The sequence below is a fragment of the Dryas octopetala genome, chromosome 9 (genome assembly GCF_963921425.1).
Source record: "Dryas octopetala chromosome 9, drDryOcto1.1, whole genome shotgun sequence".
Classification (NCBI taxonomy): Eukaryota; Viridiplantae; Streptophyta; class Magnoliopsida; order Rosales; family Rosaceae; genus Dryas; species Dryas octopetala.
Window position 1 is genome coordinate 2,779,736 of NC_141374.1, and position 72,089 is coordinate 2,851,824.

Here is a 72,089-nt window from a genome sequence, read left to right on the forward strand (position 1 = left end):
TATTAGACACAATTAGAGTAGCGCAGCGGAAGCGTGGTGAAACTTAAACAAATCACCCTGACACGTGACCAACAGATGGATTAGCGAGATACAACATATAAAGAAATATTTTACTTTGGTCAAGTCTCATGGTTGGATCATTCATTGGTGGAACCGGCTTAGATACTTGATAGGAATTACGAGTTAGGCATCACTTGTCTATTACGATTATACTAAATTTCGAGGACGAAATTTTTTGTAAGGGGGGAAGGTTGTAACGACCCGACCCAAATTTCACTGGAAGTTAAAATTTTTATTTAACTTTGGTTTCAAGGAAGTTTTTTTTCGCGACCTTGGGAACTTATTGAGAAACAAGATGTTCTGGATTAATTTTAGATTTTCGTTTTGAAATTATACTTGACCCCAAAGTTGACTTTTAAAATTTGTGAGCTTTTAATTTTGACTTTGGGCCCGTTGGGTAGGCCTCGAGAATACGATTTCATAGACACGTAATACGCGTTGATCCGAGTTACGGTTTGAGAGATATGAGTGTCTGAAGCTAGGGGCAATTTCGTAAATTGACAAATTGGGTTTTAAAATTTCAAAATCAGATTTTTAAGGGGTTTTCTCTCTCTAGAATTTTCTGGAAAACACTCTCTCCTCCTTCATTTTTCTTCCCCGTGTCTGCACCCCACTCTCACTCTCTCGCCTTCTCTCAGTTTGCCCGAGCCATTCTGCCCCTCTCTCCTTTCTCCGGCGCGGCCAGCTCCGGCCAAGTTCTCGGCGACCAGAGGCCGGCGGCAGGACCCTCTCGCCGTCGCCGACCCCCAGCTGCCCTCCCCATTGCCGGCCGACCACTGTAGGCGGAAAATCTACGCGAGACAGGAAACGTTCTCGTCGACGATCCACCGATCCCAGAGGAGTTACGACGTCGAATCGGTCAGGTCTCCTTCTCATCGTGGCGAGCATGAAGGTGGCCTCCGATCATCCAACCGACTTCCACCGCCGCCGTTTGAAGGAGAGAAGCCGTCGGTGGCTCCCGGCGGCAATGCTGCTTTTCCGGCGGTGTCTTGCTGCTCTGAGTGTATGGTTAGTCCCCTCTCACCGAGCTGAACACATGGGTGTGTTCGGATGAAGTCAATCGGGCCGGAATCTGAAAGCCCCAATCCAAACGCCGCTGCCACCGTCACTTGCGGCGACTCCGGCCACTCTTGGCCGCAGGTTTGGGTGAGTTTTGCTTCCCTCTGTGTCTTCTTGATGCTGGCTGGATTAAAATTGTGTAATTGGTTGTAAACTAGGAAATTGCAGGTGAAGCACCCACTGCCACCGCGAGCTCCGCTGCGTGTGACAGTGCTGGTGATCCTATTTCGATGGTTTTGTGTTCTTTCTGCAAATTTGGGTTTGCTTGAGACTTATGAATTCGCGTTTGAGTAGGAAATATGGTATGGGCAACCACCATTTGTGGCAGCCGATCCTATTTCCGGCCATTGTTCATATTTATAGTAATTTGTTTTACGAACTCTGATTTAGGTTGTGGGCCGCTGACATTATTGAGCTTGGTTTGATTGAAATAGGTGAATTGCCATGGTTAAATGAATTTCATTTAGTTTGGCTTTGATGACTCGGTTAATTATAACTTCGGTATATTGAATCAAATGGTTTCTGGGATTGATTTGATGAGTGGATTTTCTTTTGCTTGCAAAGTTTATGGGTTTTATGGTTTTTATATTACTTTCGAAATTTTGAGTTAAATAATGAAATAATGAATTGAGTGAAGTCCGTTTTGCATTAATAAATATTTTAAATGGATTGAATTATATGCCATGTTGATCTAAGGGTTATTAAATAATTAAAATTAATTATTTAAGAGGCCGTCTAAGTACCCACCGATTATTAAGTAGGTCTTTGGGACCTATCACGGCACACACATAGGCTTTGGGCCGTGTGCCGGGATGCCTTGCCCTTTGGGGGTAGTCTACGTGCACGTACGGCACTTTGGCTTGTTGTATGACGGCGATTCGACGGTACACGGGCCATTATAAGTCCACTTGTATGACGGCGATTCGACGGTACAAGGGACACCCTAAATCCACTCGCATGACGGCGTTGCGACGGTGTGGGTGGAAGGGCAATCTAAGTGCACGTACGACACTTTGGCTTGTTGTACGACGGCGATTCGACGGTACACGAGCCACTGTAAGTCCACTTGTATGACGGCGATTCGACGGTACAAGGGACACCCTAAATCCACTCGCATGACGGCGTTGCGACGGTGTGGGTGGAAGGGTAATCTATGCGCACGTATGACATTGTGGCTTCTTGTATGACGGCGATTCGACGGTACAAGGGCCACCATAAGTCCACTTGTATGACGGCGTTGCGACGGTACAAGGGACACCCTAAATCCACTCGCATGACGGCGTTGCGACGGTGTGGGTGGAAGGGCAATCTAAGTGCACGTACGACACTTTGGCTTGTTGTACGACGGCGATTCGACGGTACACGAGCCACTGTAAGTCCACTTGTATGACGGCGATTCGACGGTACAAGGGACACCCTTAATCCACTCGCATGACGGCGTTGCGACGGTGTGGGTGGAAGGGTAATCTATGCGCACGTATGACATTGTGGCTTCTTGTATGACGGCGATTCGACGGTACAAGGGCCACCATAAGTCCACTTGTATGACGGCGTTGCGACGGTACAAGGGACACCGTAAGTCCACTCGTATGACGGCGATGCGACGGTACGGGTGGAAGGTTATATAGACGGCCCACTTGGTGCGACGGTCTTGTACGGTACCAATGTGGAGCCTGTCAATTGGGTACTTATATGGCCAACGTTTTTGCTAAAAACTTTATTAGATAGAAAATATTTTTAGTTGTTTTCTATCAGTTCGAGACTCGAAAGAAGTTTTAGCTAGAGATGTTATAAGTTATAGTATTTCTATTATTTCCCATTATTCTCTATGTTCATAAGAGATTTCAAAGTTTGAAGTTGTTAGTTTCAGTTCAGAATCAAGAAAGATTTATTGATTTTGAGATGATGTTCGAAAATGGAATTATGAAAGGTTTTGAAGTTTATTTTGTCTACTCACTGAGAGTTTGTTTCTCATATTTTGTTATTTTTACGTTTTCCCCAGGCAATAGCGATAGCTGAGGTCGGACCGTACCACGTCGAGGCATTCAAGTTTCTCATCTTCAGCTTATTGGTATATTGGGATCAAGGTTTCCCTTGAAAATATTAGATTGAAATATGATTGTATAGTTGATTAGATTTATATTACTTGTTGTGGTGTTGAGACTTTTTTTTTGGTTGTGGTAGAGGTGGTTGACGTGTTAGAAGTGTTTTTAACAGGTTTGAAAATTTCTGGGTTAGTCCATTTTTAGGGGAGGTTCTGCCGAATTTTTGGTAGGATTTTCCTTGATTTTGGATTCCCACAGGACCCCTTCGGGTTTCAGGATGAAATTCGGGGGCGGTCCTGTCAACGCTATTTTATGATACTAACTCCCTAACCTAGAGTGTTAGAACTCGATCTTTTTGTATCTGTTGTCTTGTTTTTGTGTTTTTAGGTCGAATGAAGCATAAATAGGAAATAGGAGCAAATGGAGCCGTTTTGGGACATTTCCTGGTCAAACTAGGAAAATGGGTCAATTCCTAGTCAAACTAGGAAAAGAGCTGAAATCCTAATCAAATGAGGATTCCTAATCACACTAGGAAACATCAAGTCCATAACCATCATTGTCGAGCCAGAAATGAGAAATCCTGATTGGAACAGGAATTCCTGGTTGAACTAGGAAACCTAACCCTACTAGGGGAAGGAGTCCTAATGACACTAGGAGACTTTAGTGGCAATATGATCATTACGAGAAGTCAAAATGGATAAGGAATCTTTCATTTACAAGAAATCCTAGTTGGACTAGGAAAGGTTGGTCAAAGTCAACTCAATCAAGTCAAGGTTCCAGAAGCTTCTAGAAGGTGGTGGACATCCATGGAATCAGATGGAAGAAATGAATTCGAATCCAAGAAGGAGAGAGGGGTAAAATTGGAAGTCAAAGTCAATGGTCAAGGGTCAACCATATCATGTCATGAAGTCAATTGGGCTTTGGGCCTAGGTGAAGTCGAAATCCACAAGAATGGTGAGGTGGCAGCCCAACACATTATTTGCATGCTTGCAGCCCATTCAGCCCAAGTCATACAGCCATGCGCAAGCCATGCATTCCTAAAGCCCATCATGCCACTTGCTTGTTGCAGCCAGCCTATGTTCTTTTAAAGGAAACCCTAGCCCATCACGCCTACAAAGAGAAAGCCCAAGGAATCCTAGCTGAAAAAGAAGTCAAAACCCTGGAAAATAGAGCACCAATTTCGACAGCAAATCTGTAATTCTCCAGAACGAATCAGGTAGCATGCCATATATGATTGGAAAGATACGGATGTTAGCTTCGCAGGGATTTTTACGGATTTCGATTCCGAGTTTTCTAGCTCAAGATATGGTCATTTTAGTGGAGGTAGCGCAGCAGTTCCGCGAGCTGAAAACGGAGTTACGCCCAAAAAGAGCCCAAATCAGCCCAAGGCCCATGTTTGGCCGAAAATTATAAGTCTTGGTGTGCAAGGAATGCACTTATCCCACATTGAAGAGAAAGAGAAATCTCAGCCCCACTCTTCTCTATAAATACATCTTTATAACTCAAGGAGAGGGAGCTCCTCTCTGAAATTTCAGAAACCCTAGCTGTTCTCTCTCTCTCTTTTGTAGCCGCCAATACCTGATGAGTGTGCATTTTGCATCACTTTATGATACTAATTCCTTAACCTAGAGTGTTAGAACTCGCTATTTTGTGTTTCTTGTCTTGTTTTTGTGTTTTCAGGTCAAATGAAGCAGAAATGAGAAAAAGAAGCAAATGGAGCCATTTTGGGACATTTCCTGGTCAAACCAGGAAAACAAGTGAAATCCTGGTCAAACCAGGAAAAGTGCAGAAATCCTAGTCAAATGAGGATTCCAAGCCACACTAGGAAACATCAAGTCTAGAACCATCATTGCGGAGCCAGAAATGTGAAATCCTGATTCGAACAGGAAATCCTGGTCGAACTAGGAAACCTAACCCAACTAGGGAAATGAGTCCTAATGACACTAGGAGACCCCAGGGGCAATATGGTCATTACGAGAAGTCGAAATGGATAAGGAATCTCTCATTTTCAAGAAATCCTAGTTGCACCAGGAAACGTTGTTTAAGGTTCCAGAAGCTTCCAGAAGGTGGTGGACATCCATGGAAATGAATGGAGGGAAGAAATGAATTTGAATTCAAATGGAAATGAGTGGCAAAATGGGAAGTCAAAAGTGGAGGGCCCATGGGCCCTAGGGATGCCAAACCAAGTGGGCCATGCATGCACATGCATGGGCCCAAACCCTGGCAGCCCAAAAGCCATACGCAAGGAGGAAGATGGCAGCCCATGCATTCGCATGCATGCCATGCAAACCTCAGCAAGGAAGGGGCCATGCGCAAGCCCAAGGTGACAAGCCCAAGGTGGAAGCCCATGGAGTGAAACCCTAGCCCATCTTGTGCAAGCCACTGAAGCCCAACATGGAAGCCCAATATGCAAGCCCAAAGCCCAAGACTACCAGCCCATGCGCAAGGGAGGGACCCTAGCTAGGCTAGGCGTGAGCCACTTAAGCCCACAGGGAGCAGCCCAACACGCAAGGGCCTGATCAGCTAGCCCTAGCTGAAGCCGCAAGCAACTAGGAGAGGGAAACCCTAGCAGCCGCAAGTTTGTTCTTCCATGCCTCTCAAGGAAGGCTCCTCTATATAAGTCCCTCTCATTCAGACTTTTGGGAATGACTTTTTCTCACCTCTTCCTCCAGCCGAAATCTCTTTAGGTCTCTAGTTTATTTTTCTGTTCTAGGTTTTAATTTCAGAATTGAGTGTTGTTTTAGGGAGAGCTAGCCGAAATTGAGAGAGAGAGAGGAGAGGCGTGGAAGCAAGGAAGGAGGACCCCATTGCCGCAAGCCCTAGCTCACCCTAGCCGTGAGCCAATTGCTTGTGGAGGTTGCCTTCTCTCTTGCCTTGCCGCAGCCCTCTCACTTGGTTTCTTTGATTTTTCGTCTAGTTTTCTTATTTCAAGTTAGTTTATGTTGCTGAATCCATTAGCTTGTGACTCTGAATTTAATTAATTAAGTTTCTTAATTTCATTAGTTATAGCCTTGGTTCTGATTTTAGTTAGTTGTTTATGTTTATGCAATTTAATTTATGTAATCTAATTTAATTGTTTAGTTGTTACTTTAACTTTGTGTTGCTGATTTAAATTCGTGCATGCATTTAATCTTGTGTACTTTACGTTTCTGATTTCATTTAATTTATGCACTTTAAATTAGTTGTTTAGTTTATGCTTCTAAATTTGTTTAATTTGCGTTTCTGATTTCCTTTTGCAAGCATGAATTGGGACTTTGTTTATTTGTTAGTTTCTGTTTTTATTTGTTTTATTTAATTATGTAGGTTAGTTATTCTATCTTGCATGTTAGTTGTAGGTCGATTAATGGATTCGTATGCTTTAACAAATCGTTTATCCGTCTCTTGGTCTGTTAGTTTGATGTTTGCGCATATTAAATTTCCACTATCTATTAGAACCCCCGTCACTAGTTGTTTGCATCCTTTGACTGGCCACCTTAGGGTAATTGCAACTAGTTTATCCGTTAGGTTTAGCTGTGAAATAGTCAAAGACACTAAACCACAAGTAACAAGGGAATAAGGGATTATTCTTGGTAGTGGGGTTGGGCGACCTCTATAAGGAAATAGTCAAAGCTTATATGTTGTGCATGTTTGACGTTCTCATAAAACTTAATGACTCCTGCATGGGTAACAGCTGCCTTAGCTTGAACTAGGGAACATGTAGGTTAACTAGCTAAGGAAGGCCCAAGAAGCTCTTAGTTTATGCATTAGGAGAACAATGGCGAGAAAGTAACTAGCCAAACCTTTTTAGCTGTCAAACTTTAATATGTTGTGTTCAAATTAACTGTCATTAGCCTTGGATGGTTATTGCATGCTTATCTGATTTGAAATTGAAAACTTAACATTGCAAGATAGAATAAAGTGTGTGTGCGTGTGGTGATGTGTGCGTGTGTGTCCATCTTTCAAAACCCCCCCATTTAGTTATTCTAGTGATTAATTGCATTGATTTGTTGTTTATTAACCATTCCCTGTGTGATCGACCTCGTGCTTGTACGCTTTGCTACTGATGCGATTCGTGCACTTGCGAGTAAACTTAGAATGAGATAATTGTTTGTTTTATTCTAAGAAAACACATCAACAAGTTTTTGGCGCCGTTGCCGGGGAATGGTGTCTAATATCAATGAATTGGTGTAATTAGTCATTAGAATTAGGTTATATTAGTTAGATTACAGTTTTTGTTAATTGTTAGTTTTTAATAAATGCCATGCCTTTATATGCATTCTTTCTACTGATTATGTGTTTTTCTTTGGTTTTTAAACTTAGGGTGTCAAAACCCACATCAAAATGCACGTTTTCGTTAGATCTCATTCACCTTAGTGATGGATGTGATTCTTTAGAAGTGTGCGACATTGTTTTAAAAGCAAAAAGTTTTGAGTCATTTTAGGTTGTTTCAGGTCGTTTTGAGTCCCCAACTAATTGATTTGAGTGTGCATGATTGTTATGAGCATGTTTTAGTATTGTGGGTATATTTGGTGTTCTTTTCATTCTAATAGTGTTCCATAGCATATCTTGCAATTCTATGTCATTTGGCCTTGTTGATATGAATTTAGGTTGTGATTAGCATTACTAATGATTATATGCATAATAGAGTAGACTTGCATGACCTAAGTGAGCTTTTGAGCCCTGTTCTTCAATTCTTGAGTGTTGCGCGCCACTCTGATTCTATCATTGTCATATAAGTCGTTGTTTTGATCTCATTGTCTTTCATTTGGTCATTTGCTTGGAATATGCATAATCTTGAATCAATGAGCTAGAACTCTTTTCTTGTGTACACAAAGCATGTGGTATTTGCATAACTCTTGAGAAATGAATTTAGGCCCTGTTTGTGTACCCCATAGCCTGAAAGCCTACCCATTCCATGTTTTATCCTTAGTTACCCATTTTGAGCCTTTTAAGCCGTTTTCTTTGTTACCCCATACCAAACCCTAAGTTTGGGGGTGCTACACCCCTTTTACCCGTTTTACCCTTTTTATGGTATTGCAAGTTGTTTATATGTTGATTGAGGTGAAAAAGAAGTGAAAATGCATAGCTTGTACAAAAATGTGTCATAAAAGTATGTATACCGTGCCCAAAGAAAAGAAAAAGAAAAGAAATCAAAGGAAAGAGATGGGACGGTTTCAAAAGAAAAAAGAAAAATGAGCAAAAAGAGTTCAAAGTAAGCTATGAAGTGCAAAGAAGCAAAGTGTACCTCAGAATGTTCTATTAGTGCTTGCAATTCCATGAATTTAGCCATTTGTGTTTCCATTTCATTTCAATACCCTATCCTAGCCTAAGCCTTCATTATAACCCTATTAAAGCCCTAGCTGATCTCAAGAGTGTGTATTATACTGATGTGGAGTCTATTTAAGAAGGGAGCCTATGGTTATTGATTCTATTTCAAGCATTTGTATTCCTTTCATGAGATCAGTATTTCTTTCAAAAATGTGCCTTTATTTCATGTACATATGTGAGCTAATTGTTTTTGTTACATATTTCCTCTCACATATACTTTTGAGTGCACATATCAACCCAATTCTTGAGTGTTTATCATTGAGAGTATGCCATAGTGAGGATTGGAGTTGAATCTATTATGTATGTATTGATTTAGTCTTGTTTGTCTAATACTTGGATTTGTGTCAAGGATGGCCTATATGACAATAGAGGAGCAAGGTATGTTATTTGAAATGTTATTAGAATTTGGAGAATACAATTTATATGCCTTGCTTTCCTATGTGATTAATGGTTGTGCGCATGAATTCAGTTGTTGGGATGTTGGAGTCAGTCTTGAGTCTTTTCTTTCTTTTATTTGCTCGAGGACTAGCAAAATCTAAGTTTGGGGGTGTGATGAGTGTGCATTTTGCATCACTTTATGATACTAATTCCTTAACCTAGAGTGTTAGAACTCGCTATTTTGTGTTTCTTGTCTTGTTTTTGTGTTTTCAGGTCAAATGAAGCAGAAATGAGAAAAAGAAGCAAATGGAGCCATTTTGGGACATTTCCTGGTCAAACCAGGAAAACAAGTGAAATCCTGGTCAAACCAGGAAAAGTGCAGAAATCCTAGTCAAATGAGGATTCCTAGTCACACTAGGAAACATCAAGTCTAGAACCATCATTGCGGAGCCAGAAATGTGAAATCCTGATTCGAACAGGAAATCCTGGTCGAACTAGGAAACCAAACCCAACTAGGGAAAGGAGTCCTAATGACACTAGGAGACCCCAGGGGCAATATGGTCATTACGAGAAGTCGAAATGGATAAGGAATCTCTCATTTTCAAGAAATCCTAGTTGCACCAGGAAACGTTGTTTAAGGTTCCAGAAGGTGGTGGACATCCATGGAAATGAATGGAGGGAAGAAATGAATTTGAATTCAAATGCAAATGAGGGGCAAAATGGGAAGTCAAAAGTGGAGGGCCCATGGGCCCTAGGGATACCAAACCAAGTGGGCCATCCATGCACATGCATGGGCCCAAACCCTGGCAGCCCAAAAGCCATACGCAAGGAGGAAGATGGCAGCCCATACATGCGCATGCATGCCATGCAAACCTCAGCAAGGAAGGGGCCATGCGCAAGCCCAAGGTGACAAGCCCAAGGTGGAAGCCCATGGAGTGAAACCCTAGCCCATCTTGTGCAAGCCACTGAAGCCCAACATGGAAGCCCAATATGCAAGCCCAAAGCCCAAGACTACCAGCCCATGCGCAAGGGAGGGACCCTAGCTAGGCTAGGCGTGAGCCACTTAAGCCCACAGGGAGCAGCCCAACACGCAAGGGCCTGATCAGCTAGCCCTAGCTGAAGCCGCAAGCAACTAGGAGAGGGAAACCCTAGCAGCCGCAAGTTTGTTCTTCCATGCCTCTCAAGGAAGGCTCCTCTATATAAGTCCCTCTCATTCAGACTTTTGGGAATGACTTTTTCTCACCTCTTCCTCCAGCCGAAATCTCTTTAGGTCTCTAGTTTATTTTTCTGTTCTAGGTTTTAATTTCAGAATTGAGTGTTGTTTTAGGGAGAGCTAGCCGAAATTGAGAGAGAGAGAGGAGAGGCGTGGAAGCAAGGAAGGAGGACCCCATTGCCGCAAGCCCTAGCTCACCCTATCCGTGAGCCAATTGCTTGTGGAGGTTGCCTTCTCTCTTGCCTTGCCGCAGCCCTCTCACTTGGTTTCTTTGATTTTTCGTCTAGTTTTCTTATTTCAAGTTAGTTTATGTTGCTGAATCCATTAGCTTGTGACTCTGAATTTAATTAATTAAGTTTCTTAATTTCATTAGTTATAGCCTTGGTTCTGATTTTAGTTAGTTGTTTATGTTTATGCAATTTAATTTATGTAATCTAATTTAATTGTTTAGTTGTTACTTTAACTTTGTGTTGCTGATTTAAATTCGTGCATGCATTTAATCTTGTGTACTTTACGTTTCTGATTTCATTTAATTTATGCACTTTAAATTAGTTGTTTAGTTTATGCTTCTAAGTTTGTTTAATTTACGTTTCTGATTTCCTTTTGCAAGCATGAATTGGGACTTTGTTTATTTGTTAGTTTCTGTTTTTATTTGTTTTATTTAATTATGTAGGTTAGTTATTCTATCTTGCATGTTAGTTGTAGGTCGATTAATGGATTCGTATGCTTTAACAAATCGTTTATCCGTCTCTTGGTCTGTTAGTTTGTTGTTTGCGCATATTAAATTTCCACTATCTATTAGAACCCCCGTCACTAGTTGTTTGCATCCTTTGACTGGCCACCTTAGGGTAATTGCATCTAGTTTATCCGTTAGGTTTAGCTGTGAAATAGTCAAAGACACTAAACCACAAGTAACAAGGGAATAAGGGATTATTCTTGGTAGTGGGGTTGGGCGACCTCTATAAGGAAATAGTCAAAGCTTATATGTTGTGCATGTTTGACGTTCTCATAAAACTTAATGACTCCTGCATGGGTAACAGCTGCCTTAGCTTGAACTAGGGAACATGTAGGTTAACTAGCTAAGGAAGGCCCAAGAAGCTCTTAGTTTATGCATTAGGAGAACAATGGCGAGAAAGTAACTAGCCAAACCTTTTTAGCTGTCAAACTTTAATATGTTGTGTTCAAATTAACTGTCATTAGCCTTGGATGGTTATTGCATGCTCATCTGATTTGAAACTGAAAACTTAACATTGCAAGATAGAATAAAGTGTGTGTGCGTGTGGTGATGTGTGCGTGTGTGTCCATCTTTCAAAACCCCCCCCATTTAGTTATTCTAGTGATTAATTGCATTGATTTGTTGTTTATTAACCATTCCCTGTGGGATCAACCTCGTGCTTGTACGCTTTGCTACTGATGCGATTCGTGCGCTTGCGAGTAAACTTAGAATGAGATAATTGTTTGTTTTGTTCTAGCCTACCCTAGCCTCCTTTCTTTCTCTTTCTTTTCTCACGCAGCCTAGGAACCCTAGCAGCCCCCATTATTTCTCTTCCCTTGCCGTAGCCACCATCATCTCTCCCTCTTTATTTTTCTCCTGAACCGAAGGAGGAGGAAGGTGTCAAGCCGCTGCCACCTTGTGCCGCTGCTGCTACCTAGTGCCGCTGCTGCCACCTTGTGCCGCCGCCGCTGCCACTCTCTAGGGATGTTCTTTTATTTTTGTTTTGGAATTCTTATTTCTTTTGTTTGATTCTAGTTTTTAATTGTTTTGTTTAATTAGTTTGCTTTCCAACATGGATTGGGAATTTATTTATATTATTCTGATTTTCTTTTCTATTTTAATTATGTAAGTTTATTTATTCTATCTTGCATGTTAGTTGTAGGTTGATTATTGGATTTGCATGCTTTAACAAATCGTTTATCCGTCTCTTGGTCTGTTAGTTTGATGTTTGCATGTATTAAATTTCCACTATCTATTAGAACCCGTCACTAGTTGTTTGCATCCTTTGACTGGCCACCTTAGGGTAATTGCATCTAGTTTATTTGTTAGGTTTAGCTGTGAAATAGTCAAAGACACTAAACCACAAGTAACAAGGGAATAAGGGATTATTCTTGGTAGTGGGGTTGGGCGACCTCTATAAGGAAATAGTCAAAGCTTATATGTTGTGCATGTTTGACGTTCTCATAAAACTTAATGACTCCTGCATGGGTAACAGCTGCCTTAGCTTGAACTAGGGAACATGTAGGTTAACTGGCTAAGGAAGGCCCAAGAAGCTCTTAGTTTATGCATTAGGAGAACAATTGCGAGAAAGTAACTAGCCAAACCTTTTTAGCAGTCAAACTTTAATATGTTGTGTTCAAATTAACTGTCATTAGCCTTGGATGGTTATTGCATGTTTATCTGATTTGAAACTGAAAACTTAACATTGCAAGAAAGAATAAAGGGTGTGTGCGTGTGGTGATGTGTGCGTGTGTTCTATCTTTCCAAAACCCCCCATTTAGTTATTCTATTGATTAATTGAATTGATTTGTTGTGTATTAACCATTCCCTGTGGGATCGACCTCGTGCTTGTACGCTTTGCTACTGATGCGATTCGTGCACTTGCGAGTATACTTTGAATGAAATAGATGTTTATTTTGTTCTAAGAAAACATTCAACATGCACTTGCGAGTAAACTTAGAATGAGATAATTATTTATTTTGTTCTAAGAAAACACATCAACAAGTTTTTGGCGCCGTTGCGGGGGAATGGTGTCTAATATCAATGAATTGGTGTAATTAGTCATTAGAATTAGGTTATATTAGCTAGATTTCAGTTTTTGTTAATTTTTAGTTTTTAATAAATGCCATGCCTTTATATGCATTCTTTCTACTGATTGTGTGTTCTCTCTTGATTAGGTGTGTTTTATGAACCCTGAACTTGTTGCAAGGTTGGAGAGGCTTAAGGACGAAGCTTTAGGTGCATCACAAGTCAGCCCGCAACCTAGTGCATCAGATTCGAGTAGTGAAGAGACTGAGAGTGTCGACATGGCTGAAGCAAATGAGATGGTGCCGCAGCCCCTGAGCCACTTTTCAGCGCCTTCGCTGCCCACTCAACCGTCATGCATTCGGTATGCCACCATAGCCACTGATTTCGAAATCAAGAGTGGTCAGATTCACTTGTTGCCGAGCTACCATGGGCTGAATGGGGAGGATCCGATCCACTTTTTGAAGGAGTTTTCCGGGGTTTGTGAAGCCGCAAAATTGAGGGGCCTGAATGCCGATCAGTACCGTTTGAGGATGTTCCCTTTTGCGCTTAAGGACAAGGCAAAGAGGTGGTTGTATTCGCTGCCCAGTGGTTCCATTTCGACATGGGATGATCTTTCAAGCAAGTTTTTGAACAAGTTCTATTCCATTTCCAAGACAAATTCGATTCGGAAGGAGATCCTTGGATTTGTGCAGAAGGCGGACGAGCCATTCCATGAGACTTGGGACAGATTCAATGAGTTACTTACTAGCTGCCCACACCATAACCTATCTCCTTGGTATGTGATTTGCTGTTTTTATCAGGGATTATTGGAGAGAGACCAAGCCAAGGTGGATTCGGCATGTGGTGGTGCATTCATGTCCAAAACGGAGGATGAGGCTACAGAATTGTTTGAGTCGCTTTCTTTGAGTTCTCAACAATGGGATTCCAATCGTGCAAGAGGAGGACCAAAGAGAGGGTTGTATGAGGTAGCTGATGTGCCGAACACCATGGAGGGACAGATTTTGGAAATCAAGACTATGGTGCAGAAGTTATCTTTGGCTCAAGAGAAGATGATGAGTGTGCAAGGACAAGGGGGTGACGTGGAACAAGTGAACCAGGTTGGGAGCTATCCTAGGGTGCCGTATGATCCATATTCCAACACTTACAACCCTGGATGGAAGAACAACCCGAATTTCAGGTGGAACAACAACAATGGACAGCAAGCTAGTGGGAGCACCAACAAGCCGTATGTGCACCCTAATGCCGAGAGGTCTAGTTTGGAGGACAAGATTGCTCAGATTGCTCAAAACACCACTTCCCTTGCCCAAAGCACCAATGCCTTCATGAACCGTACCGAGCAGCAGATGCAAGCCAATTCGAAGGCTATTGCACACTTGGAGAGTCAAATGGGTCAGATTGCCACTACTTTGGGTCAGAGAGAGAAGGGGAAGTTGCCAAGTCAGCCCATCGTCAACCCGAAGAATGAGGAGCATGTAAATGCTATTTTGAGGACTACTCCAAGAAAGAGAGTTAGAGTGGTTAAGACTAAGGAGGTGATTGAGATCATGGATAGTGAGGAAGAGGAGGATCCAGAAATGATAGAGGAGAAAGCTGATACACGTGTGATTCCCCTCATTCCGGACATTGACATCACCAAATTTCCAGCAACCATGAGGGAGTTGAAGTCTATTGAGAAGAAGGTTGAGGAGCAAGGGCATAGTCACAACGTTCCTAGGGAGATTTGTGGTTATCTCTTTGCATCTTTTCCAAGCAAGAAGAAGGATCCAGGCTCGTTGGTCATACCATGCAGCATAGGGGAGCATAGGATAGCCAATGCCTTAGTTGACAATGGCTCAGCTATCAATGTCATGCCGCTGGTTGTGTTCGAGAGGCTTGGATTTAAGGAGGCTGATTTGCAACCATTTGATGTGGACATTCGCTTCGCCAACTCTTCAGCCCAAAAAGCTTGTGGTATGCTTGTGGATGTTTTGGTTAAATGTCGTAAATTACTAATCCCCTCTGATTTCATAGTGCTAGATGTGCCGAGAATTCCGGGCGACGTCTCTATTATTCTTGGGAGACCATTTTTGTGCACCTCTAACATGGAGTACAAAGCATTGGAGAGTACCATGAAGATTCGGCACTACACCAAGCAAGAGGTGTATTTGCTCACTTCCGAGATGCCACAAAGCGAGGAGATCACTTTTTATGGAGAGGAGAAGTCAGAGATGGAGAGCTTCTTCAGTTCGTTCTTAGGGAGTGCCGAAAGTAGTAATGGCAAAAAGAGGAAGAGGAAAGGACGCAAGTAAAGGAGATGGAAATGTCAGGCTGAAGACAGAAAAACAAGCGCTTATTGGGAGGCAACCCAAGTTTTTGTTTCGAATAATGGAGGAGGAGTCATTGAGGACCAAGGAGGCCGAGCCTACCCTTGGAGTGTCCACGCTTGCGTACGCAAGTAAACAGTTTCTTTATTTCGCTTCATAAGACAATCTTTCATTTTGGTGTGTTTATTTGATTTTGGATGTTTGCAATTTCCCGTTTCGCTTAATTTGATCATTCTTGCATTTATTTCATATACATTGAGGGCAATGTATCATTTAAGTGTGAGGGGAAAGGCAATTGTCATTTGTTCGTGTTTTTTAGTGTTAGGGTGTTTTAAGTGTTTTTTAGTGTTTTTGGAAAAAGAAAAAAAAATTTCGTTTTTAGTGTTTTTAGGTTAGGAAAAAACTTTTTCTTTGGTTTTTAAACTTAGGGTGTCAAAACCCACATCAAAATGCACGTTTTCGTTAGATCTCATTCACCTTAGTGATGGATGTGATTCTTTTGAAGTGTGCGACATTGTTTTAAAAACAAAAAGTTTTTGAGTCATTTTGGTGGTTTCAGGTCGTTTTGAGTCCCCAACTAATTGATTTGAGTGTGCATGATTGTTATGAGCATGTTTTAGTATTGTGTGTATATCTGGTGTTCTTTTCATTCTAATAGTGTTTCATAACATATCTTGCAATTCTATGTCATTTGGCCTTGTTGATATGAATTTAGGTTGTGATTAGCATTACTAATGATTATATGCATAATAGAGTAGACTTGCATGACCTAAGTGAGCTTTTGAGCCCTGTTCTTCAATTCTTGAGTGTTGCGCGCCACTCTCATTCTATCATTGTCATATAAGTCGTTGTTTTGATCTCATTGTCTTTCATTTGGTCAATTGCTTGGAATATGCATAATCTTGAATCAATGAGCTAGAACTCTTTTCTTGTGTATACAAAGCATGCCGTATTTGCATAACTCTTGAGAAATGAATTTAGGCCCTGTTTGTGTACCCCATAGCCTGAAAGCCTACCCAATACATGTTTTATCCTTAGTTACCCATTTTGAGCCTTTTAAGCCGTTTTCTTTGTTACCCCATACCAAACCCTAAGTTTGGGGGTGTTACACCCCTTTTACCCGTTTTACCCTTTTTATGGTATTGCAAGTTGTTTATATGTTGATTGAGGTGAAAAAGAAGTGAAAATGCATAGCTTGTACAAAAATGTGTCATAAAAGTATGTATACCGTGCCCAAAGAAAAGAAAAAGAAAAGAAATCAAAGAAAAGAGATGGGACGGTTTCAAAAAAAAAAAAAAAAAATGAGCAAAAAGAGTTCAAAGTAAGCTATGAAGTGCAAAGAAGCAAAGTGTACCTCAGAATCTTCTATTAGTGCTTGCAATTCCATGAATTTAGCCCTTTGTGTTTCCATTTCATTTCAATACCCTATCCTAGCCTAAGCCTTCATTATAACCCTATTAAAGCCCTAGCTGATCTCAAGAATGTGTATTATACTTATGTGGAGTCTATTTGAGAAGGGAGCCTATGGTTGTTGATTCTATTTCAAGCATTTGTTTTCCTTTCATGAGATCAGTATTTCTTTCTTAAATGTGCCTTTATTTCATGTACATATGTGAGCTAATTGTTTTTGTTATATATTTCCTCTCACATATACTTTTGAGTGCACATATCAACCCAATTCTTGAGTCTTTATCATTGAGAGTATGCCATAGTGAGGATTGGAGTTGAATCTATTATGTATGTTTTGATTTAGTCTTGTTTGTCTAATACTTGGATTTGTGTCAAGGATGGCCTATATGACAATAGAGGAGCGAGGTATGTTATTTGAAATTGAAGAATACCATTTATATGCCTTGCTTTCCTATGTGATTAATGGTTGTGCGCATGAATTCAGTTGTTGGGATGTTGGAGTCAGTCTTGAGTCTTTTCTTTCCTTTATTTGCTCGAGGACTAGCAAAATCTAAGTTTGGGGGTGTGATGAGTGTGCATTTTGCATCACTTTATGATACTAATTCCTTAACCTAGAGTGTTAGAACTCGCTATTTTGTGTTTCTTGTCTTGTTTTTGTGTTTTCAGGTCAAATGGAGCAGAAATGAGAAAAAGAAGCAAATGGAGCCATTTTGGGACATTTCCTAGTCAAACCAGGAAAACGAGTGAAATCCTGGTCAAACCAGGAAAAGTGCAGAAATCCTAGTCAAATGAGGATTCCTAGTCACACTAGGAAACATCAAGTCCAGAACCATCATTGCGGAGCCAGAAATGTGAAATCCTGATTCGAACAGGAATTCCTGGTCGAACTAGGAAACCTAACCCAACTAGGGAAAGGAGTCCTAGTGACACTAGGAGACCCCAGGGGCAATATGGTCATTACGAGAAGTCGAAATGGATAAGGAATCTCTCATTTCCAAGAAATCCTAGTTGCACCAGGAAATGTTTTTCAAGGTTCCAGAAGCTTCCAGAAGGTGGTGGACATCCATGGAAATGAATGGAGGGAAGAAATGAATTTAAATTCAAATGGAAATGAGGGGCAAAATGGGAAGTCAAAAGTGGAGGGCCCATGGGCCCTAGGGATGCCGAACCAAGTGGGCCATGCATGCACATGCATGGGCCCAAACCCTAGCAGCCCAAAAGCCACACGCAAGGGGGTAGATGGCAGCCATGCATGCGCATGCATGCCATGCAAACCCTAGCAAGACAAGGGGCCATGCGCAAGCCCAAGGTGACAAGCCCAAGATGGAAGCCCATGGAGTGAAACCCTAGCCCATCTTGTGCAAGCAACTGAAGCCCAACATGGAAGCCCAACATGCAAGCCCAAAGCCCAAGACTACCAGCCCATGCGCCAAGGAGGGACCCTAGCTAGGCTAGGCGTGAGCCACTTAAGCCCAAAGGGAGCAGCCCATGCCGCAAGCCCAAGGTGCAGCCAGCCCTAGCTGATGCCGCAAGGAACTAGGAGAGCAAACCCTAGCCAGCCGCAACTTCCTCTTCCTTGCCTCTCAAGGAAGGCTTCTCCTATTTAAACCCCCTCATTCAGACTTTTAGAGACATTTTTTTCTCTCCTCCTCCAGCCGAAATCACTCTCTTCCCCTCCTAGTTTTATTTTTCTGTTTTAGGGTTTTAGTTTGAGACTTTTATTTTCTTGTAAGGTGAGCCGAATTCAGAGAGAGGTTTAGAGAGAGGGTGGCGTGACAAGTGAGAGGGAAGTACCACCTGCTGCCGCAAGCCCAAGCTCACCATGCCGTGAGCCAATTGCTTGTGCTAGGTGCCTCCTTCTCCCTCTCTCCTTGCCGCAGCCCCCATTTGTTGCACCTCTGATTTTTGTTTTCTTTTTCATTCTAGTTTCAGATTTAATGTTGGATATTGGTTTCTGAATTTATTTAATTTAAGTTTCTGAATTTAATTAGTTTATAGCTTTGGTTCAGATTTTAATTAGTTGTTATTTAATCTATGCAATCTGATTTTATTTAGTTATCTCTTTATTGCTTTCAATTCATGTTGCTGAGTTCCGTTTGTTTATGCTTTTAATTTCTTTAATCTTGCGTTTCTGATTTCCGTTAACAAGCATGAATTGGGATTTTATTTATTTGTTGCTGTTTTGTTTCTTTTATTTATTTGTTTTAATTATGTAGGTTAGTTATTCTATCTTGCATGTTAGTTGTAGGTTGATTAATGGATTTGCATGTTCTAACAAATCGTTTATCCGTCTCTTGGTCTGTTAGTTTGATGTTTGCGCATATTAAATTTCCACTATCTATTAGAACCCCCGTCACTAGTTGTTTGCATCCTTTGACTGGCCACCTTAGGGTAATTGCATCTAGTTTATCTGTTAGGTTTAGCTGTGAAATAGTCAAAGACACTAAACCACAAGTAACAAGGGAATAAGGGATTATTCTTGGTAGTGGGGTTGGGCGACCTCTATAAGGAAATAGTCAAAGCTTATATGTTGTGCATGTTTGACGTTCTCATAAAACTTAATGACTCCTGCATGGGTAACAGCTGCCTTAGCTTGAACTAGGGAACATGTAGGTTAACTAGCTAAGGAAGGCCCAAGAAGCTCTTAGTTTATGCATTAGGAGAACAATGGCGAGAAAGTAACTAGCCAAACCTTTTTAGCTGTCAAACTTTAATATGTTGTGTTCAAATTAACTGTCATTAGCCTTGGATGGTTATTGCATGCTTATCTGATTTGAAACTGAAAATTAACGATGCAAGATAGAATAAAGTGTGTGTGCGTGTGGTGATGTGTGTGTGTGTTTTCATCTTTCAAAACCCCCATTTAGTTATTCTAGTGATTATTTGCACTGATTTGTTGTATATTAACCATTCCCTGTGGGATCGACCTCGTGCTTGTACGCTTTTCTACTGATGCGATTCGTGCACTTGCGAGTAAACTTAGAATGAGATAATTGTTTATTTTGTTCTAAGAAAACACATCAACAACATTGGCGTTGAGTTCACAGCAGTGGAATAGACGGAAAAGAGTGGAAAAGAAATCAGCTATGGAAGCTGAGATGTCTGAGCTTAAGCAGATGATGCAGGTTCTGATGGCAAATCAGGAAGCTAGGCCATCACATGGAGAGGCATGTTTCGAGGTTGAAAGAGTTCAAGCTAGACCGAGTGTACAGTCCCCAGTTGAGCAGCGAAGTACTTATTTGGAGGACATGATGGCTGCATTAGCTCAGAGTACAACTTCGATGTCTAATGATACTAAGACATTTATGAATAAGACTGAGGAGCAGTTGAGTGTCACAGCTAAGGCTATCTCGAATTTGGAAGCCCAATTGGAACAAGTGACTTTAACTTTGGACAAAGTGGTAAAGGGTGCTCCAATTCAGGATAAGGCCGAAGCAATCACTACTTTGAGAAGTGGGAAAGTGATTGACAACAAAGTGGGCACTACTCAAGATGATAATTCAGGAAATGAGGATGAAGTTGAGATTTTAGAGCCCGAACAAATGGAAAAGTACAAGAGGGATAAAGTTAAGGTTAAGGATGAGGAAGAGGAGGAAAGAAAGAAGCAAGAAAAGCACATTGCTCCGCGTGCTAACAAGAAGGCCGAGATTACTTCCCCTATTCCAAGAGCTCCATTACCTTTCCCTCAACGCCAAAGGAAGCAGAGTAAGGATGAGCAAGCCAAGGAAATTTTAGAGATGTTTAAGAAAGTGGAAATCAACATTCCTTTGCTTGATGCTATTCAGCAGATTCCTAAGTATGCCAAGTTCTTGAAGGAATTGTGCACACACAAGAGGAAATTCAAAGAACATGAGCAGGTGTGTCTAAGTGAAGAAGTCAGTGCTGTTTTGCAAAGAAAGTTGCCGCCCAAGTTGAAGGACCCTGGCAGTTTTACGATTCCATGTTTGGTTGGGGATCATAAGTTTGAGAAGGCATTGCTGGATTTGGGAGCAAGTATAAATTTGATGCCGTATTCAGTTTTCGCACAGTTGGGCATAGGAGACCTTAAACCTACTAGTGTTACTCTTCAATTGGCAGATCGTTTAGTAAAGGTTCCGAAAGGTGTGGTTGAAGATGTGCTGGTTCGGGTTGCAGATTTGATCATGCCCGCTGATTTTATCATTCTTGAAATGGAGGATACCCCAATTAGAGGGAATGAGCTACCGATCATATTGGGAAGACCGTTCATGGCCACGGCGAACACCAAGATTGATGTGAGTAATGGGAAGTTGACAATGTCTGTACTTGGTGAAACAGTTGAGTTTGATGTTTTTGGTGCAATGAGGTATCCAAAGGAGGAGGATGATTGCTTGAGGATTGATAGTTTGGACCCATTGGTTGAGGAGTGTGCGAAACTAGTCTTGCAGAAGATACATTGGAGGTTGCTTTGGGGACACCGGAGTCCAGTGAATTAGATGAAATCGTGGAAGCAACTCCTACACGTTTGGAAGGCACCCGACCTCTCAGAAATAAGTGGTTCAACCAGTTTGAAATGTTAGTGCCTACGAATCAAAAGACACTTCCTTCTATTGAGCAAGCACCTAAGTTGGAGCTGAAACCGTTACCGGAGCACTTGAAATATGCATTTTTTGGAGAAAATGAGACTTTGCCTGTGATTATTGCAGCTAATTTGAGTGCAAGCGAGGAAGAAAGACTTTTGAGAGTTCTTAAGGAAAATCGGTTGGCATTGGGATGGACCATAGTCGATATCAAGGGGATCTCACCCACAGTGTGTATGCATAGAATTTTACTTGAGGAGGAATCTAGGCCTACTCGTGATGCCCAAAGAAGACTGAATCCAACTCTGAAGAAAGTTGTGCGTAATGAGGTAATCAAATTGTTGGATGTTGGTATTATTTATCCTATCAGTGATTCGAAGTGGGTTAGTCCTGTTCAAGTGGTGCCGAAGAAAAGTGGTATTACCGTGGTGAAGAATGAGCATAATGAGTTGGTTCCCCAAAGGACGCAAACCGGTTGGCGTGTTTGTATTGACTATCGGAAGCTGAATACCGCGACAAGAAAGGATCATTTTCCTTTGCCATTTATTGACCAAATGTTGGAAAGGTTGGCTGGCCATAGTCACTATTGTTTTTTGGATGGGTACAGTGGGTACAATCAGATTGCTATTGCACCCGAGGATCAAGAGAAGACCACTTTCACATGTCCATTTGGTACGTTTGCTTATAGGAGGATGCCATTCGGATTGTGCAATGCGCCTGCAACGTTTCAGAGATGCATGATGTCTATTTTCTCTGACATGGTGGAACGAATCATTGAGGTATTTATGGATGATTTTTCTGTTTTTGGTTCGTCTTTTGATGCATGCCTGGATAACTTGTCTTTAGTTCTGAAAAGATGTCAAGAAGCCAATCTAGTGCTTAATTGGGAGAAATGTCACTTCATGGTTCAACAAGGGATAGTATTGGGTCATGTGATTTTGAAGGAGGGCATACAAGTTGATAAGGCCAAGATTGATGTGATTCAGAGATTGCCGCCTCCATCGAGTGTTAAAGAAGTAAGAAGTTTTCTAGGCCATGCTGGGTTTTATAGGAGGTTCATTAAGGACTTTTCCAAGATCTCCAGGCCTTTGTGCACCTTATTGCAAAAAGAGGTGAATTTCGAGTTTAATGAGGATTGCTTGGTTGCATTTAACAAGTTGAAGAAGCTACTCACCTCCGCTCCGATCATTATGCCACCTGATTGGAATTTGCCGTTTGAGCTCATGTGTGATGCAAGTGATTATGCTGTTGGAGCTCTTTTGGGTCAGAGAGTCGATAAGCTGCCACATGTGATTTACTATGCAAGTAGGACTCTGAATGATGCTCAATTGAACTATTCTACTACAGAGAAGGAGTTGCTTGCTGTGATCTTTGCCTTGGAGAAATTTAGAAGTTATTTGATTGGGTCTAAGATCACCATCTACACGGATCATGCCGCTCTCAAGTATTTGCTGAACAAGAAAGATGCAAAGCCGAGGTTGATTAGATGGACTCTGTTGCTACAGGAATTTGATATTGAGATCAAGGATAAGAAAGGTTGTGAGAATGTGGTAGCAGACCATTTGAGTAGACTCGTCAATGAGGAACAGTCTGAAGAGGACACACTACCGTTACGAGAGTCATTCCCGGACGAGCAGCTTTTTGCCATCTTGACTACTCCATGGTATGCTGACATAGCTAATTATTTAGCAAGTGGAGTGTTGCTCAATGATCTGACACACTACCAAAGGAAGAAGTTTTTGCATGATGTCAGACAGTATGTGTGGGATGATCCTTATTTGTTCAAATATGTGTCAGATCAGTTGATAAGACGATGTGTACCGGAAATGGAGCAGAGGAATGTCATTGAGATGTGCCATTCTAAAGAGTGTGGAGGCCATGGAGGAGGAACTAAGACTGCTTACAAGATTCTTCAAGCAGGTTTCTTTTGGCCTACTATTTTTCATGACTGTCATCAGTTTTACCTCACATGCGATAGATGTCAGAAGATGGGAAATATTTCTGCTCGTGATCAGATGCCGCTGAACTTTATGTTGGAAGTTGAGATCTTTGATGTTTGGGGTATAGATTTCATGGGGCCATTTCCATCTTCTTTTGGATACGAGTACATTCTGGTTGAAGTTGATTATGTGTCTAAGTGGGTGGAAGCTGTCGCTTGTAGGACTAATGATGCTCGAGTGGTCTTGAATTTCCTTAAGACCAATATCTTTGCACGATTTGGTACCCCGAGAGCAATCATTAGTGATGGGGGGTCGCATTTTTGCAATAAGCTGTTTGAGGCCGTGATGAAGAAATATGGAATAAGGCATAAAGTGGCTACTCCCTACCATCCTCAGACGAGTGGGCAAGTGGAAATTTCGAACCGTGAGATTAAGTTCATTTTGGAAAGAACGGTGCTCGCCAATAGGAAGGATTGGTCTACCAAGCTTAATGATGCATTGTGGGCTTATCGCACCGCTTACAAGACACCCATTGGAATGTCTCCGTTTCGACTGATATATGGGAAAGCTTGTCATTTACCAGTTGAGCTTGAGCATAAGGCATATTGGGCGATTAAGAAGTTCAATTTTGATATTCATGCCGCTGGTGAGAAAAGGAAGTTGCAACTTAGTGAGCTGGAGGAAATACGACATTTCGCATATGAGAATGCTAAGTTGTACAAGGAAAGGACCAAGAGGTACCATGATAAGAAGCTACGTCCGCGAGAATTCTTTGTTGGAGGGAAGGTGTTATTATATGATACAAGATTACGTCTCTTCCCAGGCAAGTTGCGTTCAAGATGGACCGGACCTTATGAGGTGATTAGTGTGTTTCCTTATGGTACAGTTGAAATCAAGAATCCGAAGAATGGGAACATATTTAAGGTCAATGGTCATCGTGTGAAACCTTTCCTTGAACCTGATTTTGAGCTGAACCAAGAAAAAATTGATTTTTAGTACAAGACTAGGTCTGGCTGAAGACGTGAAACTTAGCGCTTCTTGGGAGGCAACCCAAGGGATGGATGACGACGAGGAGGTGATTTTGTACATATGCGTGGGCAAGCCATTTTCACATCAGCCAAGGTACGTTTTCACCCTCTTTTTGCTCCGTTTATTAGTTTTGTTTTATTTGATGTTTTTCCCTTCCTCTTTTCATTACATTGTGCATTACATTTGTCATTCATTTAAACATTGAGGACAATGTTTCTTTTAAGTTTGGGGGTGGGGAATGCAACGCATTTTTTTTTTTAGTGTGTAAAAAAAAAAAAAAAAAAAAATTGTTTACTTTTGTTGTAAATTAAGGGTATCAAACCCACATTAAAATGCATCTGTTCTTAAGATTTCTTTCACCGTAGTGATGGATTCGAATCTTTAGAAGCATGCAACAGTGTTTTTGAGTGTTTTTGTTTGTTTTAAGTCTTGAGTCCCCAACTAATTGATTTCATTATGTATGGTTATTTTGAGCATGTCTAGCTTGTATATATAGTATGTATTCTTCTTTATCTAGTATTGTTTCGTAACATGCTTTACAACTCTATGGACTTGTGGCCTTGTTTTCATGAGCTTAAGTGATGACTTGCATGCTTAGAGATGCATACACTTAATAGAGTAGACTTGTATGACCTAAGTGAGCTTTTGAGCCCTGTACTTCAATTCTTGAGTGTTAACATTACTCTAATATTTTCTTGTCATATAAAGTCGTTGTGATCTCATTATTCTTTCTTTTGATTAAGTACTTGGAATATAATTGTGAATCAATGAGCTAGAACTTCTCTCTTAATCTATTCAAAGCATGGATAGAACTACATGAATCTTAGGAAATGATAGTAGGCCTTGTTTGTTTTAACCCATAGCCTAAAGTCTACCCTATGTTATAACCCTAGTCAAACATTTTGAGCCTAATGACCTTTTCTTTGTTTACCCTTATACCAAACCCTAAGTTTGGGGGAGTTTCACTCCTCTACCCGTTTACCTTACCTATGAAGGAGTTGGTGAAAATGTGAGGTTGAAAAGAAATGTCTATGCGTAGCTTGATGTAAAAGGAAAATGAATTGTGCTTAAGAGTGTTTGTCGTTCCCTTTCAAAAAAAAAAAAAAAAAAAATTCAAGAATCAAAAATCAAAGGGAAGGGACGATTTCAAAAGATGGAAGTGGAAAGGTGTTCGAATTTGAGCTATGAGTACAAATTATGCAAAGAATGCCTCTATTGATTTCCTTGTGCAAATCCATAGTCTGTAGCCCTTTGTTCTCCCTTTCATTTCAATACCTTATCCTAACCTAAGCCTCCATTACAACCCACATAAAAGCCCTACTTGATCTTGGGAGAATTGTAGTTCATTATGTGGAGTCTAGATAAAAGGGAAGCTTATGGTTATTGATTCTGTACCAAGTATTTTAATTTCTTGAGATCAGTGTTTTTGTTTCATTGTGCCTTTCCTTCATGATTAATATGTGAGCTTTTTGTATTAGTATATCATATCATCTCTCACATATACTTGAGTGCACGTATTGACCCAATATCTGAGCGTTTTATTGTTGAGAGTATGCCTTAGTGAGAATTGAAGTTGAATCTATTTTGTGTATGCTGATTTAGTCTTGTTTGTCTAACCACTTGAGTTTGTGTCAAGGATGGTCTATATATTTCATGGGGGAGTAAGGTATGTTAATTGAAGCATTATTAGAGATTGAGGAATAAATTCTATATGTATCTTGCTTGACTATGCTATTTATGGCTGTGCTTATGAAATCATGTGTTGGGATGTTTTGAGTCTGTCTTGAGTCTTTTCTTTGTTCTTTTTCCTCGAGGACTAGCAAAATCTAAGTTTGGGGGTGTGTTGAGTGCTCATTTTACACTATTTTAAGATACTAACTCCCTAACCCAGAGTGCAAGAACTCGATATTTTGTGTGTTGTTAGTTTGTTTTTGTTCTTATAGGATAAAATGAGCAAAGAAGAGAAAAGGAGCCAAAAGAACCATTTTTAGACGTTTCCTAGTCAAACTAGGAAAACGAGTAAAATCCTGGTCAAACCAGGAAAAGTGCAGAAATCCTAGTTAAATGAGGATTCCTAGTCACACTAGGAAACATCAAGTCCAGAACCATCATTGCGGAGCCAGAAATGAGAAATCCTGATTGAAACAGGAAATCCTGGTTGAACTAGGAAACCTAACCCAACTAGGGAAAGGAGTCCTAATGACACTAGGAGACCTCAGGGGCAATATGGTCATTACGAGAAGTCGAAATGGATAAAGAATCCCTCATTTACAAGAAATCCTAGTTGCACTAGGAAATGTTGGTCAAAGTCAACTCCACAAAGTCAAGGTTCCTGAAGCTTCTAGAAGGTGGTGGACATCCATGGGAATAAATGGAGGGAAGAAATGAATTCAAATTCAAATGGAGATGAGGGGCAAGATGGGAAGTCAAAGTTAATGGTCAAGGGTCAACTATGAAAAAGTCAACAAGTCAAATGGGTCATGGGCCTATGCAATGCCGAAATCTGAAGGAGCCCAAGACTAGCAGCCATGCGCCAGCCCAAGAGGAAGCCCAATGCGCCAGCCCAAGACTAGCAGCCATGCGCAAGCCATGCAGCCCAAGTCCATCACGCCATGCAAAGAGAAAGCCCAAGGAATCCTAGCTGAAAAAGAAGTCAAAACCCTGGAAAATAGAGCACCAATTTCGACAGCAATTCTGTAATTCTCCAGAGAGAACCAGGTAGCATGCCATATATGGTTGGAAAGATACGGATGTTAGCTTCACAGGGAATTTTACGGATTTTGATTCCGAGTTTTCTAGCTCAAGATATGGCCATTTTAGTGGAGGTAGCGCAGCAGTTCCGCGAGCTGAAAAGGAAGTTACGCCCAAAAAGAGCCCAAATCAGCCCAAGGCCCATGCTTGGCCGAAAATTATAAGTCTTGGTGTGCAAGGAATGCACTTATCCCACATTGAAGAGAAAGAGAAATCTCAGCCCCACTCTCCTCTATAAATATATCTTTATAACTCAAGGAGGGGGTTCTCTCCTCTTTAATTTTCAGAAACCCTAGCTAGCCTCCCTCTTCCTTGCCGCTCACCCCTCTTCCTTTTTCTCTCTTCCTTTTATTTTTCTGAAGCAAACCCTAGCAGCCACCATCTCTTTCTTTTCTCTTGCCGCAGCCCCCATCACCTCCTTCTCTTCTCTTTATTTTTCTGCTACAGCCACCTATCTTGGTGTTCTTTTATTTTTGGGCTGAACTGAAGAAGGAGGAGGAAGTCACGCTGCAGCCACCACCACCTAGTCACGCCTCCACCTTGCTGCCACCTTGCCGTGGAGCCCAAGGCCGAGCAGCACCATTGCGACACCACCCTTGCAGCCGCATCATCTCATTCTGTCATCTCGTCTTCACCTTGCTGCCTCGGCTTGATTTCTTTTTTCCTTTCTTTTATTTTAATTGTTTTAATTATGCTTTGTTTATTTATGGATTTAATTATGTGTAGCTGAATATTGGGCTAGGGCTAGGATGAAGCCCTAGCGATGCTGCTTACTCTCAATATGGATTATTGATTTTTAATTATTTACATGTTGACAAATCTTGGATCTCTGTTTAAATTGAATCTATTTGTTTCGCATCTTTGACTGATCACCTTAGGTTGCATGCATCTAGATATATGTTGTGAAACTAAATAAGCTCGAAAGGATGATAGTTTCAATAGGCAACAAGTGGATATCCTAAGATAATATTCATGAGAAAAGGGATCATAGAGGACATAGGGTACATTAATTTGGAGCTATGCGCTATGTGTTTGTCACTCTCACAGATCGTAATGACTCTTGCATGGGTAACAGCTGCCTTAGCTTAGCACTAGGGAACATGCAAGTTAACTGGCTAAGGAAGGCCCAAGAAGCTCTTAGTTTATGCACAGTAAGGGGAGTAATTGCTAAAAGTAACTAGCCAAACCTTTTAGTAGACGAACTTTGTTGACATGTTTATATATTGATTGTTAATATCCATAGTAGAGTGAATGGTATGCTAGTGGTGGATTCTGACCCCTAGTGTTTCTTTATTATTGTTTTATCCAAATTCATTCAGTTGTTATTTTAAAGTTTTGTCATTTATCTGTTAGTTTGTCTAGTCTCAAAAACCAATCAAAACCCCCCATTTGCGTGTGTGAGTTAGAGTTGATTTAATCGAATTTAATTAAGTTAGTGATCATAACACTAGTACAATTCCCTGTGGGATCGACCTCGTATTTGTAAGCTTTGCTACTCCGCGATTCGTGCACTTGCGAGTTAACCTAGAGCTCAGAAAAAGTTATTTAATTTGTTCTAGGAAAACATACAACAATTCCCTAAGAACGAACTGAAGAAGCTCTCCATCTCTGACTTCTCCTCTCCATAAAAAGTGATCTCCTCGTTTTTTGGCATCTCGGAAGTGAGCAAATACACCTCTTGCTTGGTGTAGTGCCGAATCTTCATGGTACTCTCCAATGCTTTGTACTCCATGTTAGAGGTGCACAAAAATGGTCTCCCAAGAATAATAGAAACGTCGCCCGGAAGTCTCGGCACATCTAGCACTATGAAATCAGAGGGAATTAGTAATTTACGACATTTAACCAAAACATCCACAAGCATACCACGGGCTTTCTGGACTGAAGAGTTGGCGAAGCGAATGTCCAAATCAAACGGTTGCAAATCAGCCTCCTCAAATCCAAGCCTCTCGAACACAACCAGCGGCATGACATTGATAGCTGAGCCATTGTCAACTAAGGCATTGGCGATCTCATACTCCCCTATGCTGCATGGTATGACCAACGAGCCTGGATCCTTCTTCTTGCTTGGAAAAGATGCAAAGAGATAACCACAAATCTCCCTAGGAACGTTGTGACTATGCCCCTGCTCCTCAACCTTCTTCTCAATAGACTTCAATTCCCTCATGGTTGCTGGAAATTTGGTGATGTCGATGTCCGGAATGAGGGGAATCACACGTGTATCAGCTTTCTCCTCTATCATTTTCGGATCCTCCTCTTCCTCACTATCCATGATCTCAATCACCTCCTTAGTCTTGACCACTCTAACTCTCTTTCTTTGAGTAGTCCTCAAAATAGCATTTACATGCTCCTCATTCTTCGGGTTGACAATGGGCTGACTTGGCAATTTCCCCTTCTCTCCCTGACCCAAAGTAGTGGCAATCTGACCCATTTGACTCTCCAAGTGTGCAATAGCCTTCGAATTGGCTTGCATCTGCTGCTCGGTACGGTTCATGAAGGCATTGGTACTCTGAGCAAGGGAAGTGGTGCTTTGAGCAATCTGAGCAATCTTGTCCTCCAAACTAGACCTCTCGGCATTAGGGCGCACATATGGCTTGTTGGTGCTCCCACTAGCTTGCTGTCCATTGTTGTTGCTCCACCTGAAATTAGGGTTGTTCTTCCATCCAGGGTTATAAGTGTTAGAAAATGGATCATATGGCACCCTAGGATAACTCCCAACCTGATTCACGTGTTCCACATCACCTCCTTGTTCTTGCATACCCATCATCTTCTCTTGAGCCAAAGATAACTTCTGCACCATAGTCTTGATTTCCATAATCTGTCCCTCCATGGTGTTCGGCACATCAGCTACCTCATACAACCCTCTCTTTGGTCCTCCTCTTGTACGATTGGAATCCCATTGTTGAGAACTCAAAGAAAGCGACTCAAACAATTCTGTAGCCTCATCCTCCGTTTTTGACATGAATGCACCACCACATGCCGAATCCACCTTGGCTTGGTCTCTCTCCAATAATCCCGGATAAAAACAACAAATCACATACCAAGAAGATAGGTTATGGTGTGGGCAGCTAGTAAGTAACTCATTGAATCTGTCCCAAGTCTCATGGAATGGCTCGTCCGCTTTCTGCACAAATCCAAGGATCTCCTTCCGAATCGAATTTGTCTTGGAAATGGAATAGAACTTGTTCAGGAACTTGCTTGAAAGATCATCCCATGTCGAAATGGAACCACTAGGCAGCGAATACAACCACCTCTTTGCCTTGTCCTTGAGCGCAAAAGGGAACATCCTCAAACGGTACTGATCGGCATTCAGGCCCCTCAATTGTGCTGCTTCACAAACCCTGGAAAACTCCTTCAAAAAGTGGATCGGATCCTCCCCATTCAGCCCATGGTAGCTTGGCAACAAGTGAATCTGACCACTCTTGATTTCGAAATCAGTGGCTATGGTTGCATACCGAATGCACGATGGTTGAGTGGGTAGCGAAGGTGCTGAAAAATGGCTCAGGGGCTGCGGCATCATCTCGTTTGTCTCAGCCATGTCGACACTCTCAGTCTCTTCACTACTCGAATCTGATGCACTAGGTTGCGGGCTGACTTGTGATGTACCTAAAGCTTCGTTCTTGAGCCTCTCCAACCTAGCAACAAGCTCAGGGTTCATAAACACACCTAATTAAGAGAAAAACACATAATCAGTAGAAAGAATGCAAATAAAGGCATGGCATTTATTAAAAACTAAAAATTAACCAAAACTGAAATCTAGCTAATATAACCTAATTCTAATGACTAATTAAACCAATTCATTGATATTAGACACCATTCCCCGGCAACGGCGCCAAAAACTTGTTGATGTGTTTTCTTAGAACAAAATAAACAACTACCTCATTCTAAGTTTACTCGCAAGTGCACGAATTGCATCAGTAGCAAAGCGTACAAGCACGAGGTCGATCCCACAGGGAATGGTTAATATACAACAAATCAATTCAATTAATCAATAGAATAACTAAATGGGGGGTTTTGGAAAGATGGAACACACACACACGTCACCACACGCACACACACTTTATTCTATCTTGCAATGTTAAGTTTTCAGTTTCAAATCAGATAAGCATGCAATAACCATCCAAGGCTAATGACAGTTAATTTGAACACAACATATTAAAGTTTGACAGCTAAAAAGGTTTTGCTAGTTACTTTCTCGCCATTGTTCTCCTAATGCATAAACTAAGAGCTTCTTGGGCCTTCCTTAGCCAGTTAACCTACATGTTCCCTAGTTCAAGCTAAGGCAGCTGTTACCCATGCAGGAGTCATTAAGTTTTATGAGAACGTCAAACATGCACAACATATAAGCTTTGACTATTTCCTTATAGAGGTCGCCTAACCCCACTACCAAGAATAATCCCTTATTCCCTTGTTACTTGTGGTTTAGTGTCTTTGACTATTTCACAGCTAAACCTAACAGATAAACTAGATGCAATTACCCTAAGGTGGCCAGTCAAAGGATGCAAACAACTAGTGACGGGGGTTCTAATAGATAGTGGAAATTTAATACGTGCAAACATCAAACTAACAGACCAAGAGACGGATAAACGATTTGTTAGAACATGCAAATCCATTAACCAACCTACAACTAACATGCAAGATAGAATAGCTAACCTACATAATTAAATAAAATAAATAAAAACAGAAACAACAATAAATAATGAAATCCCAATTCATGCTTAACAATTAAAATCAGAAACGCAAAACTAAACTATTTTGAAACATGCATTAAATATAACCAAAGCTTTAAACTAATTAGAATCAGCAACTCAATTAAATAAATTCAGAAATATAAACTAGATAAATTCAAAAACACAAATCAACATAAAATCAGAATTCTAGAAGGAAAAAGAAAGCAAAAATCAGAGGTGCAAACACATGGGGGCTGCGGCAAGGAGAGAGGAGGAAGGAGGCACCTAGCAAGAAGGAGGAACTCACGGCAAGGTGAGCTAGGGCTTGCGGCAGCAGGCTGGTCCTTCTCTCTCTCACTTGTCACGCCACCCTCTCTCTCTAAGTCTCTCTCTGAATTCGGCTCCCCTTACAAGAATTAAACTAAAACTAACCTAGAACAGCAAAAATAAAACTAGAGAACAAAAGGAATTTCGGCTGGAGTTGGAGGTGAGAAAAAGTGATTCTAGGGTTCTGAATGAAGGGGATATATATAGAGGAGCATTCCTTGAGAGGCAAGGAGAAGGAAACATGCGGCTGCTAGGGTTCCTTGTCCTTGTTGCTTGCGGCATCAGCTAGGGTTTAGGCAATGGGCTTGCGGCATGGCTTGGTCCTCTTGGGCTTAAGTGGCGCATGCAAGTCAGCTAGGGCCCCCTCCCTTGCGCATGGGCTGCTGGTCTTGGACCTTGATGTGCATTGGGCTCACATGTGTTGGGCTGAGGTGGCTTGCACAAGATGGGCTAGTGTTGTATGTTTTCCTAGAGCAATTACAATAAACCTTTTTAACAACTCTAGGTTAACTCGCAAGTGCACGAATCGCTAAGTAGCAAAGCTTACAAATACGAGGTCGATCCCACAGGGAATTGTACTAGCGTACGATTACTAACTCAATTAAATTCAATTAACCCAACTCTAACTCACACACGCAAATGGGGGGTTTTGATTGGTTTTAAGGCTAAACTAAACAAATAGAGAAATAACAAACTTTAAAATGATAACTGAAAGATTTCGGGTAAAACAATAATAAAGAAACACTAGGGGTCAGAATCCACCACTAGCATACCATTCACTCTACTATGGATATTGACAATCAATATATAAACATGTCAACAAAGTTCGTCTACTAAAAGGTTTGGCTAGTTACTTTTAGCAATTACTCCCCTTACTGTGCATAAACTAAGAGCTTCTTGGGCCTTCCTTAGCCAGTTAACTTGCATGTTCCCTAGTGCTAAGCTAAGGCAGCTGTTACCCATGCAAGAGTCATTATGATCTGTGAGAGTGACAAACACATAGCGCATAGCTCCAAATTAATGTACTGTATGTCATCTATGATCTCTTTTCTCATGAATATTATCTTAGGATACTCACTTGTTGCCTATTGAAACTATCATCCTTTCGAGCTTATTTAGTTTCACAACAAAATTCTAGATGCATGCAACCTAAGGTGATCAGTCAAAGATGCGAAACAAATAGATTCAATTTAAACAGAGATCCAAGATTTGTCAACATGTAAATAATTAAAAATCAATAATCCATAGTGAGAGTAAACAGCATCGCTAGGGCTTCATCCTAGCCCTAGCCCAATATTCAGCTACACATAATTAAATTCACAAATAAATAATGCATGATTAAAATAATGAAAATAAAAGAAAGGGAGGAAGAAATCAAGCCACGAATGATGGAGTGGAGGTGCGGCTGCAATGGTGGTGCGTAATGGGGCTGCTCGGCCTTGGGCTCCACGGCGAGGAGGCTGAGGTGCTCGGCAAGGTGGCAGCAAGGTGGTGATGGCGTGGCTGCTGGAGGTGGCGCAACTTGGTGGTGGTGGCTGCGGCTTCACTTGATCCTCCTTCTTCAGTTCAGCACAAAATAAAAGAAAGCACACAAGAAAAGGTGGCTGCTAGGTTCGGCCACAAAAGAAAAGAAGAAGAATAAAAAGGAAGGGAGAGAAGGTGGCTGCGGCACAAGAAAAATAAAGAAAGAGATGGTGGCTGCTAGGGTTTGCTTCAGAAAAATAAAAGAAAGAGAAGGAGGCTAGCTAGGGTTTCTGAAAATTAAAGAGGAGAGAAGAGAACTTCAGAACAGAACCCCTTTTCTGATTTTTAGAGATATATTTATAGAGGGAAGTGGGGCTGAGATTTCTCTTTCTCTTCAATGTGGGATAAGTGCATTCCTTGCACACCAAGGCTTATAATTTTCGGCCAAGCATGGGCCTTGGGCTGATTTGAGCTCTTTTTGGGCGTAACTCCTTTTTCAGCTCGCGGAACTGTTGCGCTACCTCCACTAAAATGGCCATATCTTGAGCTAGAAAACTCGGAATCGAAATCCGTAAAATTCCCTGCGAAGCTAACATCCGTAGCTTTCCAACCATATATGGCATGACATCTGATTCGATCTGTAGAAATACAGAATCACTGTCGAAATTTAGTGTCTAGTTTCCAGGGTTTTGACTTTTTTCTTAAACTAGGACTCCTTGTGATCTTTGACTGAATCTTGTGAGATTTTTCTTGAGCATGAAGGATTCCTTTCATTTGGGCCTTGGATCAGCTGAGTGGGTGCGAATTCCTTGGGCTTGCGGACTCTTGGATAACACAACTTGGGCTTCCACCATTTGGGCTAGCAATAGGCGTATGGCCTTGGTCCTTTGGGCTAGGGTTATGTGCATGGCCCATAGTGCATGGGCTGCATGGGTGGTCCATGTCATGAGATGATGTGGCACGGTTGACCATTGACTTTGACCTTTGACTTTGACCAAAAGTCAACCTTGACCAAAAGGATTCCCCAAAAGATTCTGTCTAGGATTCTTCAAAGATTCCTTCCAGATTCCAGATCCTTCTAGAAGATTTCCTCAAGATTCTTTTTCTCATTTTTTCCATTTTTAGCTCAAAATAGCTTCATTTAGCTTCTTTCTCCATCATTGCTTCATTTAACCTGCAAAACACTAAAACAAACTAACAAGACCTAAAATATCGAGTTCTTGCACTCTAGGTTAGGGAATTAATATCATAAAATGATGCAAATTGGACACTCAACAGCTAGGGTTTCACTCCATGGGCTTCCACCTTGGGCTTGCATCTTGGGCTTGCATCTTGGGCTTGCGCATGGCTCCTTGCTTCTAGGGTTTGCATGGCATGCATGCGCATGCATGGGCTGCCATCTTCCTCCTTGTGCATGGCCTTTGGGCTGCTAGGGTTTGGGCCCATGCATGTGCATGCATGGCCCATCTTGGTTCGGCATCCCTAGGGCCCATGGGCCCTCCACTTTTGACTTCCCATTTTGCCCCTCATTTCCATTTGAATTCAAATTCATTTCTTCCCTCCATTCATTTCCATGGATGTCCACCACCTTCTGGAAGCTTCTGGAACCTTGACTAACATTTCCTGGTGCAACTAGGATTCCTTGAAAATGAGAGATTCCTTATCCATTTCGACTTCTCGTAATGACCATATTGCCCCTGGGGTCTCCTAGTGTCACTAGGACTCCTTTCCCTAGTTGGGTTAGGTTTCCTAGTTCAACCAGGATTTCCTGTTCGAATCAGGATTTCACATTTCTGGCTCCGCAATGATGGTTCTGGACTTGATGTTTCCTAGTGTGACTAGGAATCCTCATTTGACTAGGATTTCTGCACTTTTCCTGGTTTGACCAGGATTTCACTCGTTTTCCTAGTTTGACCAGGAAATGTCCCAAAATGGCTCCATTTGCTTCTTTTTCTCATTTCTGCTTCATTTGACCTGAAAACACAAAAAAAAAAGACAAGAAACACAAAATATCGAGTTCTAACACTCTAGGTTAAGGAATTAGTATCATAAAGTGATGCAAAATGCACACTCATCAATAGGTGGCTGTAGCAGAAAAAATAAAGAGAAGAGAATGATGGTGGCTGCGGCAAGAGAAGAGAAAGAGATGTGATGGTGGCTGCTAGGGTTTGCTTCAGAAAAATAAAAGGAAGAGAGAGAAAGGACAAGGGGTGTGCGGCAAGGAAGAGGGAGGCTAGCTAGGGTTTCTGAAAATTAAAGAGCAGAGAGCCCTCTCCTTGAGTTATAAAAATGTATTTATAGAGGAGAGTGGGGCTGAGATTTCTCTTTCTCTTCAATGTGGGATAAGTGCATTCCTTGCACACCAAGGCTTATAATTTTCGGCCAAGCATGGGCCTTGGGCTGATTTGGGCTCTTTTTGGGCGTAACTCCTTTTTCAGCTCACGGAACTGCTGCGCTACCTCCACTAAAATGGCCATATCTTGAGCTAGAAAACTCGGAATCGAAATCCGTAAAATTCCCTGCGAAGCTAACATCCATATCTTTCCAACCATATATGGCATGCTACCTGATTCATTCTGGAGAATTACAGAATTGCTGTAGAAATTGGTGTTCTATTTTTCAGGGTTTTGACTTCTTTTTTCAGCTAGGATTCCTTGGGAGGCAAGGACAAGAAAGTGCGGCAGCAGCTAGGGTTAGGAGAGCATTGGGCTTGTGGAAAGGGCTTTGGCTTTGGGCTTAAGTGACACAAGCCAGCCCCCTAGGGTTTAGTGCATGCGCATGGCTGCTAGTCTTGGGCTGGCGCATGCATGCATGCATGGCCCCTTCAGATTTCAGCATTGTATAGGCCCATGGCCCATTTGACTTGTTGACTTTGTCATAGTTGACCCTTGACCATTAACTTTGACTTCCCATTTTGCCCCTCATCTCCATTTGAATTTGAATTCATTTCTTCCCTCCATTTATTTCCATGGATGTCCACCACCTTCTAGAAGCTTCAGGAACCTTGACTTTGTAGAGTTGACTTTGACCAACATTTCCTAGTGCAACTAGGATTTCTTGTAAATGAGGGATTCTTTATCCATTCCGACTTCCCGTAATGACCATATTGCCCCTGGGGTCTCCTAGTGTCATTAGGACTCCTTTCCCTAGTAGGGTTAGGTTTCCTAGTTCAACCAAAATTTCCTGTTTCAATCAGGATTTCTCATTTCTGGCTCAGCAATGATAGTTCTGGACTTGATGTTTCCTAGTGTGACTAGGAATCCTCATTTGAGTAGGATTTCTGCACTTTTCCTGGTTTGACCAGGATTTCACTCGTTTTCCTAGTTTGACTAGGAAACGTCTAAAAATGGTTCTTTTGGCTCCTTTTCTCTTCTTTGCTCATTTTATCCTATAAGAACAAAAACAAACTAACAACACACAAAATATCGAGTTCTTGCACTCTGGGTTAGGGAGTTAGTATCATAAAGTAGTGTAAAATGAGCACTCAACAGCTCTCTCAATTTTGTGAACTGTTGAATTCCTTAATTGTGAGAGGATGAGATATATTTATAGAGGTAGGGTGAGGATTACTTGAGAGGTAAGGAAAAGAGGTGTGTGCAGCAAGGGTTTTAAAAAGAAGCACATGGGCTGGCTGCAACCTAGTAGGCGTGATAGGCTTAAGTGACTTGCATGTGGGCTAGCGCATAGAATGTGTGCGGCAAGGGTTTTAAAAAGAAGCACATGGGCTGGCTGCAACCTAGTAGGCGTGATAGGCTTAAGTGACTTGCATGTGGGCTAGCGCATAGAATGCTTGATTTGGGCTCTAGGGTTGGCGCAAGGAAGCTTGGAATTGTCTGCTAGTGGCGTGATGGGCTAGAGTACAAGTGACTTGCGCATGGGCTGCAAGCACGCAAATGATGTATTGGGCTGCCACCTCACCATCCTTCTCCTTTCGACTTCACCTAGGCCCAAAGCCCAATTGACTTCATGACATGGTATAGTTGACCTTTGACCATTGACTTTGACTTCCAATTTCGTCCCTCTCTCCCTCTTGGATTCGATTTCATTTCTTCACCCCATTTGATTCCATGGATGTGCAATACCTTCTAGAAGCTTTTGGAACCTTAACTTTATAGAGTTGAGTTTGACCAAAATTTCTTAGTCCCACTAGGATTCCTTGTCCATTTCAACTTCTCATAATGACTATATTGCCCCTAGTGACTCCTAGTCTCATTAGGACTCTTTTCCCTAGTAGGTTTAGGTTTCCTAGTTCAACCAGGAATTCCTGCTCCAATTAGGATTTCTCATTTCTGGCTTGACAATGATGGTTCTGGGCTTGATGTTTCCTCGTGTGACTAGGAATCCTCATTTGACTAGGATTTCTGTTATTTTCCTAGTTTGACCAGGAAATGTCCTAAAACGGCTCTATTTGCTCCTTTTTCCTATTTATGCTTTATTTGACCTAAAAACAAAAAAAAAAAAAAAACGATATCAGACACAAAAGTATCGAGTTCTAACACTCTAGGTTTAGGAATTAGTATCATAAAATGATGCAAAATGCACACTCATCACACCCCTAATTTTGCTAGTCCTCGAGCAAATAAAATAAAGGAAAGACTCTAAAAATGACTCAAACATCCCAACAATTGAATTCATACGCATAACCATTAATCACATAGGAAAGTCAGACATATAAATTGTATTCTCCAAATTCTAATTACATTTAAATTAACATACCTCACTCCTCTATTGTCATCTAGGCCATCCTTGACATAAACTCAAGTGTTAGATAAACAAAACTAAATCAATATATACACAATAGATTCAACTCCAATCCTCGCTATGACATATTCTCAATGATAAAACACTCAAGAATTGGGTTGATATATGCACTCAAAGATATATGTGAGAGGAAATATGTAACAAAAACAAAGCTCACATATGTACATGAAGTAACGGCACATTGGAAATACTGATATCATGGAAGGGAATCAAAGTGCTTGAAATAGAATCAATGACCATAGGCTCCCTTCTCAAATAGACTCCACATAAGTATAATACATGTCTCTTGAGATTAGCTAGGGCTTTAATAGGGTTAAAATGAAGGCTTAGGCTAGGATAGGATATTGAAAGGAAAGGAATACAAATGGCTCAATACTATGGAATTGCAAGAACAATAGAACATTCTGAGACATATCTTGTTTTTTTGCACTACATAGCTAAATTTGAACTCTTTTGCGCACTTCTTCTATTGAAACCATCCCATCTCTTTCTTTTTTCTTTTTTTCTTTTTTGTCTCTTTTGGGCACGGGGCATACATACTCTTTCGGCACATTTTTGTATAGGCTATGCAAATTCATTTCTTTTCCACCTCAATCAATATGTAAACACATTGCAATACCATAGATAGGGTAAAACGGGTAGAAGGGTTATAACACCCCCAAACTTAAGGTTTGGTGTGGCGTACAAGGGATACGGCTTAAAAGGCTCAAAATGGGTTACTAGGGATAAAAAAAATAATGGGTACGCTTTTAGGCTATGGGTTACACAAATAAGGCCTAAATTCATTTCTTAAGAGTCATGCAAATACAACATGCTTTGTGTAAATAAGAAAAGAGTACTAGCTCATTGATTCATGATTATGTACATTCCAAGCAATTGATCAAATGAAAGATAATGAGATCAAAGCAACGACTTATATGACAATAATAGAATTAGAGTGGCGCGCAATACTCAAGAATTTAAGAACAAGGCTCAAAGCTCACTTAGGTCATGCAAGTCTACTCTATCATGCATATAAATCATTAATCATGCAAATCTTTACCTAAATTCATATCAACAAGGCCAAATGACATAGAATTGCAAGATATTTTTTTGGAACACTATTAGAAAGAAAAGAATACAAAGTATACACACAAACTAAACATGCTCATAACAATTATACACAATCAAATCAATTAGTTGGGGACTCAAGACTACCCAAAATAAACAAAAAGACTCAAAAACTTTGTTTTTAAAACAATGTCGCACACTTCTAAAGATTCGAATCCATCACTAAGGTAGATGAAATATAAAGAAAATATGCATTTTGATGTGGGTTTGACACACTAAGTTTAAAAACAAACAAAAAAATGAATTTTGTTTTGTTTTACAAACTCTAAAAACCTAAGAAACAAAACTACGACACCATTGCCTTCCCCCCAAACTTAAATGATATATTACCCTCAATGTATAAGAAATAAATGCATGAATGCTCAAATTAAGTAATAGGGGAATTGCAATTATCCAAAACCAAATGGACACTCCAAGGGTAGGCACAGCCTCCTTGGTCTTTAATTGCTTCTTTTGGATTCTTGAAAACAAAAACTTGGGTTGTCTCCCAATCAGCGCTTGGTTTACTGTCTTTCAGCCTGACATTGCCACTCCTCTACTCACGTCCTTTCTTCTTCTTCTTCCTATTGCTGCTCTCGACATCCCCCAAAAATGGTTTGAGGAGATTCTCCATCTCTTCCTTCTCATCTCCATAAAAGGTTATCTCCTCGTTTTCTGGAGGTTCACAAGTGAGTTGGTACACTTCTTGGTGGTTTCTATGGTGAATCCTCATTAAGCACTCCAACGCCTTGTACTCCATGTTCGTGTTGCACAAGAATAGCCTCCCAAGAAGGATAGAAGTGTCCCGGAATTCTCGGAACATCTAGCACTACGAAATCAGAGGGAATTAGTAGATTTCGACATTTAACCAAAACATCAACAAGCATACCAAGGGGTTTTCAACTGAAGAGTTGGCGAAGCGAATAGTATACTCAAACGGATGCAAATCAGCTTCTATGAACCCAAGCTTCTTGAACACAACAAGTGGCATAACATTGATAGCAAAGCCATTGTCAACCACAACTTTCTCAATTCGATTCTCCCCTATGCTGCAAGCTATGATCAATGTACCCGGATCTCTCTTCTTTGTTGGATGAGTCATGAAGAGATAACCATAAATCTCTTTCGGAATGTTGTGACTATGCCCTTGCTCCTCAACCTTCTTCTCAATTGACTTCAATTCCCTCATGGTTGATGGAAATTTGGTGACATCAATGTTTAGAATGAGAGGAATCACGTGCGTCTCCTTATACTCCTCAGTCATAACTGGATCCTCATCTTCCTCACTATCCATGATCTCAATCACCTCCTTGGTCTTGACTACTCTCACCCTCTTTTTTGGAGTTGTTCTCAGAATAGCATTCACATGCTCCTCATTATTTAGGTTAATGACGGGCTGACTAGGTAGCTTCCTGATGAGTGTGCATTTTGCATCACTTTATGATACTAATTCCTTAACCTAGAGTGTTAGAACTCGCTATTTTGTGTTTCTTGTCTTGTTTTTGTGTTTTCAGGTCAAATGAAGCAGAAATGAGAAAAAGAAGCAAATGGAGCCATTTTGGGACATTTCCTGGTCAAACCAGGAAAACGAGTGAAATCCTGGTCAAACCAGGAAAAGTGCAGAAATCCTAGTCAAATGAGGATTCCTAGTCACACTAGGAAACATCAAGTCTAGAACCATCATTGCGGAGCCAGAAATGTGAAATCCTGATTCGAACAGGAAATCCTGGTTGAACTAGGAAACCTAACCCAACTAGGGAAAGGAATCCTAATGACACTAGGAGACCCCAGGGGCAATATGGTCATTACGAGAAGTCGAAATGGATAAGGAATCTCTCATTTTCAAGAAATCCTAGTTGCACCAGGAAATGTTGTTTAAGGTTCCAGAAGTTTCCAGAAGGTGGTGGACATCCATGGAAATGAATGGAGGGAAGAAATGAATTTGAATTCAAATGGAAATGAGGGGCAAAATGGGAAGTCAAAAGTGGAGGGCCCATGGGCCCTAGGGATGCCGAACCAAGTGGGCCATGCATGCACATGCATGGGCCCAAACCCTAGCAGCCCAAAGGCCATGCGCAAGGAGGAAGATGGCAGCCCATGCATGCGCATGCATGCCATGCAAACCCTAGCAAGACAAAAGGCCATGCGCAAGCCCAAGGTGACAAGCCCAAGATGGAAGCCCATGGAGTGAAACCCTAACCCATCTTGTGCAAGTAACTGAAGCCCAACATGGAAGCCCAACATGCAAGCCCAAAGCCCAAGACTACCAGCCCATGCGCCAAAGAGGGACCCTAGCTAGGCTAGGCGTGAGCCACTGAAGCCCAAGGGGGAGCAGCCCATGCCGCAAGGCCCTAGTCAGCTAACCCTAGCTGAAGCCGCAAGGAACTAGGAGATGCAAACCCTAGCAGCCGCAAGTTCCTCTTCCTTGCCTCTCAAGGAAGGCTCCTCTATATAAGTCCCTCTCATTCAGACTTTTGGGGGATCACTTTTTCACCTACACTCCAGCCGAAATCCCTCTCTTCTCCTAGTTTAATTTTTCTGTTTTAGGGTTTTAGTTTCAACTTTTATTTTCTTGTAAGGTGAGCCGAATTCAGAGAGAGACTTAGAGAGAGGGTGGTGTGACAAGTGAGAGGGAAGGACCAGCCTGCTGCTGCAAGCCCTAGCTCACCTTGCCGTGAGTTCCTCCTGCTTGCTAGGTGCCTCCTTCTTCCTCTCTCCTTGCCGCAGCCCCCATGTGTTTGTACCTCTGATTTTCGTTTTCTTTTTCCTTCTAGTTTCAGATTTATTGTTGGATATTGGTCTCTGAATTTATTTCATTTAAGTTTCTGAATTCAATTAGTTTATATTTGTCAATCTAGTTTAGTTGTGTTTCTGATTTTAATTCGTGCATGCATTTAATCTTGTGTACTTTACGTTTCTGGTTTCATTTAATTTATGCACTTTAAATTAGTTGTTTAGTTTATGTTCTTAAGTTTGTTTAATTTGCGTTTCTGATTTCCGTTAACAATCATGAATTGGGATTTTGTTTATTTGTTGCTGTTTTGTTTTTATTTATTTAATTTAATTATGTAGGTTAGTTATTCTATCTTGCATGTTAGTTGTAGGTCGATTAATGGATTCGTATGCTTTAACAAATCGTTTATCCGTCTCTTGGTCTGTTAGTTTGATGTTTGCGCATATTAAATTTCCACTATCTATTAGAACCCCCGTCACTAGTTGTTTGCATCCTTTGACTGGCCACCTTAGGGTAATTGCATCTAGTTTATCTGTTAGGTTTAGCTGTGAAATAGTCAAAGACACTAAACCACAAGTAACAAGGGAATAAGGGATTATTCTTGGTAGTGGGGTTGGGCGACCTCTATAAGGAAATAGTCAAAGCTTATATGTTGTGCATGTTTGACGTTCTCATAAAACTTAATGACTCCTGCATGGGTAACAGCTGCCTTAGCTTGAACTAGGGAACATGTAGGTTAACTGTTAGGTCCTTAAATGTTTGCATTTTAGGCCCTCTATCTTCATGTATTTAGTACTTAGTCCCTATATTTTTATGTTATTTATTTGTGTTTTTCTCTTTTGTAGGTGGAAAGCCCATATGAATATTTGCTGTTTAAATGGAAGCCCAAGATCAAGAGAGGGTCCAAGAGCATGAAGAAATGGAAGCCCAGCCCAAACCACATAGGAAGTGGCGTGGTTGCTAGAAGAAAAGGGCTGGCCGCACCTTGCAAGGCTTTCCTTTCCTAATTGGGCTCTTAAAAATAAGATTTGATATAACATGATTTATTTCATTTTAATTCCTGATTTATTGGAGGCCCATTAGGGGAGGAAATCAGCTACATGCAAGCCCATAGGGGTCAGCTACACCATGCGCAAGAGAGGGAAACCCTAGGGCCTTGCGCAAGTCACTTAAGCCCAAGAAGCCAAGCCCATGCCGCATCTTCCTGTTGTATGTTTTCCTAGAGCAATTATAATAAACCTTTTTAACAACTCTAGGTTAACTCGCAAGTGTACGAATCGCGGAGTAGCAAAGCTTACAAATACGAGGTCGATCCCACAGGGAATTGTACCAGTGTTATGATCACTAACTTAATTAAATTCGATTAAATCAACTCTGACTCACACACGCAAATGGGGGTTTTGATTGGTTTTAAGGCTAAACTAAACAAACAGAGAAATAATCAAACTTTAAAATGAAAACTGAAAGATTCAGATAAAACAATAATAAAGAAACACTAGGGGTCAGAATCCACCGCTAGCATACCATTCACTCTACTATGGATATTAACAATCAATAGATAAACATGTTGACAAAGTTCGTCTACTAAAAGGTTTGGCTAGTCACTTTTAGCAATTACTCCCCTTACTGTGCATAAACTAAGAGCTTCTTGAGCCTTCCTTAGCCAGTTAACTTGCATGTTCCCTAGTTCTAAGCTAAGGCAGCTGTTACCCATGCAAGAGTCGTTACGATCTGTGAGAGTGACAAACACATAGCGCATGGCTCCAAATTAATGTACTGTATGTCATCTATGATCTCTTTTCTCATGAATATTATCTTAGGATACCCACTTGTTGCCTATTGAAACTATCATCCTTTCGAGCTTATTTAGTTTCACAACATATATCTAGATGCATGCAACCTAAGGTGATCAGTCAAAGATGCGAAACAAATAGATTCAATTTAAACAGAGATCCAGGATTTGTCAACATATAAACAATCAAAATATTAATAATCCATAGTAAAAGTGAACAGCAATGCTAGGGCTTCATCCTAGCCCTAGCCCAATATTCAGCTACACATAATTAAATTCACAAATAAATAATGTATGATTAAAATAATGAAAATAAAAGAAAGGGAGAGAGATCAAGCCGGGCAGCAAGGTGGAGGTGCGGCTGCAATGGTGGTGCGTAATGGGGCTGCTCGGCCTTGGGCTCCACGGCGAGGAGGCTGAGGTGCTCGGCAAGGTGGCAGCAAGGTGGTGATGGCGTGGCTGCTGGAGGTGGCTGCGGCTTGGTGGCGCAACTTGGTGGTGGTGGCTGCGGCTTCACTTGATCCTCCTTCTTCAGTTCAGCACAAAATAAAAGAAAGCACACAAGAAAAGGTGGCTGCTAGGTTCGGCCACAAAAGAAAAGAAGAAGAATAAAAAGGAAGGGAGAGAAGGTGGCTGCGGCTCAAGAAAAATAAAGAAAGAGATGGTGGCTGCTAGGGTTTGCTTCAGAAAAATAAAAGAAAGAGAAGGAGGCTAGCTAGGGTTTCTGAAAATTAAAGAGGAGAGAAGAGAACTTCAGAACAGAACCCCTTTTCTGATTTTTAGAGATATATTTATAGAGGGAAGTGGGGCTGAGATTTCTCTTTCTCTTCAATGTGGGATAAGTGCATTCCTTGCACACCAAGGCTTATAATTTTCGGCCAAGCATGGGCCTTGGGCTGATTTGGGCTCTTTTTGGGCGTAACTCCTTTTTCAGCTCGCGGAACTGCTGCGCTACCTCCACTAAAATGGCCATATCTTGAGCTAGAAAACTCGGAATCGAAATCCGTAAAATTCCCTGCGAAGCTAACATCCGTATCTTTCCAACCATATATGGCATGCTACCTGATTCATTCTGGAGACGTACAGAATTGCTGTCGAAATTGGTGCTCTGTTTTCCAGGGTTTTGACTTCTTTTTTCAGCTAGGATTCCTTGGGAGGCAAGAACAAGAAAGTGCAGCAGCAGCTAGGGTTAGGAGAGCATTGGGCTTGCGGCAAGGGCTTTGGCTTTGGGCTTAAGGGCCACACGCCAGCCCCCCTAGGGTTTCACTTCATGGCTGCCACCTTCAAGCTTGCGCATTGGGCTTCTATTTCGGCATTTGCATAGGCCCATGGCCCATTTGACTTGTTGACTTTTCATAGTTGACCCTTGACCATTTGAATTCGAATTCATTTCTTCCCTCCATTTATTCCCATGGATGTTCACCACCTTCTAGAAGCTTCAGGAACCTTGACTTTGTGGAGTTGACTTTGACCAACATTTCCTAGTGCAACTAGGATTTCTTGTAAATGAGGGATTCTTTATCCATTTCGACTTCTCGTAATGACCATATTGCCCCTGGGGTCTCCTAGTGTCATTAGGACTCCTTTCCCTAGTTGGGTTAGGTTTCCTAGTTCAACCAGGATTTCCTGTTTCAATCAGGATTTCTCATTTCTGGCTCCGCAATGATGGTTCTGAACTTGATGTTTCCTAGTGTGACTAGGAATCCTCATTCGACTAGGATTTCGGCCCCTTTCCTGGTTTGACCAGGATTTCTCCACTTTTCCTAGTTTGACTAGGAAACGTCTAAAAATGGCTCTTTTGGCTCCTTTTCACTTCTTTGCTCATTTTATCCTATAAAAACAAAAACAAACTAACAACACACAAAATATCGAGTTCTTGCACTCTGAGTTAGGGAGTTAGTATCATAAAATAGTGTAAAATGAGCACTCAACACTTCCTAGCTTGGAAACCCTAGCTGGCCGCACACCCTTATATATACATCTCTTTCTATCATTTTAGAGGTTCAGACACTTGGAAAAATCAGAAAATAGAGGGAGAGGGGCTGCTGGAGGCGTGAGCTCTCCTTTGGGGTGTTTTCTCTTCTTCTTTTCTTTTCTTGTAATTGTTAGATGAAAAACATGATTTCGTGGCTGTTCTTGTTTTCTAGCATGAACTAATCACGTTTTCTAGGGCCTAGGATTCAGCCCTAGGCCGAATGTTCAATGGATTGGTGATGTAGTTGCTGTTTATTCAATTCCATGGATTTGATGATTTTGATTTCACTTTTATCATTGTTCTCTATGTGTTTATAATCCTTGATTGATCACCTAGGGTTATTGCATCTAGAATTTAATCAAATTAGGGTGAGGACAACCAATCAGCCCCTAATACAAGTGATAAACAACTTAGGATTTAGTAATTGGCTGAATTCTAATTGTGTGAATTCAATACTAATGCACCTAAGGTAGACGCCATGCCTTAGGGTTTTATTTGCATTCATAATCTCATTTGTGTGTTAATGGACCTTGCTGCGTTCTTAGGTAGATGCCATGCCTAGGTTGCATTTAGGGTACCAAACTAGGGTAGACGCCATGCACTAGTTTGCACATCTGGGGAATCATGCATTTCATGCTATGCCATAGGTGAATATGCGAATGCATTCATCAATAGGAATTAAAGGTTTCAGAAATTGCACCATGACATTGGATATGAGGTCTAGTGGTAAAGTCCTAGAGTCCTAGTATCATCTACCAATCTATTTCCACAAGATAACTTGCTGTTTCATACTCTTTGCTAGTTGCGCATTTTAGTCTTTAAAGTTAGGTTTAAATTGCTGTTTTCAAGACATACAAACTCCCTCTCATTCGTGTGTGTGTGCGTGTGTTTCAGTTCAAGTGAGCAGCTGCCCTAGGCGTGACAACTTGGGCAGCCACTCGTGTCTTGTTTCCTTGTTTCTTTTTAGCATACGGATTATCATTTAAAGATCAATAATAGTCCTCGTGGGATCGACCTTGCTTGCCATCTATATTATATATAGATTCGTGCACTGCGAGTATTAAAATTTAAAACGAACAGTTTTTGGCGCCGTTGCCGGGGACTAGATTTGATCTTTGTGACAATCTTAGTGCGTTCTTTTAGTGTTTTTATTTATTGATTATTTGCTGTTTTCTTTTTCTTAATTTGTTTTCCCTTTGTCCTTGTTCGTGTGCCGTGAGTCATAGTTGTAGGATTGTGTTTAGTTTTTCATTTTTAACTTGTTTTAGTTTTCTGATTTTCGTATTTATTTAATTACATAGTTTATTTATTTCAAAAAAAAAAAAATCCGAAAATTACTTTTCTCTTGTTGTTCAATTGAGGTTTTAACGTGTTTGTCTCTTATTTTGTAGGTACTTGTGCATGTCCCAGCCAGATCCTAACAAGTCAATTGAGGACACTTATTTGGATGAGAGATTAGCCGAAATTAGATTGTTTTGTGAAAGGAGTAAGGCAGAACTAGTTCGAGCAGCAACACGTCTACCTTTGCCATCCCCTACACCATCTCCTACATCTTCATCAAGCTCTCACCAATTTGAAAAAGTTATGGCCGAGGAAGACAACGTGGAATACATGGGGGATCTAGACATCCCGACCATCCCTGCTTCCCCTTCGAGCATTGCCTTGCCACCTGCTGCAAGAAATTATGAGCTCAAATCTTCTCACTTTAATATGCTACCCTCTTTTCATGGTTTACCTAGTGAAGATCCGCTAACTAACCTTAAAGATATATTTAATGCTGTGAGCTTTTTGCCCTTGACAGGTGTGAATGAGAATCAACTCAAGATGAGGGTGTTTCCTTACACTCTGAAGGATAAAGCTAAGTTTTGGCTGAATTCTTTGAAACCTGGATCACTGAGGACTTGGGATGAAATTGAGAAGAAGTTCCTAGAAAAGTTCTTTTCATCTCAAAAGACGGATATGCTGCGAGATAAGATTATGCAGTTTTCTCAACAAGATGAGTCATTCTCAGAGGCTTGGGAGCGTTTTAATACATTGCTACTTCAATGTCCACATCATGGACTTCCTTTGAACTTATTGATGCGCATATTTTATAAAGGACTAACCCTTGCGAGTAGGAATGCTGTGATTAATTTTTCAGGTGGTTCTATCAGGAATAAGACAGCCCAGGAAGCCTCTGACCTCTATGAAGAGATGGCAAGAGAAACAATGCATTCATATACTAGAGGTAAGTGCGCTGGTGTTGATGAGGTCAATACTTCTAATAATCTTGCATCTGATGCGCAGATCGCTCGGCTGGAACGCAAGATGGATGTCATACTTGCCCTAAATCAGAAAGCTCCATCATTGGAGGTTTGCGCCATTTGTGCTACACCTAGACATGAAACGATTTCTTGCCCTCATGGTGCCGATTTCCCTGAGTTTGTGCAAGAACAGGCCAACATGCTGAACTCATATAATCAGAGGCCCAGGAATGATCCATTCTCTCCTACTTACAACCCAGGGTGGCGGAATCATCCCAATTTCAGGTGGAGTAATAACCAGAATCAGCAGCAGCCTCAAGGTTCATTTCCACAACATCAGGCAGATCAGGGCTATCAACAACAACAGCCTCAGAAGAAGTCCTTGGAAGATTTGATTGCATCCATGGCTCAGAGCACACAATCTTTCATTCAAAAGTCAGAGACACATATGCAGAAGACTGATAGGGCCATTGCGAATCTTGAGCAACAAATGGGCCAGTTAGCTACTGCACTGAATCAAAGAGAGCCAGGGAGACTTCCAGGGCAAGTGATCATTAACCCCGAGAACAATGAGCAGGTGAATGCAATTACTCTCAGAGGAGGTAAGATAGTTGGGAAAGAGGAGAAAGAAGTTGTGGAGGAAGGTGTCGAGTCAGAAGATGCACCTGAGATCATAGCCGAACCTGTTAAGGGTACCTTAGACTTTTCTGTGCCATCTTCAGGCAACCATGTGGTAGTTCCCAAGGGTTTTCCCTTACCTCAGGTACAATATGACCCTTCTAAGTTGATTTCTATACATGCTCCTTTTCCTAGCAGGTTACATAAGGCTAAGAAAGAGGACCCTCTGAAGGGTGTTATGGAGATATTCAGGAAGGTGGAGATCGATATTCCCCTTCTAGATGTGATTAAGCAAGTGCCAAGATATGCAAAGTTCCTCAAGGACTTGTGCACGAACAAGAGAAGGTTCAAAGAGTTCGAGACAGTGAAGGTCTCAGAGGAGGTTTCAGCAGTGCTTCAGAGGAAGCTACCTCCCAAGCTCAAGGACCCAGGCAGCTTCACTATCCCTTGTATCATTGGGGATTGTAGGTTTGAGAAAGCTCTCCTTGATTTAGGTGCCTCTGTGAATTTAATGCCATTTTCTGTGTATGAGACTCTGAATTTAGGTGAGCTGAAGGCGACCTCTGTGAGTATCCAGTTAGCTGATAGATCAGTTAAGTACCCCAGAGGAATTTTGGAAGATGTACTTGTGAGAGTAGATGGATTGATATTGCCGGCTGATTTCCTAGTTTTGGAAATGGAGGCCGTACCTATGTATGAGGCACAATTACCCTTGATACTTGGTCGTCCCTTATGGCCACTGCAGGTACAAAAATTGATGTTCAACAGGGTACACTAACTATGAATGTGCAGGGACAGACCATTGAGTTAAGAGTGTTTGAGGCACTCAAACTACCCAGTGATGAGCACGAGTGCTTTAGGGTGGATGTTATGGATTTGGTTTGTCAACAGGTGTTTAATGTGACTTGTAGCAGTGATCCGTTGGATAGAGCTTTGATTCATAGCCCTATGGCTGTGCATGAGGATGAGCAGGTTGCGAGCATTTTGCCTCATCTAGAGGCCGTACCCCGCTGTTCAGGTATGTATATTTCTACTTTTGAGCCTTTACCTGTTTCTGATACAAAACTTGTACCCTCTGTGTTGCAGGCACCTAAGCTAGAGTTGAAGGATTTGCCTGAGCATCTGAAGTATGCCTATTTGGGTGAGGGAAGCACATTACCGGTGATCATTGCTTCCAACCTCAATGCAGAGGAAGAAGAGAAATTGTTGAGAGTGCTGAGAGAGCACAAAACAGCAATTGGGTGGAGTATTGCAGATATCAAGGGAATCAGTCCCTCGAGGTGTATGCACAGGATATTGTTGGAGGATGGAGCTAACCCGACTAGAGAGGCTCAGCGTAGACTCAACCCAGTGATGAAGGAAGTTGTGCTGAAGGAGGTGCTGAAGTTGCTAGATGTGGGTATTATTTATCCCATATCAGATAGCAAATGGGTGAGTCCGGTGCAAGTGGTTCCTAAGAAGTCTGGTGTTACAGTGGTCAGAAATGATGCAAATGAGCTGGTGCCAACTCGAGTACAGACAGGGTGGCGTGTCTGCATAGACTACATGAAACTTAACTCAGGTACTCGGAAAGACCATTTCCCATTACCTTTTATTGATCAGATGTTGGAACGTCTTGCAGGTCATAGCCATTATTGCTTTCTAGATGGGTATTCAGGCTACAACCAGATAGCTATAGCCCCAGAGGATCAGGAGAAGACGACATTTACCTGTCCCTATGGCACTTTTGCCTACAGGCGCATGCCCTTTGGCTTGTGCAATGCTCCAGGTACTTTTCAGCGATGCATGATGAGCATTTTTTCCGATATGGTGGAGAATATAATAGAGGTATTTATGGATGACTTTAGTGTATTTGGTTCCTCTTATGATAAATGCCTCCATAATCTTGCTTTGGTTTTAGAAAGATGCCAGGAATGCAATTTGGTTTTGAATTGGGAGAAGTGCCATTTTATGGTACAACAGGGTATTGTTCTTGGCCATGTCATATCCAGTAGAGGGATAGAGGTGGATAAGGCCAAGGTTGATCTGGTAAGTAATCTTCCACCACCTTTGACAGTTAAGGATGTGAGATTGTTTCTTGGTCATGCAGGTTTTTACAGGCGGTTCATTAAGGATTTTTCCCAGATAGCTCGGCCTTTGAGTAGATTGTTGGCCAAGGAGGTGCCGTTTGAATTCAATGAGGAATGTCTAGCCGCATTTAATAGATTGAAGACTCATCTCACATCAGCTCCAGTCATTATGCCTCCTGATTGGAGTTTACCATTTGAGCTGATGTGCGATGCTTCTGATTATGCTGTGGGAGCTGTGTTAGGGCAGAGAGTGAACAAGATACCACATGTTATCTACTATGCCAGTCGGACTCTCAACGATGCCCAGCTGAATTATTCCACCACAGAGAAGGAGCTTTTGGCTGTTATTTTTGCTTTAGAAAAATTCAGGTCATATCTGATTGGAACTAAAGTGATTGTGTTTTCTGATCATGCAGCGCTTAGGTACCTTCTACAGAAGAAAGATGCGAAGCCCAGGCTGATTAGATGGATTTTGTTGCTCCAGGAGTTTGACCTAGAGATCAAAGATAAGAAGGGCTCAGAGAATGTGGTGGCGGATCACCTTAGTCGATTGGTGCACAGTTCTACTACCGAGGAGGACATCCTCCCTCTGAATGAGCGATTCCCAGATGAGCAGTTGTTCTCATTGTCTGTTTATGTTCCTTGGTACTCTGATATTGTTAATTATATTGTTACAGGAGAACTTCCAGGTGATATACAGAGAGCTCAGAAGGAGAAGCTCATCAGCACGGCTAAGTACTATATATGGGATGATCCATATCTATTTAAGTGGTGCCCCGACCAGATCATCAAAAGGTGTGTGCCAGAATCTGAGTTTCAGTCTATACTAACTTTTTGCCATTCTGATGCATGTGGAGGACATGGTGGAGCAAAGAAGACGGCTCTAAAAGTGTTGCAGTGTGGTTTTTACTGGCCTAGTTTGTTCAAGGATGCTTATACATTCTGTACCACTTGTGATAGGTGCCAAAAGTTGGGTAACATTTCTTCACGAAATCAAATGCCTCTTAACCCCATTCTTATTGTTGAGATTTTTGATGTCTGGGGCATTGATTTCATGGGCCCATTTCCCTCTTCCAAAGGTTATTTGTATATCTTGCTTGCGGTTGATTATGTGTCGAAATGGGTGGAAGCAATTCCATCCAAGACTAATGATTCTAGAGTTGTCCTCAGATTTCTTAAGGATCATATTTTTGCAAGATTTGGCGCTCCCAGGGCTATTATTAGTGATGGAGGATCTCACTTCAACAACAGGTTATTTGCGGCCTTGCTGAGCAAATATGGTATCAAGCATAAGGTTTCTACACCTTATCACCCCCAGACAAGTGGACAGGCTGAGATCTGTAATAGGGAAATTAAGCAAATTTTGGAGAAGACTGTGAGCCCCTCCCTGAAAGATTGGTCAGATCGCCTCTTAGATGCTCTATGGGCCTATCGTACAGCGTATAAGACTCCCATTGGTATGTCCCCGTACAGGTTGGTTTTTGGTAAGCCATGTCATTTACCTGTTGAATTAGAGCATAAAGCATATTGGGCTATTAAACATTTCAATTTTAAGATGAACGAGGCAGGTGACCATAGGAAGCTACAATTGAGTGAGTTGGAAGAACTCAGGAATGAGGCTTATGAGAGTTCTAGGATTTACAAAGACAAGACTAAGGCCTACCATGACAAGGCCATTTTGAGGAAACATTTCGAAGTGGGTCAGAAAGTCTTGCTTTACAATTCTCGCCTTAGACACTTTCCAGGTAAACTTCGTTCTCGATGGTATGGTCCATTTACTGTTACTAATGTTTACCCTCATGGTGCAGTCGAGGTCTGCAATACAAAGACAAAGAATACATTCAAGGTGAATGGCCATCGACTTAAGCCTTACTTGGAGGCTAATATGGAGCGTTTGGAGGAGAACATGCTCTTGGAGGATCCTGTTCCATTAGCGTGATGTCCTGCCAAGTCTGGCTGAAGACTCTAAACTTAGCGCTGATTGGGAGGCAACCCAACATTTGGAGAGAAGAAACATTGCCCTATGGCTGTTTGCATGGATATCAGGGAGTTCTTAACCTTGTGCTTTCCTTTAGTTTTTTTTTTGTTGTTGGTTGTGGTCTGTTTTTAGGTCATTAGAGTATTTGTCTTCCTAACTTGAATGATTCATTGCATGCTTAGTTCGAAACATTGAGGACAATGTTTCATTTAAGTTTGGGGGAAGAGTTTTAGGTTTAGGTTTTGAGATTTTCGTTCAAATTTTTGAAAAATACCAAAAATATTTTTGTTTTTATGACCTTTAGGTTCCTGTCCACCACTATGATGAATTGCAAATGCTTTGATCTTGCATACTTTGGTCGAATTGATTAAACCAGTTCTTTTGATTATTCTTTTGACATATAACTCATTTTGAGCATATTTGAGCTATCTTTGTGTGGATTACAATGCCGGTATAGTTTAGACTGAAAATGATTGCATGCTTGTATGATCTAGGCTTCTAGTGAACTTATATACCCCTTGTGAGATTCGAGCTTTAATTCTTCTGTTTTGAGGGTTATATGCTAATACTCCATACGTTCATTGAATATCTAGAGTTTGCATGATCTCATTATCTTTCACTTGATCAAATGCTTGAAATGTGCATCATTTTAAATCAAATGATAGAACTTCCATCTCAATTTAATTGAAGCATGTTGTAACTACATGGAACCTAGGAAATGATTTAGGCCTTCTTTGTCTCGTTTGTGCCATTCTAGCCATCCTTTTTGTGTTCATTTATACCCCTAGTTGCCTTGTTGAGCCTTGTCAGCCTTTTTGTTTCTTAACCATGTTACCCGTGCCAGCCCCTAGTTTGGGGGAAGTACCTTCCCGTTGTGTGTATCTACCCATACTTAAGGGATTGTTGAGAACTGGATTAGGATAATTGTTCATTTGTGTGCAAGGCATGAGAATAATGTGGAAAAGAAAAGAAAAGGACTTGAATATGTTGCCGTGCCCAAAAGGGAAAAAAAAAAAAAAAAGAAAGTGAAAAGGGTAGGCATGTGTATCACAAGTGTGCAAATTCAAGAATGCAAGCCTTGTTGCCAAAGTGTATAAGGATCAAATGACAACGTAAAACCTGATTCTCTATGGTTCCCTTAAGTCTTTGTGTTTTCCATACCTTTCTTGTTAAAACCTTTCACCGTTAGCCCCATTACAATCCATATGTAAAAGTCCTATATGATTTTAGGTGAAGTGTAGTCTTAATGTGGAGATTATATGGGATGGAAGCATATTGTATTTTGATTTGATTTCGGGTATTTGGTATCTTTCATGAGATCATTATTCTTTCACTTGTGCTTTCATTCTTACATATATGTGAGTAATTTGAATTTGTATGCATAAACTCGCTCACATATGCTTTTTGAGTGAATCACTATTTAACCAATATCTTAGTGCTTTATTTTGTGAGTGACTATCTTTGTGAGAATTGAAGTGACACTAGTTGCTTGTGATTACTCAAGTTGCTTGAAAGTTCAGATTGAAAACTATGTTGATATTGTCTTACGCACATGATACTTTAATCTTGTTAACTGTGAGTTAGTGTTGGCATTTGGTAATCTCTGGAACTAGTGTGAAATCTATTTGACTGAGTTATGAATGATCAAGCATACCTGAGATTTTTGGTGGACGGTTAGGTTGTTTTTGGAGTCTTAGTGTAGTTTTGTTTTGTTTTGCTAGGGACTAGCAAAGGTTAAGTTTGGGGGAATTTGTTAGGTCCTTAAATGTTTGCATTTTAGGCCCTCTATCTTCATGTATTTAGTACTTAGTCCCTGTATTTTATGTTATTTATTTGTGTTTTTCTCTTTTGTAGGTGGAAAGCCCATAGGAATTAAATGGATGCAAATCAGCCCATTTTGAGCTTAAATGAATATTTGCTGTTTAAATGGAAGCCCAAGATCAAGAGAGGGTCCAAGAGCATGAAGAAATGGAAGCCCAGCCCAAACCACATAGGAAGTGGCGTGGTTGCTAGAAGAAAAGGGCTGGCCGCACCTTGCAAGGCTTTCCTTTCCTAATTGGGCTCTTAAAAATCAGATTTGATATAACCTGATTTATTTCATTTTAATTCCTGATTTATTGGAGGCCCATTAGGGGAGGAAATCAGCTACATGCAAGCCCATAGGGGTCAGCTACACCATGCGCAAGAGAGGGAAACCCTAGGGCCTTGCGCAAGTCACTTAAGCCCAAGAAGCCAAGCCCATGCCGCATCTTCCTAGCTTGGAAACCCTAGCTGGCCGCACATCCTTCCTTCCCAAAACCCTAGCTGCTGCACACCCTTATATATACATCTCTTTCTATCATTTTAGAGGTTCAGACACTTGGAAAAATCAGAAAATAGAGGGAGAGGGGCTGCTGGAGGCGTGAGCTCTCCTTTGGGGTGTTTTCTCTTCTTCTTTTCTTTTCTTGTAATTGTTAGATGAAAAACATGATTTCGTGGCTGTTCTTGTTTTCTAGCATGAACTAATCACGTTTTCTAGGGCCTAGGATTCAGCCCTAGGCCGAATGTTCAATGGATTGGTGATGTAGTTGCTGTTTATTCAATTCCATGGATTTGATGATTTTGATTTCACTTTTATCATTGTTCTCTATGTGTTTATAATCCTTGATTGATCACCTAGGGTTATTGCATCTAGAATTTAATCAAATTAGGGTGAGGACAACCAATCAGCCCCTAATACAAGTGATAAACAACTTAGGATTTAGTAATTGGCTGAATTCTAATTGTGTGAATTCAATACTAATGCACCTAAGGTAGACGCCATGCCTTAGGGTTTTATTTGCATTCATAATCTCATTTGTGTGTTAATGGACCTTGCTGCGTTCTTAGGTAGATGCCATGCCTAGGTTGCATTTAGGGTACCAAACTAGGGTAGACGCCATGCACTAGTTTGCACATCTGGGGAATCATGCATTTCATGCTATGCCATAGGTGAATATGCGAATGCATTCATCAATAGGAATTAAAGGTTTCAGAAATTGCACCATGACATTGGATATGAGGTCTAGTGGTAAAGTCCTAGAGTCCTAGTATCATCTACCAATCTATTTCCACAAGATAACTTGCTGTTTCATACTCTTTGCTAGTTGCGCATTTTAGTCTTTAAAGTTAGGTTTAAATTGCTGTTTTCAAGACATACAAACTCCCTCTCATTCGTGTGTGTGTGCGTGTGTTTCAGTTCAAGTGAGCAGCTGCCCTAGGCGTGACAACTTGGGCAGCCACTCGTGTCTTGTTTCCTTGTTTCTTTTTAGCATACGGATTATCATTTAAAGATCAATAATAGTCCTCGTGGGATCGACCTTGCTTGCCATCTATATTATATATAGATTCGTGCACTGCGAGTATTAAAATTTAAAACGAACATTAACTAGCTAAGGAAGGCCCAAGAAGCTCTTAGTTTATGCATTAGGAGAATGTTGAGTGCTCATTTTACACTATTTTAAGATACTAACTCCCTAACTCAGAGTGCAAGAACTCGATATTTTGTGTGTTGTTAGTTTGTTTTTGTTTTTATAGGATAAAATGAGCAGAGAAGAGAAAAGAAGCCAAAAGGACCATTTTTAGACATTTCCTAGTCAAACTAGGAAAACAAGAGAAATCCTGGTCAAACCAGGAAGGGGGCCGAAATCCTAGTCGAATGAGGATTCCTAGTCATACTAGGAAACACCAAGTCCAGAACCATCATTTCGGAGCCAGAAATGTGAAATCCTGATTGGAATAGGAAATCCTGGTTGAACTAGGAAACCTAACCCAACTAGGGAAAGGAGTCCTAATGCCACTAGGAGACCCCAGGGGCAATATGGTCATTACGAGAAGTCGAAATGGATAAGGAATCCTTTATTTACAAGAAATCCTAGTCACGCTAGGAAATGTTGGTCAAAGTCAACTCTACAAAGTCAAGGTTCCAGAAGCTTCTAGAAGGTGGTGGACATCCATGGAAATAAATGGAGGCAAGAAATGAATTCAAATTCAAATGGAGATGAGGGGCAAAATGGGAAGTCAAAGTTAATGGTCAAGGGTCAACTATGACAAAGTCAACAAGTCAAATGGGTCATGGGCCTATGCAATGCTGAAATCTGAAGGGACCATGCATGCATGCATGCGCCAGCCCAAGAGGAAGCCCAATGCGCCAACCCAAGACTAGCAGCCATGCACTAAACCCTAGGGGCTGGCTTGTGTCACTTAAGCCCAAAGCCAAAGCCCTTGCCACAAGCCCAATGCTCTCCTAACCCTAGCTGCTGCCGCACTTTCTTGTCCTTGCCTCCCAAGGAATCCTAGCTGAAAAAAGAAGTCAAAACCTTGGAAAATAGAACACCAATTTCGACAGCAATTCTGTAATTCTCCAGAATGAATCAGGTAGCATGTCATATATGGTTGGAAAGATACGGATGTTAGCTTCGCAGGGAATTTTACGGATTTCGATTCCGAGTTTTCTAGCTCAAGATATGGCCATTTTAGTGGAGGTAGCGCAGCAGTTCCGCGAGCTGAAAAAGGAGTTACGCCGAAAAAGAGCCCAAATCAGCCCAAGGCCCATGCTTGGCCGAAAATTATAAGTCTTGGTGTGCAAGGAATGCACTTATCCTACATTGAAGAGAAAGAGAAATCTCAGCCCCACTCTCCTCTATAAATATATCTTTATAACTCAAGGAGGGGGCTCTCTCCTCTTTAATTTTCAGAAACCCTAGCTAGCCTCCCTCTTCCTTGCCACTCACCCCTCTTCCTTTCTCTCTCTACCTTTTATTTTTCTGAAGCAAACCCTAGCAGCCACCATCTCTTTCTTTTTCTCTTGCCGCAGCCCCCATCACCTCCTTCTCTTCTCTTTATTTTTCTGCTACAGCCACCTATCTTTGTGTTCTTTTATTTTTGGGCTGAAGTGAAGAAGGAGAGGGAAGTCAAGCCGCAGCCACCAGCATTCAGCCGCGCCACCTTCTTGCTGCCACCATCTTGCCGAAGCACCTCAGCCATCTTGCCGTGGAGCCCAAGGCCGAGCAGCAGCCCATCTCGCCACCACCTTGCAGCCACACCGTCCAAGGGTGGTGCCGCCTCCACCTCGTCATCCGTGGCTTGATTTCTTCTTCCCTTTCTTTTATTTTAATTGTTTTAATTATGCATTGTTTATTTATGGATTTAATTATGTGTAGCTGAATATTGGGCTAGGGCTAGGATGAAGCCCTAGCGATGCTGCTTACTCTCACTATGGATTATTGATTTTTAATTATTTACATGTTGACAAATCTTGGATCTCTGTTTAAATTGAATCTATTTGTTTCGCATCTTTGACTGATCACCTTAGGTTGCATGCATCTAGATATTTGTTGTGAAACTAAATAAGCTCGAAAGGATGATAGTTTCAATAGGCAACAAGTGGATATCCTAAGATAATATTCATGAGAAAAGGGATCATAGAGGACATAGGGTACATTAATTTGGAGCTATGCGCTATGTGTTTGTCACTCTCACAGATCGTAATGACTCTTGCATGGGTAACAGCTGCCTTAGCTTAGCACTAGGGAACATGCAAGTTAACTGGCTAAGGAAGGCCCAAGAAGCTCTTAGTTTATGCACAGTAAGGGGAGTAATTGCTAAAAGTAACTAGCCAAACCTTTTAGTAGACGAACTTTGTTGACATGTTTATATATTGACTGTTAATATCCATAGTAGAGTGAATGGTATGCTAGTGGTGGATTCTGACCCCTAGTGTTTCTTTATTATTGTTTTACCCGAAATCTTTCAGTTTTCATTTTAAAGTTTTTTATTTCTCTGTTTGTTTAGTGTAGCCTTAAAACCAATCAAAACCCCCCATTTGCGTGTGTGAGTCAGAGTTGGGTTAATTGAATTTAATTGAGTTAGTAATCGTACACTAGTACAATTCCCTGTGGGATCGACCTCGTATTTGTAAGCTTTGCTACTTAGCGATTCGTGCACTTGCGAGTTAACCTAGAGCTCAGAAAAGGTTATTTAATTTGTTCTAGGAAAATATACAAGTTTTTGGCGCCGTTGCCGGGGAATTGTTATTTGTGTTGATTGCTAGTTTAATTAACTTTAGTTAAGTCAATTTAGTTAGGTTTTATTTTCTGTTTTTATTTTTGGTTCTCACTGATTTCTCTTGTTTCTAAGGTATAATGGAAGAATCAAATTCGAAGATCACTCCTCTTTCACGTACAAGGGAAGGCCGAGACTCAATTGGACACCATTACGGATGAGGTCAACTCTTGTGTCGCCGAGAGGGAGTGAATCTGAAGAAGCATACGAAGAAGAGAAATCAGAAGAGGAAGTCGAGGAGACCTTGCAGCCTAATGCATCTCAAAGGAGAATACCTTTGAGTGATTATTCGTCTCCAACGCTTCTAGCTCAACCTACGTGCATTGTTTACTCTCAAGTGGAAGCTGATTTTGAACTTTCAAGTGGGACAATCAAACTTCTTCCATCATTTCATGGGTTAGAAGGAGAGGATCCCTACGTGCATATCAAGGAATTTCATGCAATAAGCGAGATTGGCAAGCTGAGGGGGTTGAGCGATGATCAAAGGAAGTTAAGGTTATTTCCATTCTCTCTTAAAGATAAAGCTAAACATTGGTTGTTTTCCTTGCAGGTCGCTTCAATTACAACATGGGAGGAACTGGCATCTAAGTTTCTTCTGAGGTTCTATCCAGTTAGCAAGACTATCATCATGAGGAAGCAGATCTTAGGGTTTACACAATCAGAGGACGAAGTGTTTCATGAGAGTTGGGAAAGGTATCAAGAGCTTCTGACTTCGTGTCCGCACCATAATTTTGCCCCGTGGATGCAGATTGAGTATTTTTATGAGGGTCTGTTGGATCAAGATCGTAATATGGTGGATATGACATGTGGAGGAGCACTAAAAAAGAAGACTTTTGAGGAAGCATGGACACTCTTTGACACATTGGCGTTGAGTTCACAGCAGTGGAATAGACGGAAAAGAGTGGAAAAGAAATCAGCTATGGAAGCTGAGATGTCTGAGCTTAAGCAGATGATGCAGGTTCTGATGGCAAATCAGGAAGCTAGGCCATCACATGGAGAGGCATGTTTCGAGGTTGAAAGAGTTCAAGCTAGACCGAGTGTACAGTCCCCAGTTGAGCAGCGAAGTACTTATTTGGAGGACATGATGGCTGCATTAGCTCAGAGTACAACTTCGATGTCTAATGATACTAAGACATTTATGAATAAGACTGAGGAGCAGTTGAGTGTCACAGCTAAGGCTATCTCGAATTTGGAAGCCCAATTGGAACAAGTGACTTTAACTTTGGACAAAGTGGTAAAGGGTGCTCCAATTCAGGATAAGGCCGAAGCAATCACTACTTTGAGAAGTGGGAAAGTGATTGACAACAAAGTAGGCACTACTCAAGATGATAATTCAGGAAATGAGGATGAAGTTGAGATTTTAGAGCTCGAACAAATGGAAAAGTACAAGAGGGATAAAGTTAAGGTTAAAGATGAGGAAGAGGAGGAAAGAAAGAAGCAAGAAAAGCACATTGCTCCGCGTGCTAACAAGAAGGCCGAGATTACTTCCCCTATTCCAAGAGCTCCATTACCTTTCCCTCAACGCCAAAGGAAGCAGAGTAAGGATGAGCAAGCCAAGGAAATTTTAGAGATGTTTAAGAAAGTGGAAATCAACATTCCTTTGCTTGATGCTATTCAGCAGATTCCTAAGTATGCCAAGTTCTTGAAGGAATTGTGCACACACAAGAGGAAATTCAAAGAACATGAGCAGGTGTGTCTAAGTGAAGAAGTCAGTGCTGTTTTGCAAAGAAAGTTGCCGCCCAAGTTGAAGGACCCTGGCAGTTTTACGATTCCATGTTTGGTTGGGGATCATAAGTTTGAGAAGGCATTGCTGGATTTGGGAGCAAGTATAAATTTGATGCCGTATTCAGTTTTCGCACAGTTGGGCATAGGAGACCTTAAACCTACTAGTGTTACTCTTCAATTGGCAGATCGTTCAGTAAAGGTTCCGAAAGGTGTGGTTGAAGATGTGCTGGTTCGGGTTGCAGATTTGATCATGCCCGCTGATTTTATCATTCTTGAAATGGAGGATACCCCAATTAGAGGGAATGAGCTACCGATCATATTGGGAAGACCGTTCATGGCCACGGCGAACACCAAGCTTGATGTGAGTAATGGGAAGTTGACAATGTCTGTACTTGGTGAAACAGTTGAGTTTGATGTTTTTGGTGCAATGAGGTATCCAAAGGAGGAGGATGATTGCTTGAGGATTGATAGTTTGGACCCATTGGTTGAGGAAGTGTGCGAAACTAGTCTTGCAGAAGATACATTGGAGGTTGCTTTGGGGACACCGGAGTCCAGTGAATTAGATGAAATCGTGGAAGCAACTCCTACACGTTTGGAAGGCACCCGACCTCTCAGAAATAAGTGGTTCAACCAGTTTGAAATGTTAGTGCCTACGAATCAAAAGACACTTCCTTCTATTGAGCAAGCACCTAAGTTGGAGCTGAAACCGTTACCGGAGCACTTGAAATATGCATTTTTGGGAGAAAATGAGACTTTGCCTGTGATTATTGCAGCTAATTTGAGTGCAAGCGAGGAAGAAAGACTTTTGAGAGTTCTTAAGGAAAATCGGTTAGCATTGGGGTGGACCATAGCCGATATCAAGGGAATCTCACCCACAGTGTGTATGCATAGAATTTTACTTGAAGAGGAATCTAAGCCTACTCGTGATGCCCAAAGAAGACTGAATCCAACTCTGAAGGAAGTTATGCGTAATGAGGTAATCAAATTGTTGGATGTTGGTATTATTTATCCTATCAGTGATTCGAAGTGGGTTAGTCCTGTTCAAGTAGTGCCAAAGAAAAGTGGTATTACTGTGGTGAAGAATGAGCATAATGAGTTGGTTCCCCAAAGGACACAAACCGGTTGGCGTGTTTGTATTGACTATCGGAAGCTGAACACCGCGACAAGAAAGGATCATTTTCCTTTGCCATTTATCGACCAGATGTTGGAAAGGTTGGCCGGCCATAGTCACTATTGTTTTTTGGATGGGTACAGTGGGTACAATCAGATTGCTATTGCACCCGAGGATCAAGAGAAGACCACTTTCACATGTCCATTTGGTACGTTTGCTTATAGGAGGATGCCATTCGGATTGTGCAATGCGCCTGCAACGTTTCAGAGATGCATGATGTCTATTTTCTCTGACATGGTGGAACGAATCATTGAGGTATTTATGGATGATTTTTCTGTTTTTGGTTCGTCTTTTGATGCATGTCTGGATAACTTGTCTTTAGTTCTAAAAAGATGTCAAGAAGCCAATCTAGTGCTTAATTGGGAGAAATGTCACTTCATGGTTCAACAAGGGATAGTATTGGGTCATGTGATTTCAAAGGAGGGCATACAAGTTGATAAGGCCAAGATTGATGTGATACAAAGATTGCCGCCTCCATCGAGTGTTAAGGAAGTAAGAAGTTTCCTAGGCCATGCTGGGTTCTATAGGAGGTTCATTAAGGACTTTTCTAAGATTTCTAGGCCTTTGTGCACCTTATTGCAAAAAGAGGTGAATTTCGAGTTTAATAAGGATTGCTTGGTTGCATTTAATAAGTTGAAGAAGCTACTCACTTCTGCTCCGATCATTATGCCACCTGATTGGAATTTGCCGTTTGAGCTCATGTGTGATGCAAGTGATTATGCTGTTGGAGCTGTTTTGGGTCAGAGAGTTGAGAAGCTGCCGCATGTGATTTACTATGCAAGTAGGACTCTGAATGATGCTCAATTGAATTATTCTACTACCGAGAAGGAGTTGCTTGCTGTGATCTTTGCCTTGGAGAAATTTAGAAGTTATTTGATTGGGTCTAAGATCACCATCTACACGGATCATGCTGCTCTCAAGTATTTGCTGAACAAGAAAGATGCAAAGCCGAGGTTGATTAGATGGACTCTGTTGCTACAGGAATTTGATATTGAGATCAAGGATAAGAAAGGTTGTGAAAATGTGGTAGCAGACCATTTGAGTAGACTCGTCAATGAGGAACAGTCTGAAGAGGACACACTACCATTACGAGAGTCATTCCCGGACGAGCAGCTTTTCGCCATTTTGACTACTCCATGGTATGCTGACATAGCGAATTATTTAGCAAGTGGAGTGTTGCCCAATGATCTGACACACTACCAAAGGAAGAAGTTTTTGCATGATGTCAGACAATATGTGTGGGATGATCCTTATTTGTTCAAATATGGATCAGATCAGTTGATTAGACGATGTGTACCGGAAATAGAGCAGAGGAATGTCATTGAGATGTGCCATTCTAAAGAATGTGGAGGCCATGGTGGAGGAACTAAGACCGCTTACAAGATTCTTCAAGCAGGTTTCTTTTGGCCCACTAACTTTCATGATTGTCATCGGTTTTATCTCACATGCGATAGGTGTCAGAAGATGGGAAATATTTCTGCTCGTGATCAGATGCCGCTGAACTTTATGTTGGAAGTTGAGATCTTTGATGTTTGGGGTATAGATTTCATGGGGCCATTTCCATCTTCTTTTGGATATGAGTACATTCTGGTGGGAGTTGATTATGTGTCTAAGTGGGTGGAAGCTGTCGCTTGTAGGACTAATGATGCTCGAGTGGTCTTGAATTTCCTTAAGACCAATATCTTTGCACGATTTGGTACCCCGAGAGCAATCATTAGTGATGGGGGGTCGCATTTTTGCAACAAGCTGTTTGAGGCCGTGATGAAAAAATATGGAATAAGGCATAAAGTGGCTACTCCCTACCATCCTCAGACGAGTGGGCAAGTGGAAATTTTGAATCGTGAGATTAAGTTCATTTTGGAAAGAACGGTGCTCGCCAATAGGAAGGATTGGTCTACCAAGCTTAATGATGCATTGTGGGCTTATCGCACTGCTTACAAGACGCCCATTGGAATGTCTCCATTTCGACTGATTTATGGGAAAGCTTGTCATTTACCAGTTGAGCTGGAGCATAAGGCATATTGGGCAATTAAGAAGTTCAATTTTGATATTCATGCCGCTGGTGAGAAAAGGAAGTTGCAACTTAGTGAGCTGGAGGAAATACGACATTTCGCATATGAGAATGCTAAGTTGTACAAGGAAAGGACCAAGAGGTACCATGATAAGAAGCTACGCCCAAGAGAATTCTTTGTTGGAGGGAAGGTGTTATTATATGATACAAGATTACGTCTCTTCCCAGGCAAGTTGCGTTCGAGATGGACTGGACCTTATGAGGTGGTTCGAGTGTTTCCCTATGGTACAGTTGAACTCAAGAATCCGAAGAATGGGAACACATTTAAGGTTAACGGTCATCGTGTGAAGCCTTTCCTTGAACCTGATTTTGAGCTGAACCAAGAAAAAATTGATTTCTAGTACAAGACTAGGTCTGGCTGAAGACGTGAAACTTAGCGCTTCTTGGGAGGCAACCCAAGGGATGGATGACGAGGAGGAGGTGATTTTGTACATATGCGTGGGCAAGCCATTTTCACATCAGCCAAGGTACGTTTTCACCCTCTCTTTGCTCAGTTCAGTAGTTTTGTTTTATTTGTTGTTTTTCCCTTCCTCTTTTCATTACATTGTGCATTACATTTGTCATTCATTTAAACATTGAGGACAATGTTTCTTTTAAGTTTGGGGGTGGGGAATGCAACGCATTTTTCGTTTTTAGTGTGTAAAAAAAAAAATAATAATAATTTACTTTTGTTGTAAATTAAGGGTATCAAACCCACATTAAAATGCATATGTTCTTAAGATTTCATTCACCATAGTGATGGATTCGAATCTTTAGAAGCATGCAACAGTGTTTTTGAGTCTTTTTGTTTGTTTTAAGTCTGGAGTCCCCAACTAATTGATTTCATTATGTATGGTTATTTTGAGCATGTCTAGCTTGTATATATAGTATGTATTCTTCTTTATCTAGTATTGTTTCGTAACATGCTTTACAACTCTATGGACTTGTGGCCTTGTTTTCATGAGCTTAAGTGATGACTTGCATGCTTAGAGATGCATATACTTAATAGAGTAGACTTGTATGACCTAAGTGAGCTTTTGAGCCCTGTACTTCAATTCTTGAGTGTTAACGTTACTCTAATATTTTCTTGTCATATAAAGTCGTTGTGATCTCATTATTCTCTATTTTGATTAAGTACTTGGAATAGAATTGTGAATCCAAGAGCTAGAACTTCTCTCTTATTCTATACAAAGCATGGATATAACTACATGAATCTTAGGAGATGATATTAGGCCTTGTTTGTTTTTAACCCATAGCCTAAAGCCTACCCTATGTTATAACCCTAGTCAAACATTTTGAGCCTAATGACCTTTTCTTTGTTCACCCCTATACCAAACCCTAAGTTTGGGGGAGTTTCACTCCTCTACCCGTTTACCTTACCTATGAATTTGCATGGAGTTGGTGAAAATGTGAGGTTGAAAAGAAATGTCTATGCGTAGCTTGATGTAAAAGGAAAATGAATTGTGCTTAAGAGTGTTTGTCGTTCCCTTTAAAAAAAAAATCAAAAATCAAAAATCAAAGGGAAGGGACGATTTCAAAAGATGGAAGTGGAAAGGTGTTCGAATTTGAGCTATGAGTACAAATTATGCAAAAAATGTCTCTATTGATTTCCTTGTGCAAATCCATAGTCTGTAGCCCTTTGTTCTCCCTTTCATTTCAATACCTTATCCTAACCTAAGCCTCCATTACAACCCACATAAAAGTCCTATTTGATCTTGGGAGAAATGTGGTTCATTATGTGAAGTCTAGATAAAAGGGAAGCTTATGGTTATTGATTCTGTTCCGAGTATTTTAATTTCTTCTATTGAGATCAGTGTTTTTGTTTCTTTGTGCCTTTCTTTCATGATTAATATGTGAGCTTTTTGTATTTGTTTATCATATCATCTCTCACATATACTTGAGTGCACGTGTTAACCCAATCTCTGAGCGTTTTATTGTTGAGAGTATGCCTTAGTGAGAATTTGAGTTGAATCTATTTTGTGTATGCTGATTTGGTCTTGTTTGTCTAACACTTGAGTTTGTATCAAGGATGGTCTATACGCTTCATGGAGGGTAAGGTATGTTAATTGAAGCATTATTAGAGATTGAGGAATAAATTCTATATGTATTTTGCTTGACTATGCTATTTATGGCTGTACTTATGAAGTCATGTGTTGGGATGTTTTGAGTCTGTCTTGAGTCTTTTCTTTGTTCTTTTTGCTCGAGGACTAGCAAAATCTAAGTTTGGGGGTGTGTTGAGTGCTCATTTTACACTACTTTATGATACTAACTCCCTAACCCAGAGTGCAAGAACTCGATATTTTGTGTGTTGTTAGTTTGTTTTTGTTCTTATAGGATAAAATGAGCAAAGAAGAGAAAAGGAGCCAAAAGAACCATTTTTAGACGTTTCCTAGTCAAACTAGGAAAACGAGTGAAATCCTGGTCAAACCAGGAAAAGTGCAGAAATCCTAGTCAAATGAGGATTCCTAGTCACACTAGGAAACATCAAGTCCAGAACCATCATTGCGGAGCCAGAAATGAGAAATCCTGATTGAAACAGGAAATCCTGGTTGAACTAGGAAATCTAACCCTACTAGGGAAAGGAGTCCTAATGACACTAGGAGACCCCAGGGGCAATATGGTCATTACGGGAAGTCGGAATGGATAAAGAATCCCTCATTTACAAGAAATCCTAGTTGCACTAGGAAATGTTGGTCAAAGTCAACTCTACAAAGTCAAGGTTCCTAAAGCTTCTAGAAGGTGGTGGACATCCATGCAAAATAAATGGAGGGAAGAAATGAATGGCCTGTGTCACTTAAGCCCAAAGCCAAAGCCCTTGCCGCAAGCCCAATGCTCTCCTAACCCTAGCTGCTGCCGCACTTTCTTGTCCTTGCCTCCCAAGGAATCCTAGCTGAAAAAAGAAGTCAAAACCCTGGAAAATAGAACACCAATTTCGACAGCAATTCTGTAATTCTCCAGAATAAATCAGGTAGTATGCCATATATGGTTGGAAAGATACGGATGTTAGCTTCGCAGGGAATTTTACGGATTTCAATTCCGAGTTTTCTAGCTCAAGATATGGCCATTTTAGTGGAGGTAGCGCAGCAGTTCCGCGAGCTGAAAAGGGAGTTACGCCCAAAAAGAGCCCAAATCAGCCCAAGGCCCATGCTTGGCCGAAAATTATAAGCCTTGGTGTACAAGGAATGAACTTATCCCACATTGAAGAGAAAGAGAAATCTCAGCCCCACTCTCCTCTATAAATACATCTTTATAACTCAAGGAGAGGGTTCTCTCCTCTTTAATTTTCAGAAACCCTAGCTAGCCTCCCTCTTCCTTGCTGCTCACCCCTCTTCCTTTCTCTCTCTTCCTTTTATTTTTCTGAAGCAAACCCTAGCAGCCACCATCTCTTTCTTTTTCTCTTGCCGCAGCCCCCATCACCTCCTTCTCTTCTCTTTATTTTTCTGCTACAGCCACCTATCTTTGTGTTCTTTTATTTTTGGGCTGAAGTGAAGAAGGAGAGGGAAGTCAAGCCGCAGCCACCAACATCCAGCCGCGCCACCTTCTTGCTGCCACCATCTTGCCGAAGCACCTCAGCCATCTTGCCGTGGAGCCCAAGGCCGAGCAGAGGTAGCGCAACAGTTCCGCGAGCTGAAAAAGGAGTTACGCCCAAAAAGAGCTCAAATCAGCCCAAGGCCCATGCTTGGCCGAAAATTATAAGCCTTGGTGTGCAAGGAATGCACTTATCCCACATTGAAGAGAAAGAGAAATCTCAGCCCCACTTCCCTCTATAAATATATCTCTAAAAATCAGAAAAGGGGTTCTGTTCTGAAGTTCTCTTCTCTCCTCTTTAATTTTCAGAAACCCTAGCTAGCCTCCTTCTCTTTCTTTTATTTTTCTGAAGCAAACCCTAGCAGCCACCATCTCTTTCTTTATTTTTCTTGTGCCGCAGCCACCTTCTCTCCCTTCCTTTTTATTCTTCTTCTTTTCTTTTGTGGCCGAACCTAGCAGCCACCTTTTCTTGTGTGCTTTCTTTTATTTTGTGCTGAACTGAAGAAGGAGGATCAAGTGAAGCCGCAGCCACCACCACCAAGTTGCGCCACCAAGCCGCAGCCACCTCCAGCAGCCACGCCATCACCACCTTGCTGCCACCTTGCCGAGCACCTCAGCCTCCTCGCCGTGGAGCCCAAGGCCGAGCAGCCCCATTACGCACCACCATTGCAGCCGCACCTCCACTCCATCATTCGTGGCTTGATTTCTTCCTCCCTTTCTTTTATTTTCATTATTTTAATCATGCATTATTTATTTGTGAATTTAATTATGTGTAGCTGAATATTGGGCTAGGGCTAGGATGAAGCCCTAGCGATGCTGTTTACTCTCACTATGGATTATTGATTTTTAATTATTTACATGTTGACAAATCTTGGATCTCTGTTTAAATTGAATCTATTTGTTTCGCATCTTTGACTGATCACCTTAGGTTGCATGCATCTAGAATTTTGTTGTGAAACTAAATAAGCTCGAAAGGATGATAGTTTCAATAGGCAACAAGTGAGTATCCTAAGATAATATTCATGAGAAAAGAGATCATAGATGACATACAGTACATTAATTTGGAGCTATGCGCTATGTGTTTGTCACTCTCACAGATCATAATGACTCTTGCATGGGTAACAGCTGCCTTAGCTTAGCACTAGGGAACATGCAAGTTAACTGGCTAAGGAAGGCCCAAGAAGCTCTTAGTTTATGCACAGTAAGGGGAGTAATTGCTAAAAGTAACTAGCCAAACCTTTTAGTAGACGAACTTTGTTGACATGTTTATATATTGATTGTCAATATCCATAGTAGAGTGAATGGTATGCTAGTGGTGGATTCTGACCCCTAGTGTTTCTTTATTATTGTTTTACCCGAAATCTTTCAGTTATCATTTTAAAGTTTGTTATTTCTCTATTTGTTTAGTTTAGCCTTAAAACCAATCAAAACCCCCCATTTGCGTGTGTGAGTTAGAGTTGGGTTAATTGAATTTAATTGAGTTAGTAATCGTACGCTAGTACAATTCCCTGTGGGATCGACCTCGTATTTGTAAGCTTTGCTACTTAGCGATTCGTGCACTTGCGAGTTAACCTAGAGTTGTTAAAAAGGTTTATTATAATTGCTCTAGGAAAACATACAACAAGTTTTTGGTGCCGTTGCCGGGGAATGGTGCTAAATATCATCGAATTGGTTTTACTTATCATTAGAATTAGGTTAGGTTATTTATTTTTCTTTGTAGTTTTTTTTTAGGTTTTAATAATGCTATTTTCTACTTGAATTCTTATTCTAACCAATTATTGTTTTTGAGAGTTTTTGGAAGGTTCAAAGAGTCCATGAAGGATGGCGAGCTTTCCAAAGCCGAGAGCAAGAAAGGGAAGAAGAGGACATTTGAGTAGACGATTGGCAACGTCTGGCTGAAGACGTACAAACTTAGCGCTGTTTGGGAGGCAACCCAAAGCTTTTGAAGAAATCAAGGGAGTGAGTCGAGAAGACCAAGGAGGCCGCGTCTATGCTTTGAGGATCATGGTGGCTGTGCATTCATTGGGCCAATTTGTGTGTTTTCTCTTGATTAGGTGTGTTTTATGAACCCTGAACTTATTGCTAGGTTGGAGAGGCTCAAGGACGAAGCTTTAAGTGCATCACAAGTCAGCCCGCAACCTAGTGCATCAGATTCGAGTAGTGAAGAGACTGAGAGTGTCGACATGGCTGAAGCAAATGAGATGGTGCCGCAGCCCCTGAGCCATTTTTCAGCACCTTCGCCTATTGCTATAAGTTTAGGTCTTGTTAGTATCATCGTTTTTAAATTGACCAGGATTTCTCTGGTTTTCCTAGTTTGACTAGGAAATGTCTAAAAATGGTCTTTTTGGCTTCTTTTCTCTTCTTTGCTCATTTTATCCTATAAAAACAAAAACAAACTAACAACACACAAAATATCGAGTTCTTGCACTCTGAGTTAGGGAGTTAGTATCATAAAATAGTGTAAAATGAGCACTTAACACACCCCCAAACTTAGATTTTGCTAGTCCTCGAGCAAAGAGAACAAAGAAAAGACTCAAGACAGACTCAAAACATCCCAACGCATGATTTCATAAGCACAGCCATAAATAGCATAGTCAAGCAAGATACATATAGAATTTATTCATCAATCTCTAATAATGCTTCAATTAACATACCTTAATCCTCCATGAAATATATAGACCATCCTTGACACAAATTCAAGTGGTTAGACAAACAAGAATAAATCAGCATACACAAAATAGATTCAACTTCAAGTCTCACTAAGGCATACTCTCACCAATAAAGCACTCAGAAATTGGGTTGAATTGTGCACTCAAAATTATATGTGAGAGAATTTATGTAAACAAAAACAAATAGCTCACATATTGGCATTAAATAAAGGCACATTTGAAAGGAAGCAATGATCTCATGAAAGGAATATCAAAAACTTGAAATAGAATCAATCACCATAGGCTTCTCTTTCATCTAGACTCCACATTTTATACTACATTTCCCTTAAAATCAAATAGGGCTTTACTCAAGGTTGTAACGTAGGCTTGTGGTAGGGATATGATATTGAAATGAAAGGATAATACAAAGGCTACAAACTATGGTTTTGCAACACAGAATAACACTTTAGAGGCATACCTTGCATACTTGCACTTCATAGCTTGATATTTGAGCACCTTTCATGATCATTTTTCTTTTCTTTTGAAACCGTCCCTTCTTTCTTTTCTTTTTTTTTTTTTTTTTTTTTTTTTTTTTTTTTTTTTTCGAAACTCTTCTTTTCCAATTTCTCTTGGGTACGGCATACATTTTTTTCAACACATTTCTCTTTCTTTTTGCTTTTAAGCTATACTTCAACATTTATTTTCAACTTCAAAGCCATAAAATCAATGCAAAACCATAGATAAAAGGTAAACAGGGTAGGGGTGTAACTCCCCCAAACTTAGGGTTAGGTATATACTGTAGTTAACAAAGAAAAGGCTATAAGGCTCAAAAGGGGTAACTAGGGATAAAACACAAAAGGTTGGTTTTTGGCTCTAGGTAACACAAACAAGGCCTAAAATCATCTCCTAAGATCCATGTAGTTATAGACATGTTTTGCATAGAGTAAGAGAGAAGTTCTAGTTCAATGATTCAAATTAGGTGCATTTCAAGCATTTGAACAGAAGAATGATAATGAGATCAAACAACGACTTAAATGACAAGAAAGGATTGGAGTAAGTATAAACACACTCAAGAATTGAAGTACAAGGCTCAATAGCTCACTTAGGTCATATAAGTCTCCTCTATTAAGTATATGCATCTCTAAGCATGCAAGTCATCACTTAAGCTCATGAAAACAAGGCCACAAGTCTATAGAGTTGTAAAGCATGTTACGAAACAATACTAGATAAAGAAGAATACATACTATATATACAAGCTAGACATGCTCAAAATAACCATACATACTGAAATCAATTAGTTGGGGACTCAAAACAACAAAATAAACAAAAAGACTCAAAATTTTATTTTTATTTTTTTTTTTGTTTTTGTTTTTGTTTTTGTTTTTTTTTTTTCAAAAATGCAATGCATTCCCCACCCCCAAACTTAAAAGAAACATTGTCCTCAATGTTTAAATGAAAGACAGATGTAATGCACATTATAATGAACGGAGGAAGGGAAAAACAATAAATAAAACAAAACTACTGAACTGAGCAAAGAGAGGGTGAAAACGTACCTTGGCTGATGTGAAAATGCTCGCCCATGCACATGTACAAAATCACCTCCTCGTCGTCATCCATCCCTTGGGTTGCCTCCCAAGAAGCGCTAAGTTTCACGTCTTCAGCCAGACCTAGTCTTGTACTAGAAATCAATTTTCTCTTGGTTCAGCTCAAAATCAGGTTCAAGGAAAGGCTTCACACGATGACCATTGACCTTAAATATGTTCCCATTCTTCGGATTCTTGATTTCAACTGTACCATAGGGAAACACTCTAATCACCTCATAAGGTCCGGTCCATCTCGAACGCAACTTGCCTGGGAAGAGACGTAATCGTGTGTCATATAATAACACCTTCCCTCCAACAAAGAACTCTCTCGGACGTAGCTTCTTATCATGGTACCTCTTGGTCCTTTCCTTGTACAACTTAGCATTCTCATATGCGAAGTGTCGTATTTCCTCCAGTTCACTAAGTTGCAACTTCCTTTTCTCACCAGCGGCATGAATATCAAAATTGAACTTCTTAATCGCCCAATATGCCTTATGCTCAAGCTCAACTGGTAAATGAAAAGCTTTCCCATAGATCAGTCGAAACGGAGACATTCCAATGGGCGTCTTGTAAGCAGTGCGATAAGCCCATAATGCGTCATTAAGCTTGGTAGACCAATCCTTCCTATTGGCGAGCACTGTTCTTTCCAAAATGAACTTGATCTCACGATTCGATATTTCCACTTGCCCACTCGTCTGTGGATGATAGGGAGTAGCCACTTTATGCCTTATTCCATACTTCTTCATCACGGCCTCAAACAGCTTATTGCAAAAATGCGATCCCCCATCACTAATGATGGCTCTCGGGGTA

The 72,089-nt window shown here is 41.0% G+C and overlaps 2 protein-coding genes across 2 annotated transcripts; both read left to right on the plus strand.

Moving 5' to 3' along the window:
• Nucleotides 1-19,634: 19,634 nt before the first annotated feature.
• Nucleotides 19,635-23,992, plus strand: LOC147273172 (uncharacterized). Its single transcript, XM_086228167.1, has 4 exons — nt 19,635-19,801; nt 20,216-20,603; nt 22,790-22,897; nt 23,015-23,992. The coding sequence occupies exons 1-4, from the start codon at nt 19,635-19,637 to the stop codon at nt 23,990-23,992; spliced, it is 1,641 nt and encodes a 546-aa protein (XP_086084293.1).
• Nucleotides 23,993-46,986: 22,994 nt separating this feature from the next.
• LOC147273173 (uncharacterized) lies at nt 46,987-52,454 on the plus strand. The gene is made up of 3 exons (XM_086228168.1): nt 46,987-48,828; nt 49,752-51,334; nt 51,839-52,454. Exons 1-3 carry the CDS (start codon nt 46,987-46,989, stop codon nt 52,452-52,454), a joined length of 4,041 nt encoding a protein of 1,346 aa, XP_086084294.1.
• Nucleotides 52,455-72,089: the final 19,635 nt, after the last annotated feature.

Coding starts and splice junctions, on each gene's coding strand:
- LOC147273172 (XM_086228167.1), top strand. CDS start 19,635: ATGATGCAGGTTCTGATGGCAAATCAGGAAGCTAGGCCATCACATGGA. Junction 20,604..22,789: donor TTCAATTGGCAGATCGTTTA/GTAAAGGTTCCG, acceptor TACCAAAGGAAG/AAGTTTTTGCATGATGTCAG. Junction 22,898..23,014: donor CGGAAATGGAGCAGAGGAAT/GTCATTGAGATG, acceptor GACTGTCATCAG/TTTTACCTCACATGCGATAG.
- LOC147273173 (XM_086228168.1), top strand. CDS start 46,987: ATGTCCCAGCCAGATCCTAACAAGTCAATTGAGGACACTTATTTGGAT. Junction 48,829..49,751: donor CAGTGAAGGTCTCAGAGGAG/GTTTCAGCAGTG, acceptor ATATTGTTGGAG/GATGGAGCTAACCCGACTAG. Junction 51,335..51,838: donor GTGCCAGAATCTGAGTTTCA/GTCTATACTAAC, acceptor CCCCCAGACAAG/TGGACAGGCTGAGATCTGTA.